General features: G+C 43.2%; 1 protein-coding gene across 1 annotated transcript; it reads left to right on the forward strand.

Moving 5' to 3' along the window:
* The first annotated feature begins 17,607 nt into the window (after positions 1-17,607).
* On the forward strand, positions 17,608-39,110 carry LOC121546625 (myosin heavy chain, fast skeletal muscle-like). Its single transcript, XM_045216280.1, has 40 exons — positions 17,608-17,657; positions 17,796-18,023; positions 18,398-18,544; positions 18,723-18,879; positions 19,251-19,278; positions 19,526-19,640; positions 19,730-19,822; positions 19,999-20,059; positions 20,287-20,385; positions 20,723-20,826; positions 21,094-21,232; positions 21,560-21,678; positions 21,849-21,998; positions 22,093-22,263; positions 22,492-22,795; positions 23,128-23,192; positions 23,286-23,373; positions 23,484-23,601; positions 23,736-23,859; positions 24,296-24,432; positions 25,108-25,363; positions 25,632-25,874; positions 26,195-26,371; positions 26,468-26,613; positions 27,110-27,200; positions 28,057-28,446; positions 28,568-28,694; positions 30,181-30,299; positions 30,826-31,022; positions 31,161-31,344; positions 31,481-31,646; positions 31,970-32,094; positions 32,765-33,073; positions 33,276-33,479; positions 33,645-33,770; positions 33,909-34,079; positions 35,939-36,043; positions 36,140-36,235; positions 38,579-38,710; positions 39,017-39,110. The coding sequence occupies exons 2-40, from the start codon at positions 17,808-17,810 to the stop codon at positions 39,035-39,037; spliced, it is 5,820 nt and encodes a 1,939-aa protein (XP_045072215.1). The 5' UTR covers positions 17,608-17,657; positions 17,796-17,807; the 3' UTR covers positions 39,038-39,110.
* The last annotated feature ends 32,979 nt before the right edge of the window (positions 39,111-72,089 follow it).

The following is a 72,089-nucleotide window of genomic DNA, read 5'->3' on the forward strand; positions in this document are numbered from 1 at the left end:
ACTGGCTGCATCACAGCTTGGTATGGAAACTGATTGGCATCTGTCCTCAATGCGCTGCAGTGGGTAGAGCATACAGCCCAGTACATAACTAGGGCTGAGCTCCCTGCCATCCAGGACCTCTATACCAGGCGGTGTCAGAGGAAGACCCTAATAACTGTCAAAGACTCCAGCCACTCTGCTCTCTCTGTTCTCTATGCACCAAGTCTGGAACCAACAGGACCCTGAACAGCTTCTACCCCAAAGCTATAAGACTGCTAAATAGTTAGTTAAATAGTTACCAGGAGTATCTGCATTTACCCTTTTTGCAATAACTTTGACTCATCACATATGTTGCTGCTACGGTTTACTGTCTGTCACTTTATTCCTAGGTATATGTACATATCTACCTCAATTACCTCGTACCCCTACACATTGACACAGTACTGGTACCCCAAGTTATCGTACTGGTATAGCCAAGTTATCGTTACTGATTGTGTATCTATTATTACTTTTATTATTACGTGTTTTACTTTTCTATTATTTCTCTATTTAATTTTTCTCTGCATTGTTGGGAAGGGCCCATAAGTAAGCATTCCACTGCTAGTCCACACCTGTTGTTTACGAAGCATGTGACAAATAAAACATTTTATTTGATTGAGAGTAGGGTTGAAGTGGCAGAATCAGGAGATAGGAGGGAGAAGGATTTGGCAGAAGGCAGAGATGATAGGATAGAAGAGAAGAGAATAGTGGGAGAGAGAGCGCAAAGATTGCGACGGCTCATGTCCATCTGGGTAGGGGCTGAGTGGGTAGGGTTGGAGGAGAGAGATAGAGAAAAGGAAACAAAGTAGTGATCAGAGAGCTGGAGGAGGGTTGCAGTGAGATTAGTAGGCAAACAGCATCTAGTAAAGATGAGGTCAGCCGCATTGCCCGCCTTGTGAGTGGGAGGGGACTGGGAAAGGGTGAGGTAAAAAGAGGAAATGAGAGGTGGAAAGAAATTAATAGAAGTCAGACATCGGGAGGTTGAAGTCACCAAGTACGATGAGTGGTGAGCCATCATCAGGAAATGAGTTTATCAAGGTGTCAAGCTCATTGAGGAAACTCTCCAAGGGCACCTGGTAGGTGATAGATGACAACAATGTTAAAGGGATACATCAGGATTTTGGCAATAAAGCATTTTATCTACTTCCCCAGAGTCAGATGAACTCATGGATACCATTTTTATGTCTCTGCTTCCAGTATAAAGGAAGTTAGATGTAGTTTCGCGAATCAATACTAACTAGCGTTAGTACCATGCTAGCAGTTACCATAGACTTCCAGTCTGTACGCTAATGCTAGTTAGCAATTGGCTAACGCTAGTTAGCAAGTTACAGTGACAGCATGGAATTCAAATGAGGAGATGGACAGGTGAGAGAGGGAAAAGATCATCTCCACTTAAGTAATCCATGTGTCTGTCATGGCCAAAAAGTCTAGGGACTGAAGGGCAGCATAGGCTAAGATGACTGCAGATGACCGCAGATCGGCAGTTCCAAACACTGCCGGAGACCAGGAATTCCACATGGGCTGTGCGCGCAGGGTAACATTAGTTAGAAGGGTTGCAGCCACGGAGAGTGGGGCGCAATGGGCGTCTGTAAAACCTACAAGGAGAGGAGCGAAAGGGGAATAGAAAACACACACATAGTTGACAAAGCTACAAAATATAAAAAATGATATAATCTAAAAATAACAAAGATACTTAAATGAGAGAGTGGTGAGGAGCCTTCCTCTCTTTCCTTCCTCCAATAACTCTGTAGAAAAACTTGGTAGAGAACCATCTTTGTTTCGGCGACAGTCTTCATTTTGGCGACAACACTGGCGCTTGACAAGACCGCCGCTTACAGCTGCTGCTGAAAAAATAGGTTGAGACTGAAGTACTAATTGCTGATTGCCTAGCAGAGGTGAAGAAAATCACCCCCTACATGACAACAGGACTACGATTAGAAAGACAATTACACAAACGGGCCTGAAAACTAATCTGAGTCCGCAGCAATAGACACAAGTACTGACCAATCAGACAGTTCAAACAACAATGATTAAGTAAGCTACTAGGTAGAGAGACAGCACTTGAATTCAGTTGCCCTAGCAACAACTTATTGAATCAAAAAAGACACTTGCTACTCTTGTAGGAGCTGATGTCCTTCTTAGATGAGGCACTAAGACTGGGGTACTGAGACTGGGGTACTAAGACTGGGGTACTGAGACTGGGGTACTGAGACTGGGGTACTGAGACTGGGACAATGAGACTGGGGTACTGAGACTGGGACACTGAGACTGGGACACTGAGACTGGGGTACTAAGACTGGGTTACTGAGACTGGGACACTGAGACTAGGGTACTAAGACTGGGGTACTGAGACTGGGACACTGAGACTGGGGTACAAAGACTGAGTTACTGAGACTGGGACACTGAGACTGGGGTACTAAGACTGGGGTACTGAGACTTTGGCACTAAGAATGGGGTACTGAGACTGAGACACAGACTGGGGTACTGAGACTGGGGTACTAAGACTGGGGTACTAAGACTGGGGTACTGAGACTGGGGCACTGAGACTGGGGTACTGAGACTGGGGTACTGAGACTGGGGTACTGAGACTGGGGCACTGAGACTGGGGCACTGACTAGGGCACTGAGACTGGGGTACTGAGACTGGGTTACTGAGACTGGGGTACTTAGACTGGGGTACTGAGACTGGGGCACTGAGACTGGGACACTGAGACTGGGGCTCTAAGACTGGGGTACTGAGACTGGGGTATTGAGACTGGGTACTAAGACTGGGGCACTAAGACTGGGGTACTGAGACTGGGGTACTAAGACTGGGGTACTGAGACTGGGGCACTGAGACTGGGGCACTGAGACTGGGGTACTGAAACTGGGGCACTAAGACTGGGGCACTGAGACTGGGGTACTGAGACTGGGGTACTAAGACTGGGTTACTGAGACTGGGACACTGAGACTAGGGGTACTAAGACTGGGGTACTGAGACTTGGGCACTAAGAATGGGGTACTGAGACTGGGACACAGACTGGGGTACTGAGACTTGGGCACTAAGAATGGGGTACTGAGACTGGGACACAGACTGGGGTACTGAGACTGGGGTACTAAGACTGGGGTACTAAGACTGGGGTACTGAGACTGGGGCACTGAGACTGGGGCACTGAGACTGGGGCACTGAGACTGGGGTACTGAGACTGGGGTACTGAGACTGGGGTACTGAGACTGGGACACTGAGACTGGGGCTCTAAGACTGGGGTAATGAGACTGGGACAATAAGACTGGGGCTCTAAGACTGGTGTACTAATACTGGGGTACTGAGACTGGGGCACTGAGACTGGGGTACTAAGACTGGGGTACTGAGACTGGGGTACTGAGACTGGGGTACTGAGACTGGGTACTAAGACTGGGGTACTAAGACTGGGGTACTGAGACTGGGGTACTGAGACTGGGGTACTAAGACTGGGGTACTGAGACTGGGGTACTGAGACTGGGGCACTGAGACTGGGGCACTGAGACTGGGGCACTGAGACTGGGGTACTGAGACTGGGGTACTGAGACTGGGGTACTGAGACTGGGGTACTGAGACTGGGGTACTGAAACTGGGGCACTAAGACTGGGTCACTGAGACTGGGGTACTGAGACTGGGGTACTAAGACTGGGGTACTGAGACTGGGGTACTGAGACTGGGGCTCTAAGACCGGGGTACTGAGACTGGGACAATAAGACTGGGGCTCTAAGACTGGGGTACTAAGACTGGGGTACTGAGACTGGGGTACTAAGACTGGGGCACTAAGACTGGGGCACTGAGACTGGGGTTCTAAGACTGGGGTTCTAAGACTGGGGTACTGAGACTGGGGTACTGAGACTGGGGTACTAAGACTGGGGTACTGAAACTGGGGCACTAAGACTGGGTCACTGAGACTGGGGTACTGAGACTGGGGTACTAAGACTGGGGTACTGAGACTGGGGCTCTAAGACCGGGGTACTGAGACTGGGACAATAAGACTGGGGCTCTAAGACTGGGGTACTAAGACTGGGGTACTGAGACTGGGGTACTAAGACTGGGGCACTAAGACTGGGGCACTGAGACTGGGGTTCTAAGACTGGGGTTCTAAGACTGGGGCAGTGAGACTGGGGCACTGAGACTGGGGTACTGAGACTGGGGTACTGAGACTGGGGTACTGAAACTGGGGTACTGAAACTGGGGCACTAAGACTGGGGTACTGAGACTGGGGTACTGAGACTGGGGTACTGAGACTGGGGCACTAAGACTGGGGCACTGAGACTGGGGTACTGAGACTGGGGTACTAAGACTGGGGTACTGAGACTGGGGTACTGAGACTGGGGCTCTAAGACCGGGGTACTGAGACTGGGACAATAAGACTGGGGCTCTAAGACTGGGGTACTAAGACTGGGGTACTGAGACTGGGGTACTAAGACTGGGGCACTAAGACTGGGGCACTGAGACTGGGGTTCTAAGACTGGGGTTCTAAGACTGGGGCAGTGAGACTGGGGCACTGAGACTGGGGTACTGAGACTGGGGTACTGAGACTGGGGCACTGAGACTGGGGCCAAGTGAGGCTCCTTAAATAGTCAGGGAACACAGGTAAGGGCAATCCCTCTTAAAACACCCAACACTAACCAAGACTATTACACAAATTGCCTGAAATGTTTCTTACATATCTGCTGCTCAACCTCCCCCTCCCTTCACGGAAATATCACATTTACATAAGTATTCAGACCCTTTACTCAGTACTTTGTTGAAGCACCTTTGGTAGTGATTACAGCCTCAAGTCTTCTTGGGTAGGATGCTACAAGATTGGCACACCTTAATTTGGGGAGTTTCTCCCATTTTTCTCTGCAGATCGTCTCAAGCTCTGTAAGGTTGGATGGGGAGTGTTGCTGCACAGCTATTTTCAGGTGTCTCCAGAGATGTTAGATCGGGATCAAGTCCGGGCTGTGGCTGGGCCACTCAAGGACATTCAGTGACTTGATCCGAAGCCACTCAGCACCCCAGTCCGATATCCTGAGTGCTCTGAGCAGGTTTTCATCAAGGATCTCTATGTACTTTCCTCCGTTAATCTTTCCTTCGATCCTGACTAGTCTTCCAGTCCCTGCCACTGAAAAATATCCCCACAGCATGATGCTGCCACCACCATGCTTCACTGTAGGGATGGTGCCAGGTTTCCTCCAGACGTGATGCTTGGCATTCAGGCCAAAGAGTTCAATCTTGGTTTCATCAGACCAGAGGCATTCAGGCCAAAGAGTTCAATCTTGGTTTCATCAGACCAGAAAATCTTGTTTCTCATGGTCTAAGAGTCTTTTAGGTGCCTTTTGGCAAACTCCATGCAGGCTGTCATGTGCCTTTTACTGAGGAATGGCTTCCGTCTGGCCACTCTACCATAAAGGTCTGATTGGTGGAGTGCTGCAGAGATGGTTGTCCTTCTGGAAGGTTCTCCCATCTCACTGAGGAACTCTGGAGCTCTGTTAGAGTGACCATCGGGTTCTTGGTCACCTCCCTGACCAAGGCCCTTCTCCCCCGATTGTTCAGTTTGGCCAGGCAGCCAGCTCTCGGAAGGGTCTTAGTGGTTCCTGTCACGCCCTGGCTCTGGGGACTCTGTTATGTTGAGCCAGGGTGTGTAGAGTCTATGTTTTGTGTTTCTATGTTCAGGATCTAGTTCATTGTGTTTCTATGTTGGCCGGGGTGGTTCTCAATCAGAGGCAACGTGAATCAGCTGTTGCTTGTTGTCTCTGATTGGGAACCATACTTAGGCAGCCGTTTGGGCAGTTGTGTTTGTGGAATCTTGTTCCGTGTTGGTTTGTGTATTTGACCGTGGACTTCACGTATCGTTTTGTTGTTTTTGTTCGTGTGGTGAATATAAATAAAGTATGTTCGCATTCCACGCTGTGCATTGGTCCAATCCTTTTGACGGTCGTGACAGTTCCAATCTACTTCCATTTAAGAATGATGGAGGCCACAGTGTTTTTGGGGACCTTCAATGCTGCAGACATTTTTTGGTACCCTTCCCCAGATCTACGGACAATTCCTTCGACCTCATGGCTTGGTTTTTGCTCTGACATGCACTGTCAACTGTGGGACCTTATATAGACAGGTGTGTGCCTTATTGCTATTTAGACTGCCAGGTCTGTGTCTTGCTTGTGTTTGATATGCTACCTATAAATAGCTTGCCTAAATAGACTGCCTGTTTGTGTGTTGCTTATGTTAGCAATAGCCTACTGCTACAACAGACAAAGAAGTTGATCATATCTATTGTACAACACGTCAAAGTATGTAGACTAAGCTAAACTAGACAAAAGGGTGTCCGATCACCGCTGCTGGGAGGAAGGATGGGGAAGCAGAGTGAGCAGCAACTACATACAAAAATCTACGTAGAGAATCCTGCACATGTGCAGAAACAGGTCGGAGAATAGTCTGATCTGCAGCCACAAGAAAGAAAAACAGGTTGGAGAATAGTCTGATCTGCAGCCACAAGAAGAAAAAACAGGTCGGAGAATAGTCTGATCTGCAGCCACACCGAATAAAATATTACTTGTTAAACAAAATCTATTTTTTAGCATACAACACAGCTCAGTATTTGTATTATTTATTTGATAGTCTTTTTTGGTCATCGTCATCAAGGTTGCCAATCATTTTGGAGGTGACTGCATTTCTAAGCAGTAGGCAAGACAAGTTTCAGACACATAAGCTTTTTATTAATTGTGCTGTCAATGTTCACTTGAACCACGTGTAAAGGATGTCTGCTGAAACATATTACCCAGTCATGCCACCCAAAAGCTAGCATAAGTGGAGACACTAAAAGATCCTCATCTGCTACATTCACCCCCCCCCAAACTCACGGCACTGTGACCCCCTAGATAGCTCTCACACCACTGTGACCCCCTAGATAGCTCTTACACCACTGTGACCCCCTAGATATCTCTCACACCACTGTGACCTCCTAGATAGCTCTCACGCCACTGTGACCTCCTAGATAGCTCTCACGCCACTGTGACCCCCTAGATAGCTCGCACGCCACTGTGACCCCCTAGATAGCTCTCACACCACTGTGACCCCCTAGATAGCTCTCACGCCACTGTGACCCCCTAGATAGCTCTCACGTCACTGTGACCCCCTAGATAGCTCTCACACCACTGTGACCACCTAGATAGCTCTCACACCACTGTGACCTCCTAGATAGCTCTCACGTCACTGTGACCCCCTAGATTGCTCTCACGTCACTGTGACCCCCTAGAAAGCTCTCACACCACTGTGACCCCCTAGATTGCTCTCACACCACTGTGACCCCCTAGATAGCTCTCACGTCACTGTGACCCCCTAGATAGCTCTCACACCACTGTGACCACCTAGATAGCTCTCACACCACTGTGACCTCCTAGATAGCTCTCACGTCACTGTGCCCCCCTAGATAGCTCTCACGTCACTGTGACCCCCTAGATAGCTCTCACAACACTGTGACCCCCTAGATAGCTCTCACACCACTGTGACCCCCTAGATAGCTCTCACGTCACTGTGACCTCCTAGATAGCTCTCACGCCACTGTGACCCCCTAGATAGCTCTCACGTCACTATGACCCCCTAGATTGCTCTCACGCCACTGTGACCCCCTAGATTGCTCTCACGCCACTTTGACCCCCTAGATAGCTCTCACGTCACTGTGACCCCCTAGATAGCTCTCACGCCACTGTGACCCCCTAGAAAGCTTCGTCAGCATAGCAGAGGCTTCACACTTTTATGAGACAGCTATAAATAGAATCCACAGACTGTTTGGCCTTTAGGTTGGAATAAAGGCCAATCAGTTAGTCAAAACAGACTAGATACATGGTGTCAGATCCATGGTGTCAGATCCATGGTGTCAGATACGTGGTGTCAGATACGTGGTGTCAGATACATGGTGTCAGATACATGGTGCCAGATACATGGTGTCAAATACATGGTGTCAGATACGTGGTGTCAGATACATGGTGTCAGATACATGGTGTCAGATACATGGTGCCAGATACATGGTGTCAGATACGTGGTGTCAGATACATGGTGTCAGATACATGGTGTTAGATACATGGTGTCAGATACGTGGTGTCAGATATATGGTGTCAGATACATGGTGTCAGATACATGGTGTTGGAGCGGTGAGCAGTTACCCAGTCTGCAAGATTACATTAAGTTGCAGGTTTTGTGACATCTGTGCTTCTTAAGCAAATAGCCACCCTCCATGCTGACTACATTGCAGACGCATGCCAGATCTCAGAACGCCTGGATTGATGTTTAGGATAGTTCACCCAAATGACATATTGGTTTCCTTACCTGTAAGCAGTCTATGGACAAGGTATGACAGCAATCCATGCTTGGGTTTAGTTACCCTGGCACTGTTTCCAAGTGCTACCGTTTTAGCATTTGTGTCACAATTCCCGTTCAAGTCATGGGACCGATATTAGCATTTTTCGGGCATCATGTCCAAATAATTCGAAAGTATCAAAAATGTATTGTGAAGCTGAACAAAGTCACTTATAGATGATTTGAACATGATGCGTGAAAAAGTGTCTCAGGGAAACTCCTGTCTGTGGTGATAAACTACTTTGCGATCACAGACTGGGTCATTTAAAGCACCCTTAAAATGTACTGGATCAAGAGTTACTATCCGATCCTCCCAAGGCCCTGCCAAAATACGTCAAATATCTACAATGAGTTTTATAATGACAGTTTAACTGCTTAATAACATCAGGCCGTTATTAACAGTATATCAGGGGCCTTCAACTCCTGTTCTGGACAGCCCATCCACATGGTGTGCAGGCTTTTATTCCAGCCCAGCACTAACACAGCGGGTTCAGCTACTCTTCCTGGGGTCCTGCAACATTAAGGCAGTTATATACAATTTAACATATTACATGACATTATATTTCATAACACTTTACCCAATACATTTAGTGTGTTCCCTCAGGCCACTACTCCACTATCACATATTTACAATACAACATCCATGTGTACGTGTGTGTAGAGTGAGTGTTTATATGTATGTGTGTATGTGCCTGTGTGTGTGTCTCTTCACAATCCCTGCTGTTCCACAAAGTGTATTTTTACCTGTTTTTTAAATCTGATTCTACTGCTTGCATCAGTTACCTGATGTGGAATAGAGTTCCATGAAGTCATGGCTCTATGTAGGACTGTGCGCCTCCCATAGTCCGTTCTGGACTTGGGGACTTTGAAGAGACCTCTGGTGGCATGTCTTGTGGGGTATGCATGGGTGTCCGTACATTCAGCTCGTCGACACCTCTCACAAAAACAGGCAGTGATGAAGTCAATCTCATTCCACTCTGAGCCAGGAGAGACTGACATGCACGTCATCAATGTCAGCTCTCCATGTACTTTTAAGGGCCAGCCGTGCTGCCCTGTTCTGAGCCAACTGCATTTTTCCCAAGTCCCTCTTTGTGGCACCTGACCACACTACTGAACAGTAGTCTAGGTGCGACAAAACTAGGGCCTGTAGGACCTGCCTTGTTGATAGTGTTGTTAAGAAGGCAGAGCAGTGCTTAATTATGGACATAGTTCTCCCCATCTTAGCTACTGTTGTATCAATATGCTTTGACCATGACAGTCTATAATCCAGGGTTACTCCAAGCAGTTTAGTCACCTCAACTTGCTCAATTTCCACATTATTCATTACGAGATGTAGTTGAGGTTTAGGGTTTAGTGAATGATTTGACCGTATACTGTGGACCACAGAGAGATTCGATACAGGCCAGCACATTATTTTGACCTTATAAGTCGACCATGAGGTCCTCACATTGCTGACACCGTAATAGATTTATAGCGAGATATTTGACCTGGAAAATAAAATCTGAATTAGCCAAGCTTGGTTGTTATGTGGATCCTTGCCAAAGCATGCCCCCGCCTCTCCATAGCATGTGACATTTCACATCCAGATTTAGATTTTGACTGGCTGTGACATGTTAATGGTTTGAATCATGTAGAAAAATGCTGACGTGAGCCAAGGCGCTGGGGTGTCTCAGCCAAACTCCTGTCTGTGGTGATAAAACTACTTTGCGAGCACAGACTGTCGTTTAAAGCACCCTTGAAATGTATTGGATCAAGAGTTACTATCCGATCCTCCCAAGGCCCTGCTAACATACATCAAATATGTACAATGAGTTTTATAATGATAGTTTACTCAACTGCTTAATGACATCTGGCAGTTAATAACAGTATATCAGGGGCCTGCAACTCCTGTTCTGGACAGCCCATCCACATGGTGTGCAGGCTTTTATTCCACCCCAGCACTAACACAGCAGGTTCAGCGAAATCAAGTAATCATAATCTTCAATTTAGCCCTTAATTACTTGAAATCAGGTTCTGTATGTTAGGCTGCGTTTAGACAGGCAGCCCAATTCTGATCTTTTTTTCAATAAATGGTCTTTTGACCAATCAGATCAGCTTTCTAAAAGATCTGATGTGACTCATTCAAATATTTTGGGGTGGGGTTTGCACACAATTGTTTTTGTGCATCCGTCAGTGAGTGTCATTCCTGTTCATTACATTTACATTACATTTGAGTCATTTAGCAGATATCTTATCCAGAGCGACTTACAGTTAGTGAGTGCATACATTTTTCATACTGGCCCCCCGTGGAAATCGAACCCACAACCCTGGCGTTGCAAGCGCCACGCTGTACCAACTGAGCTACACGAGACCACATCTAATCTCTTGTGTTATGCCACTACATGTTATATACGATTATAGCCAGTGACGGTGTCTTGTGAAAGACTCACGCATGGCCTTGTATCAATAGAGAACGGTTGACTAAGTCAGTGGTTCTCAATTCTCTCCCCCCTATGGCACTTTATTTTTGTATTTCTGACACACCTGTTTCTAAACATGACCATATTGGGCTTGTAAATGATCTGTTGCTTTGGCACGCTTCTTGTAACTCTGACGTCGACTGTATGGGATCAAATTGGAGTTTCAAGAAACAGCTCAGCAGATGTGGTTTGATACCATCTCTATGACGGAGGGTCATAAAGCAAATCCCAAACGACTTCAGGCTGCATGTATTTCTGAAACCTAGTTACACACGTTGGCCATGGCGAAGGTCACTGACAGAGGGTAAAACGGTTGTCTACGTCTTGCAACTGACATTTATGCAATTTAGTATGTTTGTCCAAAGAAAAGTTGGTGAAAAACACAACAGCTCCCCATTTGATCCAAGTGTTCATCCTTGTAAATGCATTAGATTAATATTACATTTAGCCCTCCAATGACTTCACACTGCATGCTGAAAAGTGAAGACCTCATAACCTATCAGCAGCGGTGTGTGGGTAAAATCACTGGGAAATGTGTTGTGATAATTGACCTACAGCACAGTCAAGCAAGTTAATGTTTTACGACATTTTCGGACTACTAAACAACTGTTGATTTAGAACCACAGAGATTGACACTTTTGTTTGGTGCGCCAGGACAATTCACAGTTGAGCTCACTCAGTTTATCTCAACACTGATTGGCTACTATTGTATAAAAAAAATATATCAAGGGAGGCCAAATGCTCGCTGGCTACCCTTTCATTCAATCCTACGGTCGACAACATGTCATACTCTTTTTGACCAGACAGCATCAGATAGATGGGCTACACTTACAGAGACAGAGGGGCGCTGTTTCGCTCGCTCGGATGCTTTCTCCGGTGAGATACATTCAGCGTCTTGTGAATTGAAGGACAATTATGAAACACAGATAGACGAAAGATAAATAATGTAAAAAAAAATTAGGACATTTTTTTTGGGGGGAAGCCTGGCTTCCCTTGGCTTCCATGAATACACGCCACTGGTGCCCATAGGGCTGGGGATCAGAAATGTCTGGAGCGAGAAAGGCAGGTTGAGGTTCACTTGAACCACGTGTAAAGGATGTCTGTTTGCTTAGCGAGTACCGACTGCCCTCCTGAAACATATTACCCAGTCATGCCACCCAAAAGCTATTCAGCAGCATAAGTGGAGACACTAAAAGATCCTCATCTGCTACATTCCCCCCAAACTCACACCACTGTGACCCCCTAGATTGCTCTCACACTACTGTGACCCCCTAGATAGCTCTCACACCACTGTGACCCCCTAGATAGCTCTCACACCACTGTGACCCCCTAGATTGCTCTCACACCACTGTGACCCCCTAGATTGCTCTCACACCACTGTGACCCCCTAGATAGCTCTCACGCCACTGTGACCCCCTAGATAGCTCTCACACCACTGTGACCCCCTAGATAGCTCTCACACCACTGTGACCCCCTAGATTGCTCTCACACCACTGTGACCCCCTAGATTGCTCTCACACCACTGTGACCCCCTAGATTGCTCTCACACTACTGTGACCCCCTAGATAGCTCTCACACCACTGTGACCCCCTAGATTGCTCTCACACCACTGTGGCCCCCTAGATAGCTCTCACACCACTGTGACCCCCTAGATTGCTCTCACACCACTGTGACCCCCTAGATTGCTCTCACACCACTGTGACCCCCTAGATAGCTCTCACGCACTGTGACCTCCTAGATAGCTCTCACGCCACTGTGACCCCCTAGATAGCTCTCACGCCACTGTGACCCCCTAGATAGCTCTCACGCCACTGTGACCCCCTAGATTGCTCTCACGCCACTGTGACCTCCTAGATAGCTCTCACACCACTGTGACCCCCTAGATTGCTCTCACACCACTGTGACCCCCTAGATTGCTCTCACGCCACTGTGACCCCCTAGAAAGCTTCGTCAGCATAGCAGAGGCTTCACACTTTTATGAGACGGCTATAAATAGAATCCACAGACTGTTTGGCCTTTAGGTTGGAATAAAGGCCAATCAGTTAGTCAAAACAGACTAGATACATGGTGTCAGATACATGGTGTCAGATACATGGTGTCAGATACATGGTGTCAGATACATGGTGTCAGATCCATGGTGTCAGATCCATGGTGTTGGAACAGTGAGCAGTTGGCTTCCATGAATACACGCCACTGGTGCCCATAGGGCTGGGGATCAGAAATGTCTGGAGCGAGAAAGGCAGGTTGAGGTTACCAGGGTTAATAGAGCAGAGGGTGTCGTTGATGTGGATTTTTACATTGATATGGATTTTTTAGATTGGTACAGCGCCGTTGCTAGGCAAGAACTTAATTAATTCCTTTCACTAGGTTTGTGTGTGTGTAAAATGGGCATCTGACCTATCATCGGATCAAATTCTACAGATGTCTTATCTTATCAGCCTCTTGCAAACTGAAGGGAAATTATGAAACAGAGAGACGAAATATAAGTTATGTTATATGTTAATTTTTTATTTTTTATTGGTCCATTTTTTTGGGAAGCCTGGCTTCCCTTGGCATCCATGAATACACACCACTGTAACCTATGCTGTGGAATACAGATAGATATAATACAGGCCAGCACATTATTTTGACCTTATTCGTTGACCATGAGGTCCTCACATTACTGACACCAAAATAGATTTACAGCGAGATATGAAACCTGGAAAATAAAATCTGAATTAGCCAAGCTAGGTTGTTATGTGGATCCATGCCAGAGCATGTGACATTTCACATCCAGATTTAGATTTTTACTGGCTGTGACATTTGAATGGATTGAATCATGTAAAGAAAATGCTGACGTGAGCCAAAGCGCTGGGGTGTCTCAGGCAAACTCCTGTCTGTGGTGATAAAACTACTTTGCGAGCACAGACTGAGTCATTTAAAGCACCCTTCAAATGTATTGGATCAAGAGGTGCTATCCTCCCAAGGCAAAGCCACAATATGTACAATAACAGTTTTATAATGACAGTTTACTCTACTGCATAATGACATCTGACAGTTAATAACAGTATATCAGGGGCCTGCAACTCCTGTTCTGGACAGCCCATCTACATGGTTTGCAGGCTTTTATTCCACCCCAGCACTAACACAGTGGGTTCAGCTAAATCAAATAATTGTAATCTAAAATGTAGCCCTTAATTACTTAAAATCAGGTTCAGTATGTTAGGCTGCGTTTAGACAGGCAGCCCAATTCTGATCCCTTTTTCAATAATTGGTCTTTTGACCAATCAGATCAGCTTTTAAAAAGATCTAATGTGAAAATATCTGATGTGATTGGTCAAAATACCAGTGAGGGAGTTCTATTAATGTCCAGTGCATGCCCCAGGTGAAGCGGCTTAGTTTTGATTGCATTAGTTTAGGAACCAGGCTTCCTCCCGGGTGTGAGCCAGGTTCCCCTGTTTTGGCCGACCGCAAAGTCGTCTCAAAACAAAAGTGAATTAATTAAGCACGTGGAGTGATGAGGACGATTCTGTGTTTTCACATACAAAAGTGATTACTTTTGATAAAAAGGCTTTATCTGCCTTCCCAATGAAAACTAGTTTGAAAATTCTAACATATATTTGATGGAAAAGAGATGTTGTATGTTTCTGAATGATGAATCACGTTGCCTTGTTGACAACATGACAGAGTGGCGCAGATTACCGTTAGATTTGAGAAGAGCGCCCCTCCTTCGACGCTTTTGCCCGTTCGCGTCACATCAGACTGTCGCTAAAATGAAACTTGCAATAAAACAATAAAAACAAACATGTCTTTGTCTTGCTTACCTCTAACTCCCAACTGGCACTATTCAACAAACATTTAAACACCTGAGGTGCATTCAGTTCGCTTCAATGTTTGCTACGTTGTGGAAGGGTTTGTACTGAACGACACGTAGAGAAAATGTGGCTGTTTTAAAGCAGGTTTAGGCAATTCTACACATTTTGGGGCAGAGATCGTTTTTTTGTTGTTGCACTTTTAAGCCTATTTCCTTCAATTCTACCCATTTTGCCTTGGAGTGGAGAGAAATGTTGGCAGTTTTTAAAGCTAATTTCTTGCAATTCTTCACGTTGCCATGACTTATGCCATGTTAATGATATCTGAGTGAGAGTGAATAACAAAATCAATGGGGGCCCCCCTGGAGTTCAGGGGTCCTCGGTATGTGCCCTACATGCCCGGTCGTATTCGCCCATGATTACTACAAGTTTCGATAGCTGGCTAGACTACCTTACCAATCTAAACATTGTTAGATGACATGGCTAATTGAGTGACTGTCAGTGACTGTAAAAAACAAGAGAAAATCTGCTGATGCACAACTAAATTTCGAACTTGCACCTTATTCCACTGTTCTAACTCTTAACAGTAAGTTGAGAATCCCGACTGAATCCCCATAGCGACCGCTGGGGCCCCGTAACGACCGCTTATGTCACTTATGCTTGGAGCCGGCCCTGCAGGAGTACATATTCCATTTTTTGCACATTAAAATAACTTAATGTCATAAACATTTAGTCTGCATGGTGTTAATGTTCTCTCCACCCACAAACACGGCAAGTAAATATCTCATCTAATAACAGTGGCATCGGTGCCAGAATTAGGCTGTGTTGGCAGATATACCAAACAATAAACATTGGCTGCAGTGAAGATGAGAGCACAGTCCAAGAAATGAAAAGGCCTTGATGGGGTCCTTCCAGATGGTCAGCCCCCTGCTCAACTAGTGTATCCAGTAGCTCCCCCCTTTGGGGCTTCTTGTACTGATGTGCTGGGTGGACACTGAACCCAAACAAACTGAGTGTATTCAGGGAGGTGAAATGTTCTGAACATTGCTGATAGAAAGGTATTGAATAGAGCTGACATGATACCCTATTCTACCTGACAGACAGTCATATCTGTTCTTCACAATATATTTTTGTCTGAATGTTCTGTAAGGTTTCACCCTATTGAACATTAATTTAGATGCACCATATTTGACACAAAGAACATTTAAACGTCTATTTGAATGCAGATGTTTGAAAACAGAAGGGATGTGTTTGACATTGAAGAATGTGAAATGCCTGACTTGAAAGAAGAACTTGCTCAATTACATGTATTAAAAATAATGTGTTTCTGCAAGTTCCTAGAGCTGTCTTTTATAAAAGTTATCAAAATTGTAACGTAAAGGATTAATTCAAATATAATGTAAATCTAAAGGAATCTGTTACTTTATTGTAACTTTTCCCTATTCATGTTACATCACTTTTATTGAAGCCAGCTCAGCTGCTAAGCGGTTAACTTCAGAGTGTAATAAAAGTTTGAGGCAGTTATATCGCTGTCAGCAATATGAGTGGATAAGATGATTGAAATACTGGTATGGTGTTATGTAAGTCATAAGAATCCTACTGGACCATTTTAGCCAACTGAAATATGAGACATATAGAAGCTCCTTCAGCATCTTCAATAGATCATACTGTAGATAAAAACTACACATAACATTTAAAAGTTTTATAAGCTGTAATTGAAATTATAAATGTTTCTGTTCTAGCTTTTAAATATTAATTTAATACGGTTCCACCAGGGTGATAAATCAAACTCAGCAAGGCACGAGGTAACGGCCAACTCCGTAACAAGCATGAGGTGAGGAGACAGTTCAGATGTGTTTACAAGCTAAATAATATTAATAATAGGTGAACATATATAAAAAGTTGTTGATGAGGATTAATGCCAATAAAGTTGAACTAAATAAGGCTAGATTAGGTTTCATGAAAACTATTTTAGTGGTAGTGGGGCAACATGGACTCACTCCATTACAGTATTTGAGGGTCAGTGGTAGTAACATTGGAATACATTTGATAAATCAAACTTCTGATATTGTTATAACTATTAGTAATGAAATATCTCTTATGTAAATTCAGTAAAATTCAATTAAGGGACAAATATTACATTAAAAAGTCATGTAATGGGAGTGTGGTGGTCCTGGAAGTGGGAGGTGCTAGTTAGGGACAGACACACAGGTCTGGGGGGGAGGTCTCTCCTACAGTCCATGTCCTTCCCCAGAGTGGTCCATAATTAACTTCTGCTTGGTTAGCACTTCCAACCAGATATAAGGAGGCTGAGGCCCCAGCATCCATAAGTCAGATACCTTCTTCCTCTTTGGTAAGATCTCTCCACCTCCTTAGATTTCTACATTTGTCTCATCTTTGCACTCAGCATCTGAGGCAGTAACTATCTGCCCTGTTTGAATTGAGTTCTGCATGTCTCTTGTAAGATTTGACAATATGCAATCAAGTGGCATTGGTTTACAGTGTAAAACAAATATATATATCCTTTACCGTCAAAAGCGGTGCTCCTGCACTTGTTTGTAAATTGAGGGGGTGGTCTAGAATGTAACTGGGTTATCAGGGGTATTCATTTTAATAAAAAAAATAAAAGAATGTGTTAAAGTGAGTTGACACTAGGGAAATGAAAGTTATCAGTTACACCTGTAGTTGAATTGGACATGGCCGTAATGATTTAGTTAAATGTTTTCTAGCCCTTCGGGGACTAAATGATAAGGCTTTACACCACAGGAGGTTGGTGGCACCTTAATCGGGGAGGACGGGCTCGTGGTAGTGACTGGAGCGGAATAGGTGGAATGGTTTCAAATACATGAAAGACATGGTTTCCATGGTGGTGGTTTCCATGGTGGTGGTTTCCATGTGTCTGTATGCCATTCCATTTGCTACGCCCCAGACATTATTATGGCACAGCAGCCTCCACTGCATTAGACTTGTGTGTTTTCACAACACTCACATGTTTCACAGGGTCCTCCAAGAAGTACACATTCATCTGTAGGAGGGGAAAAAGAAGGTGAGACATGGTTTGAGTCTTCACATAAAAAGTGTTGAGAATATTCTGAGAGATTCCGCTCATCTAACTCTGTTGACTGGGGAGGAAGCACCACAGAGTCAATCATGTTTCTTGTTTAATCTCTTTCCTCTTTCCTAGTGATCCGTCACCATGAGTACGGACGCTGAGATGCAAATCTACGGCAAGGCTGCCATATACCTCCGTAAGTCTGAGAAGGAGAGGATGGAGGCACAAGCCGCACCCTTTGATTCAAAAAACTCCTGCTATGTGGCAGACAAGGTGGAGCTGTACCTTAAGGGTCTGGTCACTGCCAGGGCCGATGGGAAGTGTACTGTAACAGTCACCAAACCTGACGGTTCTAAGGAGGTAAGCCTGATCTGAAAAGTTTTCAAGTTTGTGCAATTACTCAATTTCTTGAAAAATCTTCAAAATGATCAAAAATATTTCAATATAAAATATAAAATCTTTAACAAAATATATATTAAGAAGCATTTCTTTTTTTTGTAAGCAGAATATAACCTTCAAATACATCATCTTTAACGCAGCTATTTAAGAATTACATTGAATTTATTTTATTGACTAGTTAAGAATCACCAGTTATGTGTCAGTGGGTGATGACAAAGTAGTTGGATTGAATTAATCATCCTCTTTTTAATGATTAAACTTGTATTTAATGAGCAAAAAACATTCAGTCATGTCCACTTTGATCTGTATATAATCTAGATTTCTGACTGTTTCAGGAAGGAAAAGAGTTCAAAGATGCAGACATCTTCGAGATGAACCCCCCTAAGTACGACAAGATTGAGGACATGGCCATGATGACCTACCTGAATGAAGCCTCTGTGTTGTATAACCTCAAAGAGCGTTATGCAGCATGGATGATCTATGTAAGAAACCTGCACATACAAACACACACATACATGAACATAAGAAATACACACATACAGCACTATACAGTAGACCCACATCAGTATACCAAAGTACACCCACATCCTCACATAAATCCAGGTAAAAGTCCATCTGACTTTACTAATCCCCTAATTTAATTTAATCACTTTCATCCAGACCTACTCTGGGCTCTTCTGTGCCACGGTGAACCCTTACAAGTGGCTCCCAGTGTACGATGCAGAGGTTGTCAACGCCTACAGAGGGAAGAAGAGGATGGAGGCTCCACCCCATATCTTCTCCGTCTCTGACAACGCCTTTCAGTTCATGCTGATTGGTACGAGCTTTCATGGATGGATGGATGGATGGATGGATGGATGGATGGATGGATGGATGGATGGATGGATGGATGGATGGATGGATGGATGGATGGATGGATGGATGGATGGATGGTTGGTTGGTTGGTTGGTTGGATGGTTGGATGGATGTCCATAAGTCCGAAAGTGTTTATGGATGGATGAATGGAAGTTAAAATATGCTTTGGAGAGGTATCTACTGTTTTCTAGTCTAGGTTAGAACAGTTTGCTGGGAATATCCGATTTCTGATTTTGAATGGGAAATGTTCCAAAATGAAATTCATGCTATGAATGCAATAATGTACCCATAATGTTGCTTGAGTATGATAAGCAATATGTTTTTTGGTTCCAGATAAGGAGAACCAGTCCGTGCTGATTACGTAAGTTGTTTACTAAAATGTCACTTGAGAAAGTGTTTCTATTGTAATAAGTTGGGTCTCTTGGTGTGATGAAATACATGACATTATGAATGGATTAGAGCATTAGGCTATGTGTAATAATGAGTTGATGAATGGGAATATTAGAAAACAGGTCAACAGTGTATTTTTCTATGCTATTTCTTAGTGAAAGCCAATCTGACACTCAAACATGTAACTAAACCCCCTCTTTCTCTGTCATATAAACCAGTGGAGAATCCGGTGCAGGAAAGACTGTCAACACCAAGCGTGTCATCCAGTACTTCGCCACCATTGCAGTGTCAAGTGGCGAGAAGAAGAAGGAAGCAGACCCCAGCAAAATGCAGGTAGGTTGTGCTCATGTTTGCCTTTTTAACACATTTAAAGAAAAAATTACTTTACCAGCTTCTGAACAACTTGTGTTTGTCTCAATCAGGGTTCTCTTGAGGATCAGATCATTGCAGCTAACCCTCTGCTGGAGGCTTACGGTAATGCCAAGACAGTGAGGAACGACAATTCGTCTCGCTTTGTAAGTATGAAGGGCATTCTGTGGAAGTTACCTTATATTGCAAAAATGTATTTCAGTAGTTCCCAATTGTTATATCAATAAATGTCCAACAAACTGTAACATTTAAAGGGGTCTATCCAAGAACAAATGTTAGATTTATTAGTTGACCTATTAATAACCCCCATGCTCCACTATAGGGTAAATTCATCAGGATTCACTTCCAAGGTGGTAAACTGGCTAAAGCTGATATTGAGACCTGTGAGTTGGTTTTGATTGTTTCACAATGCTTTCCTAAATTCACACAGATTCTTTGTTGGAGATCATATCATCAAATGTTATCTAATATTACAATCTCTCACTCACTCATTCACTCACTCACTCACTCACTCACTCACTCACTCACTCACTCACTCACTCACTCACTCACTCACTCACTCACTCACTCACTCACTCACTCACTTACTCACTCAATCTTTCTCCCTCAGACCTGCTGGAGAAGTCCAGAGTGTCCTTCCAGCTGCCCGATGAGAGAGGCTACCACATCTTCTTCCAGATGATGACAGGCCACAAACCTGAGATAGTTGGTAAGGCAAAGTAGAGGTTCATGGGAAATTATTCACACCCCCATCTGTGGAACTTATTAAAAATGTTCATAGTCTACACTAATAATACTATTACAATGAGTACATCCAAGGTAACAAGGCATCTAGACATGGGTCAGGTCTTTGGGAAATATCTATCAAGTAATGCATTGTGATCACACTAGTCCACAAGTCTCAGTCCCCTCTTTTGATGCTATTTATTATATACTACATGTATCCTTGAGTCCATCTATTGAGTAAAGGAGGGAGAGATACTGTAAAGGTAGGACAGCAGAATTCTAAGAGATTTAACTGACAAGCTGTTCTCTGTTGTCAACAGAAATGGCACTCATCACCACCAACCCCTACGACTTCCCCATGTGCAGCCAGGGTCAGATCACTGTGGCCAGCATCAATGACAATGAAGAGCTGGATGCCACAGACGTGAGTCAAACAAAGGGTTAACCAAACTCTAGATAGGGAATGGGTACGACATCCACAAGAGAGTGCCACTAAGTACCCTGTGGAACTGTGTAAAACTCCTTTTGTGCTGCCATCTACTAGTGTGTTGGCCAAGCGTTATCATTTGGAACAGAGAAGCCAGTCAAATCTATCCATCCCATTGTTCTGCAGTGAGCAGCGCAGAACTGTAGTGTAACTGAGCAAACTACCGTTCAGTTCATCACTGTTGTACTTCCTCTTTAATGCCAGGATGCTATTACAATCCTGGGCTTCACTAATGAAGAGAAGCTTGGCATCTACAAGCTGACAGGAGCTGTATTGCACCATGGCAACTTGAAATTCAAGCAGAAGCAGCGTGAGGAGCAGGCCGAGCCAGACGGCACAGAGGGTGAGTCCCACTCATAGATATACAATATGTAAAGCATTAGTCCCATTGCCAGTCCCAAACATATATATACAATATGTAAAGCATTAGTCCCATTCCCAGTCCCAAACATAGAAATAGAACATGTAAGACAGACAGTGACACATGAAAGTCAGGCAGGAGATCATTTCTAGAGAACAAATTCCAACCTCCAGAAATTATTTTTAATTATGGATGTGGGTGAATCAAAACCTAACTCACAAAGAAGTTGACCAAACTATTTTGCCAGTTTGACATCAGAAACAAGCCATCTTGTGTTCCTGATTCTGTTGTTGTTGGTTCTCTCTCCAGTGGCTGATAAAATCGGCTACCTGCTTGGCCTGAACTCAGCTGAGATGTTGAAGGCTCTGTGCTACCCCAGAGTGAAGGTCGGCAACGAGTATGTGACCAAGGGACAGACTGTGCCTCAGGTAAGGCGGCCAAACACAGCATCTACCATTTTCTCTGTGGACCGGAATTATTTTGGGAAAGAGTGCATTGCTTTTTTTGGATAGTGTTGTTGTTTTCCCAAAATTATTATCACCTTATCACTGGACATGGTCAATATCTCATGTATTAATTTTAGGTATTATCATTGCAGGTTAATAACTCAGTCATGGCTCTGGCCAAGTCTATCTATGAGAGGATGTTCTTGTGGATGGTCATCCGTATCAACGAGATGTTGGACACCAAGCAGCCAAGGCAGTTCTATATCGGTGTGCTCGATATTGCCGGTTTTGAGATCTTTGATGTGAGTATGAGACCAGATCAAGACAATTAGTTGTGATTGAGATGGATTACAGCCTTGTATGATGAAATGATCCCTTTTAAAACTCCATCAACAGTACAACAGCATGGAGCAGCTGTGCATCAACTTCACCAATGAGAAACTGCAACAGTTTTTCAACCACACCATGTTCGTCCTGGAGCAAGAGGAGTACAAGAAGGAGGGAATCGTCTGGGCCTTCATTGACTTCGGCATGGACTTGGCTGCCTGCATTGAGCTTATTGAGAAGGTAAACTGTCTGTGAGGATTATACTGGACCGCAACAGCAAAGCTCATAGGGATCGCTGTGTGAGTCATTATCACAGTTTGACAACGCATCTGACTGTTGAGAACTCAATATGTTTCCTATTATGTGCCTCTAAATGAATATAATCATATAATAGCATGTTTACTAAAGGAATGAATGTGATCCTAAATGTAAATATCACTAATTTGATATACATCTCTTTTCGTAAAGCCATTGGGCATCTTCTCCATCCTTGAAGAGGAGTGCATGTTCCCCAAGTCTTCAGACACTACCTTCAAGGACAAGCTGTACTCCCAACATCTTGGGAAAACAAAGGCGTTTGAGAAGCCCAAGCCTGCCAAAGGCAAGGCAGAGGCCCACTTCTCCCTGGTGCACTACGCCGGTACTGTGGACTACAACATCACTGGCTGGCTGGAGAAGAACAAGGACCCCCTGAACGACTCAGTTTGTCAGTTATATGGGAAGTCAGGAGTCAAAATTCTGGCTGCCCTGTATCCCGCTGCCCCACCAGAGGGTAAGGCTAGCAACACGTCAAAATATTTAATTAAGCACTAGCTACAACTCAGACCCACATTTCTTTAAAGTCTTTGAATATATCACCATTTCTCAGGGTTTATCACTGGGTTAATTTACTCATACAATAGGTGTTATTTTACATAATCTCATTGGCAGCATTTGCCTCTAGATAAGTGTGAAGTTAACCCGAGATTCTCTGGTTTATAATTAATGTGCTTTCTGGAGACAAGACCACTCTAGATTTCTTACATACTCTTATTATTATTCTATTCATTCCATTCTAGGAAATGTACTTTTCTAGTTATCTTGAACTTTTCCCCATTTTAACAGATACAAACAAGAAAGGAGGCAAGAAGAAGGGTGGTTCCATGCAGACTGTGTCCTCCCAGTTCAGGGTGAGCTTTTGAAAGTTGCATATTCAGTCCTTCAAAAGTTGCATTGATTATCATAAATGATTTCTGAGAAAATGGTTTGTAACCCTCTTACAGGAGAACTTACATAAGCTGATGACCAACTTGAGGAGCACTCATCCTCACTTTGTGCGCTGCCTGATCCCCAACGAGTCAAAGACTCCAGGTACAATAAATATTGAGTTAAATATTACATCTTATCAGTACAGTATCAGTGACTTTAACAAGCCCAATCTTTAAACAGTTTATGAATAGAGTCCTGATTTGTTTTACCAGGTCTGATGGAGAACTTCCTGGTTATCCACCAGCTCAGGTGTAATGGTGTACTGGAGGGTATCAGGATCTGCAGAAAGGGCTTCCCCAGCAGAATCATCTATGCTGACTTCAAGCAGAGGTACACAAGCACACACACACACACACAGAAAGATCTGCTCCAAGGGTTTTCCCAGCATCAGAATAGGCTTACCTTTATGAAATGTAACAAACATCTTACAACTTGACATGTGTTAAAAATGTCTACTCATTCAGGTACAAAGTACTGAATGCCAGTGTCATCCCTGAGGGCCAGTTCATGGACAACAAGAAGGCTTCTGAGAAGCTGCTTGGTTCCATTGATGTGAATCACGAAGATTACAAGTTCGGACACACCAAGGTCAGTCAAATACCCCCAGCAAAAGCTGACAACAAAACACAACTTCAATAATAATTTAAACCCTTACCATATAAAATCTCTCCAGTTGATCTATCCATCCTTTTGTTCTTTCTTCTTCATTTAACTAAAGGAAAAGGTGGAAAAACATTGTAGCGTTTACTTCAACGTCATAGAAGTATAGAAGAGAAACTAAACTCATTATCATGTGCATTGTGTTAGAGTGGTATGGCTGCAGTTATCTGTATCTGTGGACATTACTAATCTACAACTGTAGAGTAACTAACAACTTAGAAACATCCTATCTCTAGGTTTGTTTGTAAGCGTTGCAAAGTTTGTAGTTGGAATCAATCTAGTGGAGTTGTTCCCCTCTTTTGATTCAACCCTTTCTATCTGTCACCATCTGTGGTTCCATTGACCATGTTAACCTGTGTTTCAGGTGTTCTTCAAAGCCGGTCTTCTGGGTGTCCTGGAGGAGATGAGAGATGAGAAGCTGGCCACTCTGGTCGGCATGGTCCAGGCTCTCAGCCGTGGATTCCTCATGAGGAGAGAGTTCACCAAGATGATGGAGAGGAGGTGAGGAATAGTGGACATCTTGGCAAAGCATACTGTCAACCACCTGTATCTAATGCATTATGGTGACATGCTGTATATGCTGTGAGTTGTTCAGAATGAGAAAGTACGTCTTATAATGCTCTATTAAAGTTGCAGTTTGGGATGTGGCAAGCTGTTCAATTGGCATATACATTTGTGATATTAACCCGTTCATTTTTGAAAAATATAAAATGCCTCATGAGCTCAGCATCACCTGTCAGTCCTTGCATCTAGAGAGCTGTCTATGAGTTTCAGAGGGGTTACATTTCCCTAGCCCTATTCCTCAGCTGTATACAAAAGGTGGCTCTGGTTTTGTTGTTCTTCGACTCCCAGAATGTAGCTTTATTAAGAATCCCAATAGGCAAAAACTGGTTGAATCATCGTTATATCCACATAATTTCAACCAAAACATTCAGTGTGATGACATTGAATCAACGTGGATTTGAAAAAGTTCATCAACCTAAGGGAAATTTCTATTTTTTCACCCAACTTTTAACCTAAAAACAATAACATGGTGACATTTTTGGTTGATTTCTCACGTTGAATTCACGTTAGTTGACAACTCAACCAAATGTAAATCAAAACTAGATGTTGAACTGACATGTGCGCCCAGTGGGATATCACTCACCATGTAACTCTGTCCTTTCTGTCGACCAGAGATTCCATTTTCACCATCCAGTACAACGTCCGCTCATTCATGAATGTGAAAACCTGGCCATGGATGAAGTTGTACTTCAAGATCAAGCCCCTGCTGCAGAGCGCTGAGACTGAGAAGGAGCTGGCCAACATGAAGGAGAACTATGAGAAGATGACGGCAGACCTGGCCAAGGCTCTGGCCACAAAGAAGCAAATGGAGGAGAAGTTGGTGTCCCTGACGCAGGAGAAGAATGACCTGGCACTTCAAGTTGCATCTGTGAGTGAAAAACAACCCTAATATGGGCACATTTACACACACATGAACACATACATATGAACACACTGTGAAGTATGTGGCTAACTCACACATTTTTATTGCCCGATGAAGTCTCTCTAGGGGCTCAAAAAGTCGTTGGATAAAAATAAAAAATAAATGTTATTTATTTAATGAATTTCTACTGATTTGCTCTGATCTCCTTGACTAAAGTGTATATTTTGATACACAAAGTCAGGCCTATGATTTTTTTATCCTGCTCTGAAACTAGGAAGGAGAGAGTCTGAATGATGCTGAGGAAAGGTGCGAGGGGCTCATCAAGAGCAAGATCCAGCTGGAGGCCAAACTCAAAGAGACGACCGAGAGGCTGGAGGATGAGGAGGAGATCAATGCTGAGTTGACTGCCAAGAAGAGGAAGCTGGAGGATGAGTGCTCTGAGCTGAAGAAGGACATTGATGACCTGGAGCTCACCCTGGCCAAAGTGGAGAAGGAGAAGCACGCCACTGAAAACAAGGTCTTGTGTTTTACCATAGACACTCTAACCACACAATAATCCAAACCGTAATCAACTCAAAACATAGCTTCACAGAAATGGAATTCAAGTTGTATTGTGGGTGAATTTCAGTTGCGGGGTACTCCCCACATTCATTGCATGTTCTGTTCCCCCTCATTTATGACTTCCATTCAGTACACTGGCATGGTGTACACTGCCATCTACTGTTGAATCTATAGTACAGTACTTGTTGACACATTTCTAATTTAAATGAATGTAATATATAACAAACTAAATCTCCCCTTTATGGTGAAGTATAATTATGTTGTGACCATTTTCAGGTTAAAAACCTGACAGAGGAGATGGCATCTATGGATGAGAGTGTTGCCAAGCTGACCAAGGAGAAGAAAGCCCTCCAAGAGGCCCACCAGCAGACACTGGACGACCTGCAGGCAGAGGAGGACAAAGTCAACACTCTGACCAAGGCCAAGACCAAGCTGGAACAGCAAGTGGACGACGTGAGTGGAGTTCGACATTTTAACCATTATAGTGTGTAAGATGATATTATCTTCAGTTGTTTAGATTTTAATAATATATTTGTTTTTATCTTATAGCTTGAGGGTTCTCTGGAGCAAGAGAAGAAGCTCCGTATGGACCTAGAGAGATCCAAGAGAAAGCTGGAGGGAGATCTGAAACTGGCCCAGGAGTCCATAATGGACCTGGAGAATGACAAGCAGCAGGCTGATGAGAAAATCAAGAAGTAAACACAAACAAATCACAACAGTATTACCTGCTACCTGTTTTTGGCTAATTCTTGTAATTATGAATCAGCATATACATGTGATTCTTAAAGGGATACTTCAGGAAGCCCTTTATCTACTTCCCCAGACTCAGATGAACTCGTGGATACCATTTTTATGTCTCTGCATGCAGTTTGAAGTTGCTAACTAGTGTTAGCGGAATAACTGGAAGTCTATTGTAACTGCTAGCATGCTAGTAGATACCATATACTTCAAGTCATTGTGCTAATGCTAGTAAGCATTGGCTCGCAAAACTACTTCTAACTTCCTTCATATTAGATGCAGAGACATAAAAATGGTATCCACAAGTTCATCTGACTCTGTGGAAGTAGATTCAGGGCTTCATTGCCAAAATGCTGAAGTATCCCTTTAAAAGCAAAGTGAATGGTATGATACTCTCCCTTTACACTATTGAACCGAAACCAACTCTGCAATTGGCGTATTTGTGTTTTTTAGGAAGGAGTTTGAGACCACTCAGCTCCTCAGCAAGATTGAGGATGAGCAGTCTCTGGGAGCTCAGCTGCAGAAGAAGATCAAGGAACTCCAGGTACAGTACAGGATAAAAGCCCACAACTGAATAATTTCCTGAAAAACACTTTCTGGTAGCAGACAGTTCCTGGTGGCTTCTAATGGCTCAGTAGGTTGGAAGATGGTGTTTCTTGTTGGTGCTTCTTACCATTGTGGTTTTGGTTCCTGCATGGGACACTGTCTACTGAATATATTAGTGTATATTAGTACAGGATCTAAGGATCTAAGCTACAGACACACCCAGGTACAGTACAGGATCAAAGCTCCAGTACAGGAAAGCACAGACTTGAATCATTTCTTGAAAAACATTATTCTGGTAGCACACATCTTTCCCGGTTGCTTCTGATGGCTCAGTTTGTTGGAAGATGGTGTTTCTTGCTAGTGCTTCTTACTGTTGTAAAGATGATGCTTCTTAATTGTGGTTTTGTGGCGCAGTGGTCTAAGGCACTGCATCGCAGTGCTAGCTGTGCCACTAGAGATCCTGGTTCGAATCCAGGCTCTGTCGTAGCCGGCCGCGACCGGGAGACCCATGGGGCGGCGCACAAGTCGTCCAGGGTAGGGGAGGGAATGGCCGGCAGGGATGTAGCTCAGTTGGTAGAGCATGGCATTTGTGGGTTCGATTCCAGTATGAAAAATAAATAAAAATGTATGTACTTACTAACTGTAAGTCGCTCTGGATAAGAGCGTCTGCTAAATGACTAAAATGTAAATGTAAATGTTTTGGTTCCCGCATTGGACACTGTCTACTGAATATATTAACTGTCTTTGTATTAACACATTTATGCAAAATATACATACTATTATAATTTTTTTAGGTTCAATTGTTTCAACTATATTGTAGTGTTCATCCCCCCTGCTTCTGCCCCCTGTTCTAGGCCCGTATTGAGGAGCTGGAGGAGGAAATTGAGGCTGAGCGTGCTGCCAGGGCTAAGGTTGAGAAGCAGAGGGCCGATCTCTCCAGGGAACTTGAGGAGATCAGCGAGAGGCTAGAGGAGGCCGGAGGCGCTACTGCTGCTCAGATTGAGATGAACAAGAAGCGTGAGGCTGAGTTCCAGAAGCTGCGTCGTGATCTTGAAGAGTCCACCCTGCAGCATGAGGCCACAGCCGCCGCTCTGCGCAAGAAGCAGGCTGACAGTGTGGCTGAGCTCGGGGAGCAGATCGACAACCTGCAGCGCGTCAAGCAGAAGCTGGAGAAGGAGAAGAGCGAGTACAAGATGGAGATTGATGACCTCTCCAGCAACATGGAGGCCGTCGCCAAGGCTAAGGTGAGTAGTGATGTTTTTGTCAAGCATTGTTGAGGAGTGTCAACTACATTACCATTCAACTGAACTGAGGTTGACAGGAGTCCCATATATAAAGTAATGATGGTACATGTTTCACTAACAGGGCAATCTGGAGAAGATGTGCCGTACTCTTGAGGACCAGCTGAGCGAGCTGAAGACTAAGAATGATGAGAATGTTCGCCAGGTCAACGACATCAGTGGACAGAGGGCCAGACTCCTGACAGAAAATGGTACCATCAACAATGAACAACAAACTAATGCTTTACTTCAGTAGAACACAATAAACTGTGTTGTGGATTTATGTCCATAGTCCACAACACAGTGGCGGTCGGTGATGTTTAAGATGAAGGAGGATGCAAAAAATGTTTAGGAGCATGGCCTTATTTCTATTACAGCATATTGGATGACTCATTCATATTTGATTCACCCAGCTCAATGTAACATCGATAGGTTTAGGCTACTACATGATACTAACATTTTCCCTATACCTATCATGAGGTTGCTATAACCTAGCCTATGAATGAAAGTTTACAACGTAGGTGTACAGGTTGAGAGAAAAATTAGAGTAATCGAGGTGAGAGACAGTGACACATTCAATACCGCCTTGCACACTCTTACCTGAATCTAGCTGATCTAGGTTGTAATCATTAGTCCAACAGTTGGAAACTAGAGTTTCTATTGGACAAATTCAGGTATGTTTATCCTCATTTTGCTCCATTTGCTTCCGTTTAAGAAACGTTTTCCAACAGAATCGGCGGAATGAATACATCCCTGATCACATGCAAACACAGTTCACTTTCATAGAAGCCACATACAAAAATCATGATCATTTTGCTCATTGTATAATTCCTTCTCGCATCTACGCGCTCTCCTCCTCTCACCTTTTCCCTTGACATCTGGACTTCAGTGCAAAACACATCAGCTGTCTGTGATCAGGCGAAAAAAAACTTTCCAATCCAAACCTTCATATCATAACCACTAACTGCTACACACAGCCTACAGTGTTGTCACCATAGCTAGTCAACATAGCTACTAGAACTAACACGTTAGTAAACCCGCTACAATCATGCAGTACAGTCAGCAAGCAGTTTAGCAGTTACACCGGCAATAAATTAATAAAACCAAAAGCTTACCTTGACTTGGAAGAGTTCCAGTGTTGGATAGCCACAGCCAGCTAACTAACATAGCATTTGAGCCGGGTGTTTGAGTAGGCTAAACTAGCAAGCTGCATTCGCTAGCTAAGTGAAAGTGAGAAAAAAAAACATGTCAGTTCATGCTGCAAGAGCTATGACAGGTTGCAGTACATTGTCATTATTACTGTGTGAGTCTATGGAAGGGGGTGAGAACCAAGTCAATGTACCAAGAGGAGGATGGAAACTAGCTGTCCTCCGGCTAAACAATGGTGCTACCCTACAGAGTGCTGTGAAGGCTACTGTAGACCTTCATTTCACAACAATGTGTTTTAATCAATTATTTGGTGACGTGAATATATTTAGCGTAGTTTTATCTAAAAATGATAACTTTTTAGATGTTTCACTATTTTTATTTTTAATGAATTTCACTGAGGAGGATGGTCCTCCTCTTCCTCTTCTGAGGAGCCTCCACTGGTCCTGGTGTACTATTCACCACCTAACATTGCCCTACAATACCTCAAACTCAATTTTCAATCTTGGAGAACATAGACCTCATTAACAAGATGTCCCTCTATCCCTGCAGGTGAGTTTGGCCGCCAGCTGGAGGAGAAGGAAGCCCTGGTGTCTCAGCTGACCAGAGGCAAACAGGCATTCACTCAGCAGGTGGAGGAGCTGAAGAGGCAGATTGAGGAAGAGGTCAAGGTAAGGAACCCAAAATGGACTCCACCGACCACAGAGTTTAGAGCAGGGATCATCAACTAGATTCAGCCGTGTGCTGATTTTTTTCTTGAGCGGATGGTCAGGGGGCCGGAACATAATTACAAATAATTTGTAGACTGCAAATTGAACGCAAGAAGCACAAACAGATATAATATTTGACTAAAACATTATTATTTCAAACCTTGCTTACATTTCTATACGATCACATACATGGGCGTCATGCACCCCAAAATAAAAATCGAAGGGGTCACAAAGTACGTGAGGATGGCTGGGGGTGCGGTCCTGAGGGGGGGTAGGCCCCCTGTCCTGAAGAATACTTTGGAACAGTCTTTTATGGTCCCCCACCCCCGAAAACTTGAGGGGCCAAATAATATTGTGGCCCGCCAGTTGGACAACCCTGGTTTAGAGCCATATCTTCATATAGATGGTGACTACGCCACCCTCAGAGACTTCTACTATAATTTGTTTGACTATCTCTCAAATCTCTCTTTGTCTTTCTCTCTCACAGGCTAAAAACGCACTGGCCCACGGTGTCCAGTCTGCCCGCCATGACTGTGACCTCCTGAGGGAGCAGTTTGAGGAGGAGCAGGAGGCCAAGGCAGAGCTGCAACGCGGCATGTCAAAGGCCAACAGTGAGGTGGCTCAGTGGAGGACTAAGTATGAAACTGATGCCATCCAGCGCACAGAGGAGCTGGAGGAGGCCAAGTGAGTCACACGCAACAGAAAAAACTCAAATATATGGTGTGGATGGTGAGGGTGGTAGGGGGCTTTGAGAAAATGCTACATCAACATGAATTGTAACATTTGTTTCAGCCCCTAAAACCTCCCTCTGTTGTCCAACAGGAAGAAGCTGGCCCAGCGTCTGCAGGAGGCTGAGGAGACCATTGAGGCGACCAACTCCAAGTGTGCCTCCCTGGAGAAGACCAAGCAGAGGCTGCAGGGAGAGGTGGAGGACCTCATGATTGACGTTGAGAGAGCCAATGCAATGGCCGCCAACCTCGACAAGAAGCAGAGGAACTTTGACAAGGTCAAAAGAAAGAAACCTCACCCTTGGGTGATATTTACTGTCTGCAATATGATCAATTGTAGTATAATTGTAGCATATTTCTGAATCAAAACTCTTCATCTATGACTTTTAATGAAAATCCCATGTATTTCCCTAGGTTCTGGCAGAGTGGAAGCAGAAGTATGAGGAGGGTCAGGCAGAGCTGGAAGGAGCTCAGAAGGAGGCTCGCTCTATGAGCACTGAACTCTTCAAGATGAAGAACTCCTACGAGGAGGCTCTGGATCATCTGGAGACCCTGAAGAGAGAGAACAAGAACCTGCAACGTGAGCATTTGACAGCAGTTCTATTTGGCTCATGTTTGACTAGTGTTTTGAAAATGGAGGGAACTGTAATCATCCAAATTACTATTACACCATTTCAGAGTTTTCATGTTCAGTTCAAAATATATATATATTTTTTTACTTGTGATCGGTATTCCTTTGATCAACCCAAGGATGTGGAGGGCAATTAGATTTGCAAGACCGTATGAAGTGCTGTTAATTAATTAACTGTTATTATGATTCAATGTCAACTTCAGTACATTGGTGATATCCACTGAAAATCTCCCAAGTCTAAACTGCTCCTGTGTGTGTGTGTGTGTGTGCAGAGGAGATCTCTGACCTGACTGAGCAGATCGGAGAGACTGGCAAGAGCATCCATGAGCTGGAGAAGGCCAAGAAGACCGTGGAGACAGAGAAGTCTGAGATCCAGACCGCTCTGGAGGAGGCTGAGGTACAAACTACAGCTGTTTGATGGGAAAAGCAGTGTTACACTAGCCAATGCCAGCTACAGTCTAATGCTCCCTGTATTGGAGTTTATTGTAGTCATATGTGTACAAAACATTCAGGACACCTGCTCTTTCCATGACATAGACTGACCAGGTGAATCCAGGTGAAAGCTATAATCCCGCATTGATGTTACTTGTTAAATCCACTTCAATCAGTGTAGATAAGGACTTTTAAGCCTTGAAACAATTGAAACATGGATTGTGTATGTGTGCCATTCAGAGGGTGAATGAGCAAGACAAAATATTTAATTGCCTTTGAACGGGGTATGGTAGTAGGTGCCAGATATGTTTAAATGTGTCAAGAACTGCGAAGCTGCTGGGTTTTTCACGCTCAACAGTTCCCATTTGTATCAAGAATGGTCCACCACCCAAAGGACATCCAGCCAACTTGACTCAACTGTGGGAGGCATTGTAGTCAACATGGGCCAGCATCCCTGTGGAATGCTTTCAACACCTTGTAAAGTCCATACCCGAACGAATTGAGGCTGTTCTGAGGGCAAAATGGCAATTCGATATTAGGAAGGTGTTCTTAATGTTTGGTACACTCAGGGTATATTAAATTCCTATATCCAAATGTATTGAACACAATTCGCCTGACTGCTTCTGTTTGTCCAGGGCACACTGGAGCATGAGGAATCCAAGATTCTGCGTGTGCAGCTGGAGCTGAACCAGATCAAGGGTGAGGTGGACAGGAAGATTGCTGAGAAGGATGAGGAGATGGAGCAGATCAAGAGGAACAGCCAGAGGGTGGTTGACTCCATGCAGAGCACCCTGGACTCTGAGGTCAGGAGCAGGAATGACGCCCTGAGGGTGAAGAAGAAGATGGAGGGAGACCTGAACGAGATGGAGATCCAGCTGAGCCACTCCAACAGGCAGGCCGCTGAGGCCCAGAAACAGCTGAGGAACGTCCAGGGACAGCTCAAGGTAAAGGAACTGGGACATCAGGTTCAAAACCTAAACATGGCTAGGGATTTGTTTGTGAATCTGAGAAATTAAAAAGAGTGGTTTATGTACGAAAGGTAACGATACTGGAGAAATTCCTTCCAATTCACATTTCTGTCACTGATCGATCCTATCGCCCCTACTTCCACAAGTCCTAATGAACCTATGTCATTGTAAACCCCAGGATGCCCAATTGCATCTTGATGATGCCGTCCGCGCTGCAGAGGACATGAAGGAGCAGGCAGCCATGGTGGAGCGCAGAAACGGTCTGATGGTGGCTGAAATCGAGGAGCTGAGAGTTGCTCTGGAGCAGACAGAGAGAGGCCGCAAAGTGGCTGAGACTGAGCTGGTAGACGCCAGCGAGCGTGTTGGACTGCTGCACTCCCAGGTATTGGTCAAAAGCCATTTCCAATTAAACTCAACCAAGCATACCATTTAAACACACCTGGAATTTGACAGTCCTTGCTTTTAGAATTTCAGAATTTCAGCCTTGTGAATCGTAGAGAGCCAGTCCTCTTGAGAGTCAAACAAGTCATATTGTTTCCTCCTATAGAACACCAGCCTTCTGAACACCAAGAAGAAGCTGGAGACTGACCTGGTGCAGGTGCAGGGAGAGGTGGACGACATCGTCCAGGAGGCCAGGAATGCAGAGGAGAAGGCCAAGAAAGCCATCACTGACGTGAGTCCTTGAATTACATCAACTTGATTTGTCCCCAAGGGCCAATGGTAGCTGGGCTGGTTAACCACAATAAAGATGTCAGAGAGACGTTATGATTGGTGCCAATTGGTGCATGAATTAAACAAACTACTTTGCCAGGCGGCCATGATGGCTGAGGAGCTGAAGAAGGAGCAGGACACCAGCTCTCACCTGGAGAGGATGAAGAAGAACCTGGAGGTCACAGTCAAGGACCTGCAGCACCGCCTGGATGAGGCTGAGAATCTGGCCATGAAGGGAGGCAAGAAGCAGCTCCAGAAACTGGAGTCCAGGGTGAGTTAACAGCAGAGTGTATTAGGGTGGATTGAAAGACCGATTGCTGGAAATGTATTTGATCATATATAAAAATACACAGGAGACACTTTCTCTCAATAAAAGTCCAAATTAGGGTTAAGTGCCTTGCACATCAACACATTGTTCATGTTAAAGGCTCCAGTATTTGAACCAGCAACGTTGAACTGCTAGGATACCTGCCACCCTAAACTACCTATATCAAGGGTTCACAAACTTTTAGCCTCGGGACCCCTTTTGTGATAGCGAATTCATCAGGGACCCCCTCATAATATCAGAAGACAATTCCTACTTTAGAGTGCGATAAAAATAGCATCCAAGTAATTTCACCATGGCGTTTCTAAACCCAGAGGTGCAACATTGCAAGACTTCTGGGAACCCTTACGAAGCGGACTTGGCAGACTTGGCAGACCAGACTGGGGTGTGGGGTTTGAGATGTTTATGGGAGAAGTGGAAAATTCATCCTTGGTTGTTAATTTTCTTGAAATCTAAAAGCAAGACCTTACTACAACCTAGTGAAAGTAACAAACTGACACGTTTCCATTTTCATCAAAAACAACTTTCTACCAAAGGAGAAGCTTTTGATTTGACTGCACATGTGCAGTTCAGCACAACCGTTAGACCCGATGATGTGTTTCTGCGCATGAGCTTAGCTAGCAATGGTCGCCATGGCATTGTCCACAAGTCTTCATCTTTGGTTTTACTATGACTTCTGCAGTGCATGGCCGGACTAATCAAGCCGGACAAATCAAGTCTCGGCCCCTGGGAAATAACATTTTAAAGTCACCTCTTGGCATCAGAAACAACATTTTGCAGTTTTAAAATGAATTTTCTGCAGTTCTACAATTATTTTGCCTTTGGAAAGAGAGAACATTTTTTTAATTTTACAGCTAATTTCTTGCAATTCTACACATTTTGCCATGGGGCGGAGAGAAAATGTAGCAGTTTTAAAAGCTTAAATCAGGATGCATTTATGTTCATAATCAACATTTTGAGGAATATGTTACACTTATTTCATAAGTTCATAAAAACGTGAAAATACAACATAACTTAAATCTTTAAAAAACATACAAATCTTTAAAAACATTTATACATACTCCAGAAACATTACCGTCTCGAATATAGTGCTTTTCCAGTCGCTTACCTTCAAAATAAAGATATAACAATGTATTTATGTCGGTGCTTCTGTCTTGCTCTTGACTCACTTGGCAAACTTCTCTCAACTGTCATAGCGCGAGCCTCCCATAATAGAAGCAATCTCACAACATTAAAACAGGCGAGTGGCGTCCTCTAGTGGCCATACTGCTACTGAAATAAATACATGTCAAAATTGATCAATGGTAATATACAGTATATTACAAATACCAGAAGAATTGGGTTGAAAACATATATAATTGATGGAGTACTGTGGATACCAATATCACTGTGAGCCTCCCTCTTGTGCATCTAAGGGTTAATTATATTATTGTCGGAGCTAGAAACACAAGCATTTCACTACACCCGCAAAAACATCTGCTAAACACATGTATGTGACCAACACATTTTGATTTGATTTGTATTGTATTGCACCCATTTTCCACAGATCCCTGTTAGTTTAATCTGTTGTTGCTATCAATATTCATAAAAAATGTAATGTCAATTCCACTTTGGGAACCACTGACCTAGATAATGAAAGGTTGTTATTATTACAGACCCCTTCAATAAAAATTGTGAAAAGTACATAGGAACAGATAACAATTGTGCCTCCTTGACTGGGTAGAAGACTATACCTCTGTGTTACAAAGATTTGTTACATCGGATTTCACCACAAACAAATGCCTACGTTAATTTTTTCCACAAAGGTGCGTGAGCTCGAGACTGAGGTGGAGGCCGAGCAGAGAAGAGGTGTAGACGCAGTCAAGGGAGTCCGCAAGTATGAGCGCAGAGTCAAGGAGCTCACTTACCAGGTAAGAGAAAGTGCCTTCTTCACACACTTGACAGTAACACAGACAGGTTTGTGTATAAAACTATACTGAATTTGATTCTTTGCTCTTCTCCCACAGACTGAGGAGGATAAGAAGAACGTTAGCAGACTTCAGGACCTGGTAGATAAGCTGCAGTTGAAAGTGAAGGCCTACAAGAGGCAGGCTGAGGAAGCGGTGAGTCACAGACTTAGTCAAATACTCTGAAAGCATATATACAAAATAAAAAAGCCCTAGTAGACATTACAAAACTTAATATCCATACAGTTTAGTTTAAGTAAGTGTTGCTACAGTCAACAATGAATTATGCAAATTTCTGAGTGCCTCTGTTGTGTCGAGAAAACGTTGCTAATTATGCTGTGTGACCAAGGAGAACCGCTGACGCTGTATTTTCATCATAAGGTTTATTCATAACAAAGGGTTACAGCGTCGATTTACAGATACCTGCAGATACCTGGAGAATAATCGCCCCATCTCAAATATGATTATTCTGTCTTCCTTTGTCCTAACTGTGGTATATATCCTATGTAATCTGATATGGGTGGTTCTTCCTACCAACCAATCCCCTGTCTCCACACAACAGACTTCCTCTGTTCTATGGAGTGTCCCCTTAAAACTACTCCCCAGATGCTCCCTCTAAGCTGAATAAACCTCCTCTCAGGTTCCATTTGAAAACGTTAGCAAAGTCATAATTCCTCAGATACTACACCTCCTATGCCTATGTGTTACTAACTTAAAGGAGAGGGGGTTGAATAATAATTTGCTGGTCTAGTAGTAGTGCTGGAGGCAGTGGTTTGATCCCCTGTTCCTCCACTCACGTTCTCTGCTGTATCATCTCAGCCACAAATTGTGCAAGTTCTCCCACTTAAAAAGATGAGACAGGCCTGTAATTTTCATCATAGGTACACAAATTGAGGAGAAAAAATCCCGAAAATCACATTGTAGGATTTTTAATGAATTTATTTGCAAATTATGGTGGAAAATAAGTATTTGGTCACCTACAAACAAGCAAGATTTCTGGCTCTCACAGACCTGTAACTTCTTCTTTAAGAGGCTCCTCTGTCCTCCACTCGTTACCTGTATTAATGGCACCTGTTTGAACTTGTTATCAGTATAAAAGACACCTGTCCACAACTTCAAACAGTCACACTCCAAACTCCACTATGTCCAAGACCAAAGAGCTGTCAAAGGACACCAGAAACAAAATTGTAGACCTGCACCAGGCTGGGAAGACTGAATCTGCAATAGGTAAGCAGCTTGGTTTGAAGAAATCAACTGTGGGAGCAATTATTAGGAAATGGAAGACATACAAGACCACTGATAATCTCCCTCAATCTGGGGCTCCACGCAAGATCTCACCCCGTGGGGTCAAAATGATCACAAGAACGGTGAGCAAAAATCCCAGAACCACACGGGGGGACCTAGTGAATGACCTGCAGAGAGCTGGGACCAAACTAACAAAGCCTACCATTAGTAACACACTACGCCGCCAGGGACTCAAATCCTGCAGTGCCAGACGTGTCCCCCTGCTTAAGCCAGTACATGTCCAGGCTCGTCTGAAGTTTGCTAGAGTGCATTTGGATGATCCAGAAGAGGATTGGGAGAATGTCATATGGTCAGATGAAACCAAAATATAACTTTTTGGTAAAACTCAACTCGTCGTGTTTGGAGGACAAAGAATGCTGAGTTGCATCCAAAGAACACCATACCTACTGTGAAGCATGGGGGGTGGAAACATCATGCTTTGGGGCTGTTTTTCTGCAAAGGGACCAGGACGACTGATCCGTGTAAAGGAAAGAATGAATGGGGCCATGTATCATGAGATTTTGAGTGAAAACCTCCTTCCATCAGCAAGGGCATTGAAGATGAAACGTGGCTGGGCCTTTCAGCATGACAATGATCCCAAACACACCGCCCGGGCAACGAAGGAGTGGCTTCGTAAGAAGCATTTCAAGGTTCTGGAGTGGCCTAGCCAGTCTCCAGATCTCAACCCCATAGAAAATCTTTGGAGGGAGTTGAAAGTCCGTGTTGCCCAGCGACAGCCCCAAAACATCACTGCTCTAGAGGAGATCTGCATGGAGGAATGGGCCAAAATACCAGCAACAGTGTGTGAAAACCTTGTGAAGACTTACAGAAAACGTTTGACCTGTGTCATTGCCAACAAAGGGTATATAACAAAGTATTGAGAAACTTTTGTTATTGACCAAATACTTATTTTCCACCATAATTTGCAAATAAATTCATAAAAAATCCTACAATGTGATTTTCTGGAGAAGAAAAATCTCATTTTGTCTGTCATAGTTGACGTGTACCTATGATGAAAATTACAGGCCTCTCTCATCTTTTTAAGTGGGAGAACTTGCACAATTGGTGGCTGACTAAATACTTTTTTTCCCCACTGTACATTGCTATCCTAAATCAGCCAATATTTGTTTGATTGAAAATACCTTTAAAAATGTATATTTTAATTTAAAAGTGTAAATACTGATGTTCTGCTCCCCCTATCTTTTCCTCACCCAGGAGGAAGCAGCAAACCAGCACATGTCTAAGTTCAGGAAGGTTCAGCATGAGCTGGAGGAGGCTGAGGAGCGTGCTGACATCGCTGAGACTCAGGTCAACAAGCTCAGAGCCAAGACCCGTGACACTGGAAAGGTACAGAACTGCTGCAAAACCTATACCGGACTCATGTTCAAATATGACCACATCAACACCACCTATGATGCAGTCTTCACAGAGGTCAATACAGACCTTTTACACTCACTCAACTGTATTTAAGATCTCTGAGAAGAACATTTCAGGTAGGGCAACAACAAAAATATTATTTCAAGTTGGTACCTCAAAATTTAAAATCCAAGCTGAGCACTGAGCTTGAAAATGCTTGATCCATTATATTCTTTCCAAGTGTTCATATATTTAGCATGTTAATTATTAATACTTATCCTTTCTTTCTTCTTACAGGGCAAAGAAGCTGCTGAATAAACAGGACCAAGTCTTATCATTTTCCTGTGTTGCATAAAATATGATTTTCACTGTGAAATGTTGAGCATTGATTAAAAACATTACATACACTTCCTTTGCGACTGTGGACTTATTACTCAGCAAACAGCTTTTTCATACTATAAAAAAATATTGTACTTTAATGAATGGAGCAATCTGGGATTCCAGCAACAACAATGTGGTCACATCAGCTGAGGGAGAAATGTAACCTCTCTCAAATTCATAGACTGAGCTATGGATGTAAGGACTGACCATCCAGAACATCAAAATGATAGTTTTAATTCTTTACACTATGGACAGGCCCAAATTTAAACGTTTCTAAAATAAAAATAAATGAGAAGCATATGCATAACCATGGTAACAGTTTAAAAAGGAACGCTTCTCAGAGAAAGGTTCTCAGGTGTCACGCCCTGACCTGGAGAGACTGTTATTCTCTAGGTAGTTTGGTCAGGGTGTGAAACTCTATGTATTGTATTTCTATGTTTGGCCGGGTGTGGTTCCCAATCAGAGGCAGCTGTCCCTCGTTGTCTCTGATTGGGGATCATCCTTAGGCAGCCATGTTGCCTCCCTTAGTTGTGGGATCTAGTTTGTGTTCCTGATAGGCTTGTTGTGATTATAGCCCAGAGGACTTCACGTTTTCGTTGCTTTGTCAAGTGTTTATCTTCACTAATAAATATGTACGCATACCATGCTGCACCTTGGTCTGACCCGTTCCTCAACGATTGTGACATCAGGAAACAACAGGATATTTGCATTTGAATTTTGTCACAGATTATGTGCACATTAACCTCTCGTGGACAGACTTCATTAAAAAAAATGGTTATCGATCATCTGACAAAATAACACATTTTAGTTCTCGGATGAACCGATGTGTGCAAATAAATGGGAAAAGAAATGACAAAAGTGATATTGATTTATCATTAGCCAATTTGCATTTCCAATAGATTTCTGGCAGCTATACACCCCCATAATGATTAGAGTTCCTCTCCTGCCTACTAGTGGTGAAATTCACATTATTACAGATATTATTACGGTCACGTTTCAGGAGAAGTCCCAGGTCCAGACAGTGTTGAAGTAACAAAAGTTTATTACAAAAACAAGGGGCAGGCCAACGACAAGTCAAGGGCAGGCAGAGGTCAGTAATCCAGATCAGAGTCCAAAAGGTACAGAGCGGCAGGCAGTCTCAGGGTCAGGGCAGGCAGCAATAATCCAGGGGGTGAAGGACAGAACAGCCGGCGGCGGCGGAGGGCAGAATGGTCAAAACAGGAACTTGACAAAGACAGGCGCAAGGGGGAAACTGCTGGTAGGCTTGTTGAAACAAAACCAACTGGCAACAGATAAACAGAGAACACAGGTATAAATACACTGGGAATAATGGGGAAGATGGGCGACACCTGGAGGGGGGTGGAGACAATCACAAAGACAGGTGAAACAGATCAGGGTGTGACATGGCCATTGGCTCAACTTACCCCAAGGCAAACATTTTGACTATATTAGCCCACACAGCTACAAGGATGCACTTTCATGCCAGGTTTAAGACCTCATATAGAAGCTTATAGAGACCCCAACTGATTGATAGAACAATCTTAAAATGATCTACTTTGGTTTAGATACAACCATCATGAAACCTAACATTTCTATTAATTTAACTTGGTGAAAATCTGTTTTTTTCGGACATAACTTACTTACCACTTTTTCCATGTGGTTTCCACCTTCACAGACTCCATGAAATGATGAGCTCTTCCTAATGATTTGGTCAAATTATGAATTTTGTGTATGGGTTCTAGGAAACAACGGTAACTCAACTTACCCACCTCTATACTGTACCACCATTATTTTCATTCTGTTCCTTTTTCAACCTGAAATCAACCGTTTTTTACATTTAGCCCTTTAGATGAAATTGTACAGTTTGGGAGAGAGGGTGGAGGAGGAGGCTTGGCTGGAAGCACTGAGCATCTTATAATGACATGCATTATCTGAATTTGGCCCACAGAATTATACCTACGGAGGAGCAGCTTCTTCGAAGGAACTTTGAATGTCTTTGAACTTCCGAGAGTTGGCTTAACGCTGGACCAGAGCTAGTTAGCTAACAAACTTGTGTGTGCAGAGCGGCACCAGATTTCCTTTTTGTAGTTATTAAATCCAAACGTGAAACGTGATAACTATAGTATCCTTAACTAGCATTGAAAAAGTTAATCCATTCTTCAGTTATAAAAAAATCTCTCTCCCTGTCTTCTGAATCATGCTTGTAACATCAGTTACAGTAGCCTATGCTACGGAGGACAGGTAGCCTACACGCACACACAGGCAAACATGTTCAACTGGCAGGCAGACACAGGAAGACGTTTCTGAGTGACAGACTGAGGGCTTTGCATGGGCACATTGTTGGGTTTTTAATTTATACTTTTTATTTTATTGTTACTTTTACCCCTTTTTACATCCAAGCAGTGGCGGCTCCTGAAAAAATTCTCAGGGGGGCAATTTTTCTGATGATTTAGGTGACCTACACACATTTTAAAAAAAGATATGTCCAGCAACAACATGAAGACAGGGGCAGCATATAAGTCAATACCAGAAGCATTTATTGACTGATCTCAAAAGTGTTGGCTTACCAGGGTTGGTGGAGCCCTCAGTTTCATCTTTGCCTTAAAGCTAACTCAAACACTCCGCAAAAACTTCACACACTGGATTAGCCGGCTGAGGATGTGGCGGTTCTTGCTAATGTCGTAGTAAATATATTTGTTATAGTGAATATGGAATATGATATGTTGAGTAAAATGTTGTGCTAAGATCTATTTAGGTCAGGAGCTGGTTATAAGTTCTGTTCCTATCCAATAACAATGGACAAAAGGGTCCTATCTTGTCAGCCTTGTCAGCAGGTGGCCAAGGACAACACCCACGCCATAGGCCTCTCAGTTCTTCCAACTCACGAGTTCTTGCTCTGAGGACACACACACACACACACACACAAACACACACACATCATCACTGTTAACAAACACACACACACACACACACACACACACACACACACACACACATCATCACTGTTAAACACACACACACACACACACACACACACAAAAATCCCCTCTCTTAGGCTGAACATTTGAAGACAGAGAACCCGACTCAGAGCCAATGCAACAGTCAACACTAGCCTGAGGGGACCTCGCCCAACTCATCAGGACCAATCAGAAGATCAGAACTACTAGATTCAACCTACTTCATTTATTGCATAAAATGTCTGCACACAATGTTTGGGCTCTCTTCAGATAATAATAATAATAATAATAATAATAATATGCCATTTAGCAGACGCTTTTATCCAAAGCGACTTACAGTCATGCGTGCATACATTTTTGTGTATGGGTGGTCCCGGGATCGAACCCACTACCTTGGCGTTACAAGCGCCGTGCTCTACCAGCTGAGCTACAGAAAGTGGATACTCATGGATGCGCATCAGCAATTGTAAAATGTCAACACAATTGGAGACACCACGTCATTTTGGAGACATGTTATTGACAGTAAACTATTGTAGATCGGCGACTGCTAACTAAATAAAACATTTTAGCTGGCTAGCTAATCATCTTAGCTAAATGTGGGGCAAACAATTCAGTTATTTACCGTTAATTTTAGGGATTGGGGTGAAAGAAATCGAGTTACATAGTGATACTTTACGATATACTGTATTGACAATATCGCAATATTTTAGCGCTAGTTGGCTGTACCTGCACCAAAACACCATTATTGTTCCTTCATAGCTTTGTTCTCAATCTTTCACATTGGGAGCCAATTTGTTTTCAGCACTTTTATTTCCATGACCAAATTCAAAACTCGTTCTCATGGCTTTCTGATCCCTCTGCAACAGACATATGGTGCGCAATAAAATCACAGTATCGAATCGCAATACGTATAGAATCATGAGACTCGCAATGCATATATCTTATCGTGAGGTTCCTGGCAATTCCCAGCCCAAGTTCATTTGCCACAACAAATCTCTTCGCTAGCAAACGCGATGTCTTCTCCAAAACGGCAATGTGTCTCCAGCAATGTTTACTTTTTTGACGTTCTATGGCACTCTCCACTTTCCAAGCATATATGACCACATGTAATATTTTGGTAAGTGATGCAAATAGTGAACTATGTAGGGCCAGGATGTAAAATATATGTAGCTGCAGCAATTTCTCTTATCTGATATGGTAAGTAATGGGGCTTTAATTTATAGCTCCCTAAGAGTTTGACGAACGGGTCCGTGCACGCGATTCCAGATACCTTTACCTCTGAATAAACTGCCTTTATTATACCATATCCACCCTGTCCAAAGTCTCTACTTGGTCTCAGTTCTCCAGTAAACTTGTGATTATCAACACTAACCTCATCGTTGTGGCGGCGGACAGCTAGCCTGTATCCCTCATCCAGTTGAGTGGCAATGTTCACTCCCCAAAGCAGACAATCTCAAACAGAAAAATCCTCGGTGTAGGACTTTCCGCCTTTAGTAGAAACCTGTTGAATTATTAAATTTGGTCTGGGAGGTCCTAATTGTTTCGTTGCCAATTTATCTTCATTTGTTCGCCGACAAAAAAGTAACTTATTTCAAAGAGACAATCGAGTTGCACTGAAACGCTATAGCCATCTTGATAGTAGTACGTGAATTGATTGATGCTGCTACCCGCTCTTTTCTTAGTTACGTTCATGGTTACGCTACGTATGACGGCGTAAGTGCAAGCCCTCAGAAGCCCATAGAGATTGTATTGAAAGCTCTGAAATTTGAAAAAAATAGATTTTACATGGGAGTCTATGACAGACTTCTGGGCGATTTTCAACCTGACTGAAATCGCCCCAAAACGGGCGGGGACATTTGAAGCACGACTTTAGCCTGATTGGACATTTAGTGGCAGTGTGGCACTGTGGCAGATAAGACGTCTAGATTACAACACTGATAACTACTGTTGCCGTGATATAATTGATTAGAAAAAAAATCCCTTCCTTTTCCCGTTTGGCAGTGCGTCGCCCATATCGCCCTATTGAACACACCGCCCCTGCATCCAAGTGGTAGTTACAGTCTTGTCCCATCGCTGCAACTCCCTACGGACTCGGGAGAGGTGAAGGTCGAGAGCCATACGTCCTCCGAAACACGACCCTGCCAAGCCGTACTGCTTCTTGACACACTGCTCGCTTAACCCGGAAGCTAGCCGCACCAATGTGTCGGAGGAAACACCGCCCAACTGGCGACAGAGTCAGCGTGCAGGCACCCGGCCCACCACGAGGAGTTGCTAGAGCGTGGTGGGACAAGGAAATCCAGGCCTGCCAAACCCTAACCAGACTGGGCCAATTGTGCACTGCCTCATGAGTCTCCCGGTCACAACCGGCTGTGACACAGCCTGGGATCGAACCCAGGGCTATAGTGAAGCCTCAAGCACAGCGATGCAGTGCCTTAGACCGCTGCGCCACTCGGGAGGCCTACTTTGTTGTGTTTTCTGTGGGACTGTAAAAAAAAAGCCTGGAAAGTAAAATAACGTTATTAACGGGTTCCCATGCTTTTAAAATAACTGTTGTATTGAAGAACGTTATAGATCACTTCCGTTCCCTGTTCTGTTTTCTGTTCCTCAAAACATTTATTTATTTTCCAGTTTTTGGTTCTGTTCACCGAACCAGTTCCAACCCCTGATGTAATATAGCTTGTACTAGCTAGGTAGCGAACAACTTTAGAAAACCACTCTGTAAAGTAGTTTGTGCTAACTAGCTATATGGAATTCACCCTCTACCGTTTGGGCCTGTTTTGATTATACTAGCTACAGATCCACCTCATCAGTACCTGTATAAGTGTTCCCGCTGCCCCCTTGTCTCTGTGTGTGATTGTTTATTGTGGAGGTTATATGAGCTCGGTGGAGCTCCTTGAACTTTGTATCGACATATATACGGAATAAACCTTTATTCTGTGATTTACCCTCCTGTGCCTGACTCCGTCCAAATCACAAGCCACACCGAAGCTTCTGTGCGGGATTCTCTACGTACATTTTCTATGTAGCTGCTGCTCACCTTCCCCCTCCATTCATTTGCTTCCGTTTAAGAAACGTTTTTCAACAGAATCGACGGAATGAACACACCCCTGATCACACGCAAACAGTTCACTTTCATAGTAGCCACATAAAAACAGAACGATCACTTTGCTCGTTGTATATAGAATTCCTTCTCGCAACTATCTACGCGCTCTCCTCCTCTCACCTTTTCCCTTCGCTTGTGGACTTCAGTGCACAACACATCAGCTGTCTGTGACCAGGTGAAAAAACCTTTCCAAGCCAAACCTTCATATCATAACCGCTACACACAGTCTAGATCTATTGCCTACTAGAACTAACGTGTTAGTAAACCCGCTACAATCATGCAGTACAGTGTACAGTCAGAAAGCAGTGTAGCAGTTACACTGGCGATCCCCGGTAGCAATAAATTAATAAAACCTAAAGGCTGAACTAGCTAGCTGCATTTGCTAACTAAGTGAAAGTGAAAAAAATAAGACATATAGCTAGCTCTCCCTCTCTCTTGCTTCTCCTTCATTTTGGAAGAAATTAATTTGTTCAAAACTGTTCAACTATTGTGTTTCTCTCTCTTTGAGTCAACTACTCACCACATTTTATACACTGCAGTGCTAGCTAGCTGTGGCGTATGCTTTCAGTACTAAATTAATTATTTGATCCTTTGATTGGGTGGACAACATGTCAGTTCATGTTGCAAGAGCTCTGATAGGTTGGAGGATGTCCTCTGGAAGTTGTCATAATTACTGTGTAAGTCTATGGAAGGGGGTGAGAACCAAGAGTCTCCTAGGTTTTGTATTGAAGTCAATGTACCCAGATGAGGACAGAAGCTAGCTGTCCTCCGGCTACACCATGGTGCTACCCTACAGAGTGCTGCTGAGGCTACTGTAGACCTTCATTACAAAACTGTGTGTTTAATCAATTATTTGGCACTGTGAATATATTTAGTATAGTTTTATCTAAAAATGATAACTTTTTAATGTTTCACTATTTAGATTTTTGTTTTTATTCACTGAGGATGATGGTCCTTCCTCGTGGTCCTCCCCTTCCTCCTCTGAGGAGCCTCCACTGCTCTATGTGGTATACACTTCCTTGTTAAACTGTTAACCTCTGACCCCTCTGGTGGTATTTTCTAACCAACACATAATATTGTATGCTACTGTCAAAGTACATTTCTTGGGGGGGATTCTTATGACATTGCCAGCAGTAAGATTTGAGTTCCATTTCCAAAAAAGACAAGGCCTGTACCTTTCAAACTCATTGGGCCCTGTACAGGGCTCAAAACAACTTATAATAGTTTAACAGGTTACTAAGGCCTTTTCACACCAACTGAATTGTGTTTGACTTGGTGAGAAAGGGCCTTTACAGGTGTAGCAGGTGTGGAGGACGGAGATTGGAAAGTAGGCTGTCTGACCAAACTATACAACTATTTGGAAAAGTTAATATGTGGAACAGTTAATATGTGGAACAGTTAATATATGTGGAACAGTTAACATGTGGAACAGTAACCGTGAGTAACACATGACATATGGTAATGATCACAGTATTGGAGTAAAAATGTTAAAGCAATTATATAGTAATTAATGATGAATTAGATTGTCTATCAATCAATCAAATATATTTTACATGTAGAATGTTTTTAACAAATGAACATATTATTAAGTGAAAGTGCTGAATTGTACCAGAGCTTAAACCCTTATAGACCCTAGCATGTCTTGGGGATCCCCTGTTATTGGTAATGGTGAGAGGTTAGCGTGTCTTGGGGATCCCCTGTTATTGGTAATGGTGAGAGGTTAGCATGTCTTGGGGATCCCCTGTTATTGGTAATGGTGAGATATTAGCATGTCTTGGGGGTCCCCTGTTAATTTGTAATGGTGAGAGGTTAGCATGTCTTGGGGATCCCCTGTTATTGGTAATGGTGAGAGATTAGCATGTCTTGGGGATCCCCTGTTATTGGTAATGGTGAGAGGTTAGCATATATTGGGGATCCCCTGTTATTGGTAATGGTGAGAGGTTAGCAGGTCTTGGGGATCCCCTGTTATTGGTAATGGTGAGAGGTTAGCGTGTCTTGGGGATCCCCTGTTATTGGTAATGGTGAGAGGTTAGCATGTCTTGGGGATACCCTGTTATTGGTAATGGTGAGAGGTTAGCATGTCTTGGGGATCCCCTGTTATTGGTAATGGTGAGAGGTTAGCATGTATTGGGGATCCCCTGTTATTGGTAATGGTGAGAGGTTAGCAGGTCTTGGGGATCCCCTGTTATTGGTAATGGTGAGAGATTAGCATGTCTTGGGGATCCCCTGTTATTGGTAATGGTGAGAGGTTAGCATGTCTTGGGAATCCCCTGTTTTTGGTAATGGTGAGAGGTTAGCATATTTTGGGGGTCCTGTTATTGGTAATGGTGAGAGGTTAGCGTGTTTTGGAGGTCCTGTTATTGGTAATGGTGAGAGATTAGCATGTCTTGGGGATCCCCTGTTATTGGTAATGGTGAGAGGTTAGCATGTCTTGGAGATCCCCTGTTATTGGTAATGGTGAGAGGTTAGCATTCCTTCGGGGATCCCCTGTTATTGGTAATGGTGAGAGGTTTGCGTGTTTTGGGGGTCCTGTTATTGGTAATGGTGAGAGGTTAGCATGTCCCGTGTTAATGGTAATGGTGAGGGGTATGATCTTTGTACCATTTATATTCATCCTAAAAGATGAATTTTGCTATCTCCCAATATAAAAGCCATCTCTGATGAGAGACCTGCTCTCCTCCATCTTGCATTACAAACAATACACTGGTCCGTTCAGTAACGGGGTAAGACTCCATCTTGGGGATCCCCTGTTATTGGTAATGGTGAGAGGTTAGCATGTTTTGGGGGTATGATCTTTGTGCCTCTGTAAATTTCACACTCACCATTATTCACGATTTGTTCAGGATGATCTGTAATCATGGTAGCATCCACATTACTGTAGAAGTGTTCAGAAACATATTCTATTATTTACAATAAGTGACTCCAAAATGAAACAACACATTATTTACCATTCATTTATATTGGGCACAATATAATCTGAAACAAAACTAAAACAAACTGCAAATGCATCCTATAAGTTTGTAGAGTCCCACGCTTGATGTAGTCATTGCATGCTAGGAATATAGAACCAAGCACTAAACTTTTGACTACTTTAATACACATATACTGTAAGTGATTTTGTCCCAATACTTATGACACCTTCAAATGGAAGGACTCGATACATAAAGTGCTTTCATTTTGTGAAGGAACATTTTCTGTTTGTGCTTTTCTAATAACCAATTCGACTGGGCTCATGCAAGTGACTGATTGATCGTGCCTGGGCAGAATCCTTACTATCAGTATAAGCAATTTGGCAGTACGCCCAGAACATTGTTTTGATGACCGAAAGGGGTGTCTCAGTTTCAAGGTCTCAGGTATTGGTCGGTCACATGCATGAACCAAACGTTAATGATGAATTAATTATGAATAATGAATAAGCTAAATCATGCAAATATAACTTGTCTGTGTAAGTAGTATATAAGAGAACAAGATTCATTTAAGATTGACTTCAGGTGTCCCTGGTGTTAATTTCCATGACAACTTCTAAACGGTAAAACAGATATGTATGAAAATACCCTCAAATAAAAGGTGACTGTACTGTACTGTTGCCTCATATGAAACATTTGATCTCAAATCCAAAATGCTGGAGTATAGAGCCAAATTAAACATTTTAGCTTCACTGTCCAAATAAATACGTAGGTGTGTATTGCAAATATCCAAAAAAACGTGTATAGCAAATATCCAAACAACATGTAGTATAGCTATTCTCCAATAAAGGGGAATAAACGGCCAGGCTAGAAGAGGCTACGCAAAGGGCCTTTTTTTGCCTGCCACTGCATGGGTTACTTAAGGTTGTACAACCATCTGGAAGTCTCACAAGCTTACATTGTTTCGCTACACGGATTCCAGCGGTAATCAATAGCGATGGAACTTAAGCCTTAACTTAAGCCTCGTTCACATTACCCATAAGCACTCCGTGTCGTTGCGCTGGATGTCATGCATTTCAATGGAGACGTCCACAACGGAGTGAAAACACAAAGCCCCCTTGTGGTTCAAGGTTCCGTTGTGAGACGGACATTTTTCTAACTTTAGGTCGTCTTCAATCCAGTAACAGGAAGTTACCAATACAGAGAAGATGAAAAATATGTAACATGCGTTTTTCCCTAAACAAGAGAAAATATTTGAAAAGTGCGTAGTTGAGGCACGTGTCAACACTGATAGGATCTAAAGATAGGCAGCACTGCTCTCTGTGCCCTGAATGCCCCCTTTAACTTATTTTTCACATTTTGCTGCCTTAAATTTTAATCAGAAAAATTATTAAATTGTATTATTTTTCCCACAGATCTACACAACCTACTTAACATTTACTAAGTGAAAAGGTTATAAAACTTACAAAATTAAGAAAAAATAACTGAAATATCATAATTTGAGTTAATATTTGGTGGAAGCACATTTCGCAGCCATTACAGCTGTGAATAACATTTTACCAACTTTGCACAACTCTTAGGGCTACATAGATCCATTGTTTTTGTCAACATCGCTCAAGCTCAATATATTTTGTTGGGAATCATTGATGGATTGCAATATTCAAGCCTTGTTTCAGATTTTTAAGCAAATTTAAGTCAGGACTGAGACTAAACCATTCAGGAACACTCAACACCTCTACGAAATCCATTTTGACGTCTTTGGCAAAAACATTTGTGTAATTGTCTCGCTGAAAAATAAAACTATCCCAGGGTTTTCAGAAGACTGAGGCTGGTTTTCCTCTAACTTTTTACCTGGGCTTTGCTCCTTTCATATTTAATTGGATCCTGACAAACTCCCCCTCCCTGCCAACGGCAAGCATACCCATAACATGATGCTGCCACCACAATACTTGAAAATAGTGTTTCACTCTTTGTTGTGTTGGATTGGATTTGACCCAACTTTGTAGTTTTTTATTTATGCCAAAAATATTGTCTTGCAGAACTACTTAACAGCCTTGTTGCAAACATAATTGATTATTTGGAGTGGATTTTTTAATACACGTTTCTTTCTTTTCACTTTGTCACACACAAAAAGTACCCAATTGTAATATTTGAGTAAAAGTAAAGATACCTTAATAGAAAATGACTGAAGTAAAAGTCACCCAGTAAAATTCTACTTGAGAAAAAGTCTAAAAGTATTTGGTTTAAAATATACTTGAGTATCAAAAGTAAATGTAATTGCTAAAACTTTTACTCAAAAGTAAAAGTATAAATCTTTTCAAATTTCTTATATTAAGCAAACCAGATGGCACCATGTACAGTTGAAGTCGTAAGTTTACATACACCTTAGCCAAATACATTTAAACTCAGTTTTCCACAATTCCTGACATTTAATCCTAGTAAAAATTCCCTGTCTTAGGTCAGTTAGGATCACCACTTTAAAAAATGTGAAATGGCAGAATAATAGTAGAGAGAATTATTTATTTCAGCTTTTATTTATTTAATCACATTCCCAGTGGGTCAGAAGTCTACAAACACTCAATTAGTATTTGGTAGCATTGCCTTTAAATTGATTAACTTGGGACAAACGTTTCGGGTAGCCTTCCACAAGCTTCCCACAATAAGTTGGGTGAATTTTGGCCCATTCCTCCTGACAGAGCTGGTGTAACTGAGTCATGTTTGTAGGCCTCCTTGCTCTCACACACTTTTTCAGTTCTGCCCACACATTTTGTATAGGATTGAGGTCAGGTCTTTGTGAAGGCCACTCCAATACCTTGACTTGATGCCATCTATTTTGTGAAGTGCACCAGTCCCTCCTGCAGCAAAGCACCCCCACAGCATGATGCTGCCATCCCCGTGCTTCACGGTTGGGATGGTGTTCTTCGGCTTGCAAGGCTCGCCCTTTTTCCTCCAAAGATAACGATGGTCATTATGGCCAAACAGTTCTATTTTTGTTTCATCAGACCAAAAAGTAAGATCATTGTCCCCATGTGCAGTTGCAAACCGTAGTCTGGCTTTTTTATGGCGGTTTTGGAGCAGTGGCTTCTTCCTTGCTGAGCGGCCTTTCAGGTTATGTCGATATAGGACTTGTTTTACTGTGGATATAGATTTATTTTGTACCTGTTTCCTCCAGCATCTTTACAAGGTCCTTTGCTGTTGTTCTGGGATTGATTTGCACTTTCCGCACCAAAGTACGTTCATCTCTAGGATACAGAACGCGTCTCCTTCCTAAGCGGTACGATGGCTGCGTGGTTCCATGGTGTTTATACTTGCATACTATTGTTTGTACAGATGAACGTGGTACTTTTAGGCATTTGGAAATTGCTCCCAAGGATGAACCAAACTTGTGGAGGTATTGGCTGATTTCCTTTGATTTTCCCATGATGTCAAGCAAAGAGGCACTGCGTTTGAAGGTAGGTGTCAGAAGAACCGATGTGGATGTGGTGGAGGAGTCAGGCGCAGGACACAGAGGCTTCGTCCAACAGACTTTACTATTCAAAAATGCAAAATACAATACACGGCCTCGAAACACAACAGAGGCGAGTGAATACGTAAACCATGCGTAAACACTAAACAAACAAACAGAGCGTCAACATGCAGCTCCGAAATACAGGCAGACAACAACACACAATCTAACCAATACAAAACAGGGAACTTATAGGACACGTAATCAGAACACAAACAGACACAGGTGTACAAGACAGACCAAAGCAATCACACCACGAAACATTCAACGGTGGCAGCTAGTACTCCGGGGACGGCGAACGCCGAAGCCTGCCCGAACCAGGAGGAGGAGCAGTCTCGGCCGAAACCGTGACAGTACCCCCCTTGACGCGCGGCTCCAGCCGTGCGCCAACCCCCGGCCTCGGGGACGGCCAGGAGGACGCGGACCCGGGCGGGTGGGATGCCCACGGTGGAACTCAGTCAGGAGGGGATGGATCTAGGATGTCCCTCCTAGGCACCCAGCACCGTTCCTCCGGACCGTACCCCTCCCACCCCACGAGATACTGGAGACCACTCATCCGGCGCCTCGAGTCCAAGATGGTCCGGACCCTGTACGCCGGGGCCCCCTCGATATCCAAAGGGGGCGGAGGGGTCTCTCCTATCTCATCTTCTTGGAGTGGGCCAGCTACCACCGGCCTGAGAAGAGACACATGGAACGAGGGGTTAATATTCTTGTACTCAATAGGCAGTTGTAACCTGTAACACACCTCGTTCAATCTTCTCAGGACTTTAAAGGGCCCCACAAACCGCCGACCCAGCTTCCGGCAGGGCAGGCGGAGGGGCAGGGTTTGAGTCGAGAGCCAGACTTCGATCTCCCGGTGCGTACACCGGTCCCTCACTGCGGTGGCGATCGGCGCTCGCCTTTTGTTGACGGATGGCCCGCTGCAGATGGACATGGGCAGCGTCCCACGTCTCCTCCGAGCGCCGAATCCACTCGTCCACCGCAGGGGCCTCGATCTGGCTCTCGTGCCACGGTGCCAGGACCGGCTGATACCCTAAAACACACTGGAAAGGTGTTAAATTGGTGGATGAGTGTCGGAGAGAGTTCTGGGCCATCTCTGCCCAGGGGATATACCTAGACCACTCCTCCGGCCGGTCCCGGCAATAGGACCTCAGAAACCTACCCACATCCTGGTTGACTCGTTCAACCTGCCCATTGCTCTCTGGGTGGTACCCCGAGGTAAGGCTCACCGAGACCCCCAAGCGTTCCATGAACGCCCCCCAGACTCTGGAGGTGAACTGGGGACCTCGGTCAGACACAATATCCTCGGGGACCCCATAGTGCCGGAACACGTGGGTAAATAGGGCCTCGGCGGTCTGTAGGGCAGTAGGGAGACCCGGCATTGGGAGGAGACGACAGGCCTTGGAGAACCGATCCACAACGACCAAAATGGTGGTATTCCCCTGGGAAGGGGGTAGGTCGGTGACAAAATCCACCGAGAGGTGGGACCATGGTCGTTGTGGAACGGGCAGGGGATGTAACTTACCCCTGGGCAAATGTCTAGGCGCCTTACACTGGGCACACACCGAGCAGGAGGAGACATAAACCCTCACATCCTTAGCTAACGTTGGCCACCAGTATTTCACGCTAAGGCAGTGCACTGTCCGGCCAATACCTGGATGTCCAGAGGAGGGTGATGTATGAGCCCAATAAATAAGACGATCACGAACCTCGAGCGGAACGTACGTCCGCCCCACAGGACACTCGGGGGAGTAGGGTCGGGTACGCAGTGCCCGCTCGATTTCCGCATCGACCTCCCATACCACCGGAGCCACCAGACAAGACTCCGGCAGTATGGAAGTAGGCTCTATGGCCCTCTCCTCTGTGTCATACCGCCGGGACAGGGCGTCTGCCTTACCGTTCTGGGACCCTGGGATGTATGTGATCTTAAAAACAAACCGGGTCAGGAACATGTTCCACCTAGCCTGACGAGGGTTCAATCTCCTAGCTGCCCGGATGTACTCCAGGTTACGGTGATCAGTCAGAATGAGGAAAGGGGTGTTGAGCCCCTCAAGCCAATGCCTCCACACCTTTAGGGCCTGGACTACAGCTAACAACTCCCTGTCCCCAACGTCATAATTGCGCTCCGCCGAGCTGAGCTTCTTGGAGTAGAACGCACAGGGGCGGAGCTTAGGTGGCGTGCCGGACCGTTGTGACAGGACTGCCCCAATACCGGTCTCGGACGCGTCTACCTCTACTTGGAATGGTAAAGAGGGATCCGGATGCGCCAGCACCGGGGCCGAGGTGAACAGGTTCTTCAGTTTGACAAATGCCCTGTCCGCCTCAGCTGACCACTGCAAACGAACCGGACCCCCCTTTAGCAGGGACGTAATGGGAGCTGCAACCTGTCCAAAGCCCCGGATAAACCTCCGGTAGTAATTAGCAAAACCCAAGAACTGCTGCACCTCTTTTACAGTGGTTGGAGTTTGCCAATTACGCACGGCCGACACACGGTCTACCTCTATCTCCACACCAGACGCGGACAACCGATAACCCAAAAAGGAGACGGACTCCTGGAAGAACAGGCATTTCTCTGCCTTGACATGCAAGTCATGCTCCAACAGCCTCCTCAACACTCGGCGCACCAGGGCTACATGCTCGGCTCGTGTAGAAGAGTACACTAGGATGTCAGTCGATGTACACTACCACACCCTGCCCATGCATGTCCCGGAAAATCTCGTCAACAAAGGATTGGAAGACTGAAGGAGCATTCATTAACCCGTATGGCATGACGAGATACTCGTAATGACCCGAGGTGGTACTAAATGCCGTTTTCCATTCATCCCCCTCCCTAATGCGCACCAGATTGTACGCGCTCCTGAGATCCAACTTTGTGAAGAACTGCGCTCCGCGTAATGACTCCGTCATAGTCGCAATCAGTGGAAGAGGGTAACTGTACTTAACCGTGATCTGATTGAGACTACGGTAATCAATACACGGGCGCAAACCCCCGTCCTTCTTCTTCACAAAGAAGAAACTCGAGGAAACCGGGGGAAGTGGAGGACCGAATGTATCCCTGTGCCAAGGACTCGGCTATGTAAGTCTCCATAGCCGCAGTCTCCTCTTGAGACAGGGGATACACACGGCTCCGCGGAAGTGCCGCTCCTGTTTGGAGATTTATCGCACAGTCCCCCTGTCTATGAGGTGGTAGCCGTGTTGCCCTCGTTTTGCTGAACACAAGTGCTAAGTCCTCATACTCAGGGGGAATGCGCATTGCGGGCACTTGGTTCGGACTCTCTACCGAGGTCGCCCCTAAGGAAACACCTAGACATTTCCCTACACACTGGGCAGACCACTCCATAAGATCCCTCTGTTGCCACGCAATAGTAGGATCATGGGCGCTAACCAGGAAGCCCCAGCACCACGGGGTACGCAGGAGAGTCAATCAGATAAAACTGAATGATCTCCTCATGACCCCCCTGCGTCGTCATCTTAAGTGGTGCTGTGACTTCTCTGATCAGCCCCGACCCCAACGGCCGGCTGTCTAGGGCGTGGACAGGAAAGGGGGCTTCTACCGGCCGAAGGGGAATTCCTAACCTATGACAAAATGCACGATCAATAAAATTCCCAGCTGCGCCTGAATCTACTAGCGCCTTATGCTGGGAATGAGGTGCCACCTGTGGAAATCTCACAGGAATACTCATGTGACCAACAGAGAGCTCTGGGTAAGTGGGGCGCCTACTCACCTGAAATGACTCCCCAGTGCGTGACCTGTTGTCCCCTCTCCCAGGAGACCCTCCCCAGCACCTGGCCGCGGTGTGTCCTCCACGGCCACAGTTGGTGCAGGGGATGGCCCCCCTCGGGTTCTCTCTCCTCCTCTCTCTAATGCCAGCACCCCCGAGCTCCATGGGAATCGGCTCGGAGGTGCTGGAGGGTGGAATGGACGACCCCCACTCGGGGACGTCCCGCGGGTAGCCAGCAGGGTGTCGAGACGGATGGAGATGTCCACCAACTGGTCGAAGGATAGGTTGGTGTCCCTGCAGGCCAGCTCACGACGAACGTCCTCTCGTAGGCTACACCGGTAATGGTCGATGAGGGCCCTCTCATTCCACCCCGCATCCGCCGCTAGAGTCCGGAACTCCAGGGCGAACTCCTGTGCGCTCCTCTTCCCCTGTCGGAGGTGGAACAGACGCTCCCCCGCCGCCTTTCCCTCAGGTGGGTGATCGAAGACAGCCCTGAAGCGGCGGGAGAACTCTGCGTAGGTGATGGGAGCGGCGTCTATTCCCCTCCATTCGGCGTTGGCCCACTCCAACGCCTTGCCGGATAGACAGGAGATGAGGGCGGAGACGCTCTCGTACCCCGAGGGCGCTGGGTGTAGGGTAGCCAGGTAAAGTTCCACCTGCAGGAGAAACCCCTGACACCCGGCTGCAGAACCGTCATATGCCCTCGGGAGCGAGAGCCGAATGCCCCTGGGTTCCGGTGCTGAGAGAGGAGGACTGGCCGTTGGTGATGGGATGGTGTAAGAAGACGTGGGCACCTCCCCAGTAACCAACCGGCGCAGAGTGTTGGACACCTCGTCCATGGCGGACCCAAGTTGCCGGATCATGGTGTCCTGATAGCTGATCCGTTCCTCCAGCGACTTGGGTGTCGCAGCTGCTCCTGCTGACTCCATGGTTGGTGTGTTGTTCTGTCAGAAGAACCGATGTGGATGTGGTGGAGGAGTCAGGCGCAGGACACAGAGGCTTCGTCCAACAGACTTTACTATTCAAAAGTGCAAAATACAATACACGGCCTCGAAACAAACAGAGGCGAGTGAATACGTAAACCATGCGTAAACACTAAACAAACAAACAGAGCGTCAACACGCAGCTCCGAAATACAGGCAGACAACAACACACAATCTAACCAATACAAAACAGGGAACTTATAGGACACGTAATCAGAACACAAACAGACACAGGTGTACAAGACAGACCAAAGCAATCACACCACGAAACATTCAACGGTGGCAGCTAGTACTCCGGGGACGGCGAACGCCGAAGCCTGCCCGAACCAGGAGGAGGAGCAGTCTCGGCCGAAACCGTGACAGTAGGCCTTGAAATACATCCACAGCTGACTCAAATGATGTCAATTAGCCTATCAGAAGCTTCTAAAGCCATGATATCATTTTCTGGACATTTCCAAGCTGTTTAAAGGCACAGTCAACTTAGTGTATGTAAACTTTGACCCACTGGAATTGTGATACAGTGAATTATAAGTGAAATAATCTGTCTGTAAACAATTGTTGGAAAAAATTACTTGTGTCGTGCACAAAGTAGATGTCCTAACCGACTTGCCAAAGCTATAGTTTGTTAACAATACATTTTGTGGAGTAGTTGAAAAACAAGTTTTAATGACTCCAACCTAAGTGTATGTAAAATTCCGACTTCAACTGTATATATATAAATTTACAGATAGCCAGGGGCACACTCAGACATAATTTACAAACGAAGCATGTATGTTTAGTGAGTCTGCCAGATCAGAGGCAGTAGGGATGACCAGGGATGTTCTATTGATAAGTGCGTGAATTGGACAATTTTAAAGTATCGTGGTGGCAGCATCATGTTATGGATATGCTTGTCACCGGCAGGGAAGTGGATTATGAATAGGTTCTGAAAGAGGAAACATGAACTACTTGAGAAAGGAATGTTTGCTAGAAAGTCACAGTATTGTATGCCACATTAATGAAGCTATTAGAAAGCTATTCCTCCTGAAACTTGAACAAATATAGATTTTCATGACATTTCATCCACAGATGGGTCCTTTGGAAGAAGGATTGTTGACATATATTTGACATTTGTATCTTAAAGCATAATTGAGAATAACTAATTGAAGTTGGAACATTCAGTAAAGGCTGAATGGAACATGAAGAGAGGCGAGGGTGCATTGTGTACTTCCATTCAAGTTGATTGGCGAAGTTACATTGAAATTGTTGTCATATTGGCTTAGATGTGATGGTAGAAATACTTTAATTTAACATTGAGCATTGATCAAAGCCGGTGGCTGCCAGCTTCTTAATATTTTGTTACGGTGTGCCTAATGAACACAACCCTGATTCTGATCCAACAAATTACATTTAACATTATTGATATTAAAGGTGACTGTTATTATGACTGTTTGACATACAGTATTATGACTTTTTGGTACATGGGCCTGTCTGTGGGATAAATTGCAGGACTATAAAGCAGAGGCTCCTATCATCAGGTCTTCAGTCATCCCAGATATAACAGCTGCAATAGAAGTCTAGGCTATTATCAAAACAGCAGTTAAACTGGACAACCTTCTATTCAACTCATTCACTGGCTGACAGGTGTAGTATCTTAAACAGTCTAGATAAAGTAGGAAACGTGGCCCTAAGATTTTGCTGATGTGGCAAAATGATGTAACCCTATTCTATAGTGCTGGAAACATCTGGAAATCATTACTTATGGAAATATGATATGGAGAGTAAGGTAGAAAAGACCAGGGATTGGTTTTTAGGATCACACCATAATACGTCATAAATTATATAAAACCATGTCTTGAACAATAGAATAGGGAGAATAGCTAATCAGATTGGCTCGGGCTGTTTTCCAGACATCTGCAGGTGTTTGTCAAAATTCGATGCTGTAAACTCTTTGTTATAATAAACCTTTGTGAACAGAGTACAGTGTCGGGCGGATCTTCTTATCATCACAAGCATGGACCAGCAAAAGTGTTTCTTTTAGTAACTACATTAATGGCGACGAGGTAGTTTTATTTTATTATTATTCTTTTTGGGACGTGCTACGTCTCTTCTTTGCATTCCATTCCTGGGCTACAAAACGACTACCGCTCAAAGAAGCCGGCAAAAATAAGGTGAGTTTAATCCCTTACATTGGACGCTGGCCGTTTTGTGAGTCCAGAGAGTGTGTGCGTTAGAGATGTACCGTTAAATTACTTATGCGTGCATTTTGCTGGTTCTTTTTGCTGTGTGGTAGGAGTTCCGTTCTAAATTTTCTGAATTAGTTTGCGTTGAGAACAACGCAAACAGTGGGGAGTGTCTGTAGGGCACACCGATTTGGACACACATATTTTGCCTTGAATAAAAGTGAAAGGAGTGTCCAATGAAAGGCTTAGAGGATAACGTTTGAAATGAGTTAACAGTATACTTTTAGGGCGCCGTTAATTTAAGGAAGCCCTCAAACGAGGCGATCATTAGAGATGGGCCATAAATCTTGATAGTTATTAGATTAACTCTCAAGTCAGTTCTCGGGACTGCTGGTTTAAGACAATATATTCAATTGTAAGTTTACCGCTCTGAATTTGTTTGACGAAACATCTGTCTGAAGTAATCCTCTCTTTTGAATGTCTAAAACCGGAAGGTAGCAGAAATTTAGCAAAAGGAATATAAAGAAATAGGAACGGCGATAAATGGATCCAATTTCTCTCTGTGTGTGTGTGACAATTTCTCTCTGTCAGCGTGTGTGTGTGTGAAACAGAGTGAGTGTGGCTGCGTGCTTGATGAGTTCCAGATGTGTGTGTCGACTAAGACTAAGGACCAGGAGTTTTTAGTCTCTTGTAAATAAATGTGTTAGGTATTTTTTTGTTTTCAAAAGTTAAGCCCCTAGAGTAAAAAGTTAAAGCCCCTACAACACAGTTAAGGTTAAACATCTTATGAGTCTCTGTTTGTGACAACGTTTGTAATTCTTAAACTATATAAACTATGAGCCCCCTGGAAGGACAATAAGTTTAAAAATCTTATGACTCTCTATAAAAAGAGAACGTTTACTAACTAATCATGAGCCTACAGGGAGGACTTTTTAAGAGTGTATAGAGATGTTTTGTATTTGATAACATCATTACTATAAATCTGCAGATAAGTGATAACAAACTTCGAAGTTGGATATGTCTTGTATGTTCTATGTGTTCAGTTTGTGAGCTCTGTTAATGTCTTAAGTCTTATTGTATGTCTTGTATGTTCTATGTGTTCAGTTTGTGAGCTCTGTTAATGTCTTAAGTCTTATTGTATGTCTTGTATGTTCTATGTGTTCAGTTTGTGAGCTCTGTTAAAGTCTTAAGTGTTATTGTCTATGGGAGGAGAGAACGGAGCAACAGTCTGCTCTGTTCGCTCCTTCCACTCTGAAATCACATCGGTGACTGAACTGCGCACGCGTAGGATTTATGACTTTAGCCACTCCCCTGCACTGAACTGATTGGGAGAGTCCACTTCAGTGCAGCCAAAAAAAAAAAAAAAAAAAAAAAAAAACGGGAGGGGGAATTTTGCACACAAGTGAAATGTTCTCTTGAATTAACTATTGCTTGACTGTAAAACTGTTTGGTTGGTAATCGGTTGAGTTGGTGAATGAGAGATATATTGACGGATTAAAAATAATAATAATAAAATAAATGAATAAAATACAATGTTATTGAGCTATTTATAATATTCCTGAGTTAAGCTGTTTGCTTATTTCTTAAGCGTGAATGTGGAAAAAAGTATAAACTAAACTCTTCTTTGTCCCTTTGTCCTTCTGTCATACGAGACCGAGAAGGAGGAGACAGAGAGAGAGAGAGAGAGAGGAGGGGCTGACATCAACTGACATCAGAGACGGCAACCCAGTCCAAATCAAGGCCAGTGCTGTTATTATTCACAAATCTACTTTCCCTGACAGGATATAATTGATACATTGTGTTTACATCGAATATTTCATGTTGTGACCATTTCGCAAGAGCTTGGCATCAGACTGATGAATTCATGTAATTGATAATTACACATTACAGTTTCCGTCAATGACTTGTTTTGATTAGAGTTGTCTTGGAAATCCAGCATTAACATTATTCTGTAAAATTAAGGTAATTAGGTGCTTATTAAGCAATTGGGTTGTGAGTTGGTACAGATCTTTTATTTTTAATTGCTCTGGAGTTGACTACTTTTCTTTACCTTTCCTGATCGGATGTGGTAAGACTGCCACCAATCAATAATTTGGTAAAATAGAATTCACAAACAAATTGATATATTGATTGAATTGATGGATTGAATTGGTTGATTTAGTTAATTGGTTGATTGATGTGGTTAATTAATTAATTGATTGATTGATTTAATTAATTGATTGATTGATTTGGTTTAATTAGTTGATTGATTGATTTCATTGGTAATCGATTCATTGATTGATTGATTGGTAATTGATTTATTGATTTGGTTTAATTAGTTGATTGATTGATTTCATTGGTAATCGATTCATTGATTGATTGATTGGTAATTGATTGATTGATTTGGTTTAATTAGTTGATTGATTGATTTCATTGGTGATCGATTCATTGATTGATTTCATTGGTAATTGATTGATTGATTTGGTTTAATTAGTTGATTGATTGATTTCATTGGTGATCGATTGATTGATTGATTGATTAGTGATTGATTGATTGATTTGATTGATTGGTTGGATTGATTGATTTAGTTAATTGATTGATTGTTTGTTTGATTGAGTTGGGTTGATTATTGATTGATCAGATTAGTTGATTGGTTAAATTTGTTGATTTGGTTTAATTAATTGATTGATTGATTGATTTGATTTTTGATTGCTTTAATTGGTTAATTGATTGATTGGATTAATTGATTAATTATTTTTTAATTTAAAAAAAAATAAAAAAATTAAGAAAATAAAAAAAAAAAAAAAAGAGGGAAACAACAGGGACACACATAACATACTCATTACAATGGGGAAAAAGGACATCAAAACTACAAAAGCAATTACTCCTCTTCATGTAGTACAGAATAGTAATCCTCTAGTTAATGGTATAGCAAAACTATCTGAGAAATGGAATAAACGTTGGCCTGACATTGAACAACCATGGCCATTGGAAGGCACGCTTAATCCAGACGTCATCAAGATAATACAAGTGCTTGTATCCACGTATAAGGCAGAACAAAAGAAGGGGAAGAAGGGAAAACTTCGCAAAGAAAAAAAGACAAAGAGAGCTGGATGTTCTTAAGCTTTTTGAAAATGAAGGACAAAAAACTGATAAAAGACACAAAAAGATAAGAGAGACAGAGGTACAGAGAAAATGGCAAAGGAGGTGAAGGTGACAGAAAAGCTAATGGCAGAAGTCAATACACCTTTCTCATATATGGATTCAGCAAAAACACCCCCACCTTATGAGAAAGAAGCCAAGTTTAAGGACGTTTATCCTCAGCTTCCAGTGATCATTCAGGAAGGTGACTATTGCATCAGAGATGAAGATGAACGAATAATAGAGAGAGGACAAGCAGAAACGACCATAAAGATGAATCCAAACTCCAAAGGCAGGAAAACAACGAGATGTCTGGAGACTAAGGGTAGAGTGAGATCAAGGAGGATGGAACTTGATGATGACGATGATGATGATGATGATCAGAGTGATTCAGAAGAGATCATGGGTGGATATGACCATGTCATCAGACAGAGGTTGGCCAGAGCGGAAAGAAGGGGTGATGGAAGTTGGAAGAAGAAGAATACAAGCGATTCAAGCCCTGATGAAAATGAAGATGGAGACAGCGATGAAGATTTGGAGACTAAAGGTGCTTCATATTCAAGAGGATTTTATCCTCCAATGACTAACACAGAAGAAGTACAAAGAGATATAGACCGATGCGTATCATTCCTGCATAAGGCCAATAATTTAGAAGAAGTAAAAGAACTGGAAGAACGACTCGAGAAGCTGAAGACAAAGGAAAAGAAGCTGCTGAGAAAAGAATCCCAAGAATCTGAGAAGAGATATACATTGAGGCCAAGGAAAGATGGCACTAGTAAGAAAATTATGCCGGTGATCATTCGAGGACAACACCTAGAATATAAGCCTTTGCAGAATACCGATATGTCAGATATACTTGAGAAGCTGCCTACTCTTCAAGATGGAGCATATCCTTGGATTTCAAAGTTGGAAGAAATTACGGTGGGAACACAGTCTGCCATAGGAGACATCAAGAGACTTTTGGCTAATCTCCTTGGGATTCCAGGCATGGAAGAAATTTTTCAGAGAGCTGGACTTCATAGATATGTGGGGACTGCAGTGAACGATCCTGAATTGTTGGCTGCAAGTAGGAATCGGCTGTGGAGAGCACTGAAGGATACGTTTCCAACAAATGTGCATCCTGACAACATTCTGATTGACCCACTAGGACAACAAGAAAATCCGAGAGCCTACGTGTCAAGAGTTCATCAAGTGTGGAGAAATATTACCGGAAATGATCCAGATGTGAGTCAAATTGAGCAGTCAATCTTGAGAGCTAAACTACAGATGGGACTGCCCTTACCGGTAAGGAGCAAACTGGCAGAAGTGGTTGGACTTGGGAGCATGACAAAAGGTGTCTATACAGATCATATAGCCCATCAAGTGGATCTGTACCGGAAAAAGGAACACAACCAGAAAGAACAGGACCAAGAAACTCTCAGAAAACTCAATCAAATACAACTGGTGGAGAATAAAAAGGACAAGAAACAAGCTCTGGTGATGCAGAATCAGGGTAAACCAAATCAACAATCACTGCCACAGCTTCAACCGAACCAGTTCCAACCACAATTGTACCAGACACCAATAGCGGTACCAGTTGTTTCATATCCACAGCCAGTTTCTGGACAGAGACAGAATTGGAGAGGAAGAGGACGAGAAGGTTCAGGAAGAGGAAGAGGAGGAAGATTCAAGCCACACTTCTTGCAATCTTCAGAAGTGTGTTATAATTGTGGACAGGTTGGTCATTTTGCCCGTGAGTGTAATGAGCCAGAAGGAAACACCAGGGGGAATTTCAGAGGAAGATACAGAGGCCAGTCAAGATCATCTGGAGGACCGGTGAACCCTTATAGGGGGCCCGGAGCAAGGATTCTAGAGGTGCCCAGAAGATCCGAAAGGGGGGTGTCAGCTGGTAGCATCAGGACCGGAAAAAGATCCAACAATTGAGGTAAAAGTAAACAAACGACCATTGGAAGTGATGGCGGATAGCGGAGCTGCTTTTACCTGTGTTCGGCCTGAAGATGCTACACATCTCCCTATGTCCAATCAACTAATTAGGACAATCGGATTTGAGGGAGTGAAACAGCTGATTCCTCTTACGGAACCAATTGAGCTCTGCTATGAAAATCAGAAAATTACAATACCCATACTAGTATCAGAACATACACCTATTGCATTGTTGGGAAGAGATGCATTGTGTAAATTGAACTGTACAATAAAATGTACACCAGACGGCTGTCTGGTAGAGATGCCAAAGGAAAATGTTTACCAATTGTCAATGACGACTGAGATGGATTCTTCTTCAGTATTCTGGATTGGAAATCTCAGTGAAGATTTTTTGAAGCAGGCTAAGATATGGGGAGAAATTCATTGTGACAAACATGCCAGATGCGAGGCTTCCGGAATATCCATCTCATTGTACGCTCAAGTATTTCAAGAATGCTGCCCAATCGGACTCAGAGGAATGGCTGAGTCGTCAACCAAAGAAAGTTCAACTTACCTCATGTTGCATAATTTTAGGACCACAAGGAGCAGCTATGAAGATAAACACAGACGATTATCTGGATAAAGAATTTGAGATTGAGAAGAGTGTGCCACATGTGACCTTGTTGGTTTCTGAAGGCTATGAGCAGAAGCAAATAGGAGAAATGATGACAGAAGCAGAGAAAGCTGTTTTCATACCAATGAAAGAGAATTTGGCGATTTGGAGGACTGAAGATCATCGATTTCTCAAAATCATGATTTCGGCTCAAGGACAAGGAGAGCCACAAGCTGTACGGATAACACACGAATCTATTTGCAGTGTGAAGATGGATTCAGACCCTATGAAAGAGGAGATGTTGCAACAAGTTCCAGAATTTCTGTGGTCTCAACACAGTACCGATATTGGACTTGTGAAATCAGCCCAACCGGTGAAAGTTGAACTTCGACCAGGAGGCAGACCTCCTTGGAAGAATCAGTATCCATTGAAAGATGAAGCAATCCAAGGGATTGAACCAGAAATTGAAGGACTTTCAAAAGCAAGTGTTTTGAAGACAATAGAAAAACATCCTTAGAGTAGCAATCAATTATTGTTTTGGAGAAACCATGATGATCTAGTAAGCTATGGGTTAGCTTATGTTGTAAATGGGAGATTAGGATAAAAATCACAAAGGAGTAGAGTTTTTGGGAACCATATTTTCTTGAATAGATTGACTATGTCATAGGCAGGTGCATAATCTGTCAGAAAAATAATGTGTGACTGTTATTTTTGGTTACATTTATATACCAAGTGGTGCATACGATGTTCAACTAAGCTAAAAGATGCTCAGTCGGTTGCAAAGTTGTTGTGTAAAGAAGTCATAAGCAGGTGGGAATTTCCCGATTTAATATCCTCAGAAAATGGGAAAGAGTTTTGTGAATAAATCAGTGAAATGGTTTTTGAAAAAATTTGATTAAGAAAAAATTGGAAAAAAGTCAGACTAAAATGTTATGAAAACTAGGGTTGAAATAACTCTAGGAAATTTGGAATATCTGATTGTGGGATGATTATATTATTGTGATATTTAGTGTTTTGATATGAATCAAAGGGGGGAAATGGAATGTCATTCATTTTATATCTAATTTTATATATCAATTTTAGTTGACATTGATGTTTTAATTTGCATGTGTTGTTTTGCAAAAGATACTGTTTGGTATTTTCTTTTCTTCCAGAAGCATATGGGGGAATATGTAGAGGGACTCAAATACTCAAACATGGACAATATGAATGGACTGGAGGAAGTGGAACAAGGAAGGAGTGGAAATGTTCCGATTCCATCATCAACGTCGCATTGAAAGACGACACTGTGGAGGAGATGAAGTGTAGTGGACTATATTCCAGTGTTATATTCTTTCTGTATTAATTTTTGAAGAATTATGTTTTCTGTGTTGGGTACATGTGGGGACCTCAGATGTTTTTGTTTATTTCGTTGAAGTTTAGGGATATGGGGTCTAGGCAAGGACAGAGAGAATCCACAGGAGGGTCCGATGGGTCGACCAGCCTGAAAGTGGACATTTTGATTGTATTTTGTTTGCTGGGGTTTTCATATGTATTCAATTGCATCATAGCTTAAAATGTATTCATGAAGATGTGTGAATTGATCTGGAGTACTTAGGTGGTCGCCTAGGGCAGAGGGGCCGTGAGAGAATTTTCCTGTCTTGACTGACTGATGGATATTTGGAATGAAAGCTGCCAGACAGGTTTTTCGCTCTTACACTCCATGACAATTCATTTACACTACATGACAATTCATTTACACTCCATGACAATTCATTTACACTCCATGACAATTCATTTACACTACATGACAATTCATTTACACTCCATAATAATGTATTTACACTACATACAAAAATGTGTCTATATAAACATGTGTTTAATCTCCATTAATTTTGGTTTATTGTTAAAGTTACTCAAGAGCAAGAATTGTTATTTGTCATAATCCTATTCTTTTTGTTTTCGAGACTTAATTAGTCTCGAAGGGGGAATATGTAGTATCTTAAACAGTCTAGATAAAGTAGGAAACGTGGCCCTAAGATTTTGCTGATGTGGCAAAATGATGTAACCCTATTCTATAGTGCTGGAAACATCTGGAAATCATTACTTATGGAAATATGATATGGAGAGTAAGGTAGAAAAGACCAGGGATTGGTTTTTAGGATCACACCATAATACGTCATAAATTATATAAAACCATGTCTTGAACAATAGAATAGGGAGAATAGCTAATCAGATTGGCTCGGGCTGTTTTCCAGACATCTGCAGGTGTTTGTCAAAATTCGATGCTGTAAACTCTTTGTTATAATAAACCTTTGTGAACAGAGTACAGTGTCGGCGGATCTTCTTATCATCACAAGCATGGACCAGCAAAAGTGTTTCTTTTAGTAATTACACAGGAACACTCCATTTTTCCCATGATTTAAATCAGTCTTCCAATAGTGCGACTGAATGTGAAGTCTTTCATTTCTAAACATTGATCATTGGTGGGGCCATCTAGTGGATTGGGCGGTCACTTGTCCTTTCTCTTCCAAAAGGCTTGGCTAGGACGAGTCCCCTGCTCCCCCAGTGTGTTCCAACAGCTGCAGCTGAAGGGAGGGTGTGGGATTCCCAGTTTTATTGATGTTCTCTGTTATGGACTTCACTTTTCTTGTCCTTGACTGTGTCTTTCTGCAACCTCTGTGGTTTTACATTTGAAAGTCTAAAAATAAAGCTGTCCAAAAAGAAGCAGGTATTTGACTGGTCCGTTTAATAATGGCTATAACAGGTATAAGTCTGTTCCATATATGGTCATATCCTCTGGTGCACAGCTCAAATGGCATCAGATCTGCCAATATAGCAAAACCAAATTACCTTAGATATGTTGCTGTGGAAGCTGGATGTATTTCTGACACACCCGTTTCTGAACATGGCCATGTTGGGATTGTAAATTATCTGTTGCTTTGGTTCGCTTCTTGTACCTCTGCTATCGACTGTATGGGATCAAATTTTAGTTTAAAGAACCGCTCAGCAGATGTGGTTTGATACCATCTCCATGACGGAGGGTCATAAAGCAATCCTAAACGACTTCAGGCTGCATGTATTTCTGACACCCAGTTTGGAACATGGCCATGTTTGGAAAAGGTCACTGGCAGGGGGTAATCATTTTGGAGTTGTTTGTCTTAAGATCTGTAAAACTGAAAAACACAACAGCTCCACATTTGATCCAAGTGTTTATCCTTGTAAATGTATTAGATTAATATTACATTTAGCCCTCCATTAACTTCACAATGCATGCTGAAAGGTGAAGACCTTATACCTATACTGTGGACCACATGGAGATCCGATACAGGCCAGCACATTATTCTGACCTTATTAGTCGACCATGAGGTCCTCACATTGCTGACACCGTAATAGATTTACAGCAAGATATGTGACCTGGAAAATAAGATCTGAATTATCTGAGCCAAGCTTGGTTGTTTTGTGGATCCATGGCACAGCATGTGACATTTCATATATATATTTAGATTTTTATTGGCTGTGACATTTGAATGGATTGAATCATGAAAATAATTCTGACCTGAGCCAAGATGCTTTGGTGTCTCAGTCTGTGGTGATAAAACTACTTTGCGAGCACAGACAGAGTCACTTAAATAACCCTTAAAATACATTGGATCAAGAGTTACTATCCGATCCTTCCAAGACACTGCTAAAATACGTCAAATATGTACAATAACAGTTTTATAATGACAATTTACTCAACTGCTTAATGACATCTGACAGTTAATAACAGCATATCAGTAACAGTATGTCCTATTCTGGACAGCCCATCCGCATGGTGTGCAGGTTCTTGTTCCAGCCAGGCACTAACACAGCAGGTTCAGCTGAATCAACTTGTTGTGAAGGGCCATGCCACTCCTTCAGGACTGTTCCATTATTACATTGAAAGATACTAATCTTATTAGAATTAGAATGCTGTTTTGGCAGATGTTTAAGCAGGGAAATCCTTTTGTTATTACCTCCAGCAGTGCAGTAAATACTAATACACAAGTAATACCAAGGACAAAAAAGAAAAAGAAACATCAGAACAAGCAATATCAGAGTCTGGTATATAAATATGTGTAGTATATACAGTATGGACAATAAATCAGTAGGAAAAGGTATGTACAGCAGTAGTTATATGGATGAGCTATGTCCATAATACAGTATGTACAGCAGTAGTTATATGGGTTGAGCTATGTCCAGAATACAGTATGTACAGCAGTAGTTATATAGGATGAGCTATGTCCAGAATACAGTATGTACAGCAGTAGTTATATAGGATGAGCTATGTCCAGAATACAGTATGTACAGCAGTAGTTATATAGGATGAGCTATGTCCAGAATACAGTATGTACAGCAGTAGTTATATGGGATGAGCTATGTCCAGAATACAGTATGTACAGCAGTAGTTATATAGGATGAGCTATGTCCAGAATACAGTATGTACAGCAGTAGTTATATAGGATGAGATATGTCCAGAATACAATATGTACAGCAGCAGTTATATGGGATGAGCTATGTCCAGAATACAATATGTACAGCAGTAGTTAAAGTACCAGTCAAAGGTTTGGACACACCTACTCATTCCAGTGTTTTTCTTTATTTTTACTATTTTCTACATTGTAGAATAATAGTGAAGACATCAAAACTATGAAATAATACATATGGAATAATGTAGTAACCAAAAAAGTGTTAAACAAATCAAAATATATATGATATATTTTAGATTCTTCAAAGTAGCCACCCTTTGCCTTGATGACAGCTTTGCACACTCTTGGCATTCTCTTAACCAGCTTCATGAGGAATGTGTTTCCAACAGTCTTGAAGGAGTTCCCATATATGCTGAGCACTCGTTGGCTGCTTTTCCTTCACTCTGCGGTCCAACTCATCCCAAACTATCTCAATTGGGTTGAGGTTGGGTGATTGTGGAGGCCAGGTCATCTGATACAGCACTGCATCACTCTCCTTGGTCAAATAACCTTTACACAGCCTGGAGGTGTGTTTTGGGTCATTGTCCTGTTGAAAAACAAATGATAGTCCCTCTAAGCACAAAGCAGATTGGATGGCATATGGCTGCAGAATGCTGTGGTACCCATGCTGGTTAAGTGTATCTTGAATTCTAAATAAAACACAGACAGTGTCACAAGCAAAGCACCCCCACACCATCACATCTCCTCCTCCATGCTTCATGGTGGGAACCACACATGCGGCGATCATCCGTTCACCTACTCTGCATCTCACAAAGACCCGGTGGTTGGAACCAAAAATCTCAAATTTGGACTTTCCACCGGTCTAATGTCCATTGCTCGTGTTTCTTGGCCCAAGCAAGTTTCTTCTTCTTATTGGTGTCCTTTAGTAGTGATTTCTTTGCAACAATTCAACCATGAAAGCTTGATTCACGCAGTCTCCTCTGAACAGTTGATGTTGAGATATGTCTGTTACTTTAACTCTGTGAAGCATTAATTAGGGCTGCAATCTGAGGCTGGTAACTCTAATGAACTTATCCTCTGCAGCAGAGGTAACTCTGGGTCTTCCTTTCCTGTGGCGGTCCTCATGAGAGCCAGTTCCATCATAGCACTTGATGGTTTTTGCGACTGCACTTGGAAGAAACTTTCAAACTTCTTGATATTTTCCGGATTGACTGACGTGTCCAATACATGTATATTTTGGTGTCCAATCTTTTTGACTGGTACTGCACCTGTATGGTAACACAACACAGACACTAAGATACCTGTATGGTAACACAACACAGACACTAAGATACCTGTATGGTAACACAACATAGAAACTAAGATACCTGTATGGTAACACAACATAGACACTAAGATACCTGTATGGTAACACAACATGGACAATAAGATACCTGTATGGTAACACAACATAGACACTAAGATACCTGTATGGTAACACAACATAGACACTAAGATACCTGTATGGTAACACAACACACAACATGATTTGATTCTGGACCAGTCGACCTCCGATATCCTCTGGAGCAGCAGGTTCCCTGTGGTTTTCTACTCTGATCCTGCACTCTGGCTCAATCATAGGATGGGGCAGCCTCTTCTCCCAGCAAATATTTTGCAAAACCACCGTGGCATAGATAACGGTGCAGGTCCTTTTGAGTGTCCTCTATTCAAACTGTATCGCTGAAGCATTACAGATTGACCAATAGAAATTCAAAGATAATTTCCAATTGAGCCGACATATGCAGAGAACTATATATTCCAGAGAACTCGGATACGTAGCCACTCCGATAATAATAAGAGTATGTAAGAAATCTAGAGTGGTCTTGCCTTCTAATTATTGGTGTCCATTGCAAAATGATTGAAGATGTTTTCGTTGCATGACCTAATGAACATGACCTACCTCATGGGCCTTATTTAGGTCAGTGCTATCCGGGATCCTTGGGACTTCCCTAACCTAAACCCTGACCTTGACCCCTACCCTAACCATGACCTTGACCCCTATCCTAAACCCAGTATAAAGGAAGTTAGAATTTCGCAAGCCAATGCTAACTAGCATTAGCGCAATGACTGGAAGTCTATGGTATCTACTAGTATGCAATTTATTGCAAATCTCCAAACAACTGTAGTATAACTATTCTCCAATAGAAGGCACTAAACTGCAAGGTTAGAAGGAGGTAAATGAGGGCCCTTTTTTTGCCTGCCACTGCAAAGTTTCTGGAGGTGCCTGAAATAGATCCTGGAGGGGAATCAGAGGAGCCTAAATCATTGGGGAATCGGAGGAGCCTAAATCATTGGGGAATCGGAGGAGCCTAAAGCATTGGGGAATCCGAGAGCCTTAAGAATTGGGGAATCGTAGGAGTCCTAAATCATTGTGAATCAGAGGAGCCTAAAGCATTGGGGAATCGGAGGAGCCTAAAGCATTGGGGAATCGGAGGAGCCTAAAGCATTGGGGAATCGGAGGAGCCTAAAGCATTTGGGAATCCGAGGAGCCTTAAGAATTGGGGAATCGGAGGAGTCCTAAATCATTGTGAATCAGAGGAGCCTAAAGCATTGGGGAATTGGAGGAGCCTAAAGCATTGGGGAATCGGAGGAGCCTAAAGCATTGGGGAATCGGAGGAGCCTAAAGCATTGGGGAATCGGAGGAGCCTAAAGCATTGGGGAATCGGAGGAGCCTAAAGCATTGGGGAATCGGAGGAGCCTAAAGCATTGCCAAAACAAACAGTTAATAATAACCATAGTTAACCTCTCCACCCTCATCATCTGTGAGTCAGCATGTAGTGAGGGCTTTCCCTGACAGTTGGTTGGCTAGCATATTTATAGACAACGTGTGAGTGTTTTAGGAAACAGGGATCACAGCTGTACTCAGCAAGGGCTTCCCCTGGGCTGGCTGGCAGGAAGTATTTATGGACTACCATGGTGTGTGTGTATGTGTGTGCTCCTTATGAAACAGGCAGGGGATCACCGCAGTAGTTATTTGTATGTAGAAGGAATTGCAAGGATTTTTCCCCCAACATTTTTTAGATCTTAATTAGCATGATCAGTGCAATATTGTCATAATATTAATAATTTATTAATAATTATAATTTATTAAACTTCTATAGCGCTTTTCATAACATAAATACATCTCAAGGTGCTTCAAGAGCAAGAAACAAACAACAAATACATCATCATAAGTAGCTTAGCTGTAGCTAGCTAGGTCAACCAATACATCATCATAAGTAGCTTAGCTATAGCTAGCTAGGTCAACCAATACATAATCATAAGTAGCTTAGCTATAGCTGGCTAGGTCAACCAATAAAGGTCAAGTCTTTGAGTGCATGCATCTTTCAAAGATGGAGACGGGACAGTTCATGGATTGATCAGAGGAAGGTTGTCAGAGAGATGGTTGATGAAGATGGAGTCTAGTGACGATCTTGTAGAGGGTTATGTGGTATCGCGTCGAATGCTGGTGCTCATTGCTGTCAACAAAGAGTCCGCTTAGGCTGCACCTTGATTAGAAGCTTTTATTTAATATCACAAGTTTACAGCATAAGTTACAGACCCGCGG

Source organism: Coregonus clupeaformis, unplaced genomic scaffold, assembly GCF_020615455.1.
Source record: "Coregonus clupeaformis isolate EN_2021a unplaced genomic scaffold, ASM2061545v1 scaf0663, whole genome shotgun sequence".
Taxonomy (NCBI): Eukaryota; Metazoa; Chordata; class Actinopteri; order Salmoniformes; family Salmonidae; genus Coregonus; species Coregonus clupeaformis.

Coding starts and splice junctions, on each gene's coding strand:
- LOC121546625 (XM_045216280.1), top strand. CDS start 17,808: ATGAGTACGGACGCTGAGATGCAAATCTACGGCAAGGCTGCCATATAC. Junction 22,796..23,127: donor TCCCGCTGCCCCACCAGAGG/GTAAGGCTAGCA, acceptor CCATTTTAACAG/ATACAAACAAGAAAGGAGGC. Junction 26,372..26,467: donor TGGAACAGCAAGTGGACGAC/GTGAGTGGAGTT, acceptor TTTATCTTATAG/CTTGAGGGTTCTCTGGAGCA.